Source organism: Lytechinus pictus, chromosome 14 (genome assembly GCF_037042905.1).
Source record: "Lytechinus pictus isolate F3 Inbred chromosome 14, Lp3.0, whole genome shotgun sequence".
Taxonomy (NCBI): Eukaryota; Metazoa; Echinodermata; class Echinoidea; order Temnopleuroida; family Toxopneustidae; genus Lytechinus; species Lytechinus pictus.
In genome coordinates, this window is record NC_087258.1 from 19,390,546 (window position 1) to 19,462,634 (window position 72,089).

The window sequence follows — 72,089 nt, forward strand, 5'->3', positions numbered from 1 at the left end:
TCCTGCCTGAGTTTCATGTCACATGACCAAGGTCAAAGGTCATTTAGGGTCAATGAACTTAGACCATGTTGGGGGAATCAACATCAAAATCTTAACCTAAGGTTAAGTTTTTGAAATGTCATCATAACTTAGAAAATATATGGACCTAGTTCATGAAACTTATACATAAGGTTAATCAAGTATCACTGAACATCCTGCATGAGTTTCACATCACATGACCAAGGTCAAAGGTCATTTAGGGTCAATGAACTTTGGCCGAATTGGGGGTATCTGTTGAATTACCATCATAACTTTGAAAGTTTATGGATCTGATTCATGAAACTTGGACATAATAGTAATCAAGTATTACTGAACATCCTGTGCAAGTTTCAGGTCACATGATCAAGGTCAAAGGTCATTTAGGGTCAATGAACTTTGGCCAAATTGGGGTATTTGTTGAATTACAGCCATAAATTTGAAAGTGTGTTGGTCTAGTTCATAAAACTTGGACATAATAGTAATCAAGTATCACTGAACATCCTGTGCGAGTTTCAGGTCACATGATCAAGGTCAAAGGTCATGTAAGGTCAAAGAACTTTGGCCACGTTGGGGGTATTTGTTGAATTGCCATCATATCTCTATAAGTGTATTGGTCTAGTTCATAAAACGTGGAAATAAGAGTAACCAAGTATCACTGAACATCTTGTGCGAGTTATAGTAGTTTTCAAAATCAGCACTGCTGCTATGTTGAATCGCGTGATGCAGGTGAGACGGCCAGAGGCATTCCACTTGTTAATTAATCTATACACAACAAAAAAAGTAAGTCCCCCCTTGAACAAACATCAATAATTTCCGAACCAATATGAGTTTTTGATATATTTTTACATGAGCGTGTAGGTAATTTTATAAGCTACCCTCTAAGTAAATGTTATGGATGTATTTTACGTCATGCTTCAGTGAGCACCGTCAGAAGGCAAAAATGTCACTTTTCAAAAGTCACAAGCCAAAAATCATGACTTTGATTCCATTTTATTGGAACTGATTCCACATTCTCATCATGAAAAATAGTCAGAAGGCTTGTAAAAGGTACTTTCTAAAAGACGATACATTTTTTGGCTAAATTTCACGGTTGAATAAACACAAGTCCAAATTTGCTATAATTGGATTTTTTTACACTTTTTCATCAATAAAAATGATAGAATGTGATGACAGTTATTTTGGGGAAGAGTATCTTCAACAATATTCATCGTTTCATGGTTCAATGAACATTTATTGAAAACAAAAAATGCGGTTTTCAAATATCATAGGCAAGTATTGTTTCATTTTGGTAACTGAAACTGATCTTTTATTAACTTTTTCGTTATGTTCATGACCAGTTAACACGCTTCAATGATTCAAAGGCGTTTAATTAAGCATTCACGCTTGAATGAACATGTGGAATGTGATTAGCTCTTTTTTACGTTATTGGAAAAAATGCAATTTGTAACTATGGATATCTGTCACAAACCTCCTTGCATGGTTCATTTAATTTGATTTTTATGAAAATCCCAATGTTTAATGCATCAGTGAGCACACAGTATTCGAAAATTATGCAAATGAGAAGAAAGTTCAAGGCCTTGGCCCCACTCTGTGCCGTATCGAATTGTTATTTTGGTGTGCGCACCTTTTGGATAGTGTTACTCTGAAGCCATGTGCGAAGTTTCATGAAATAACTGTTGGCAGAAGTAACAAAAACCGTCCATGAAACAAACCCCTTATTTCATATTTGTTAAAAGTTTGACTTCCTCTCTCATAGACTTGTGTACATTATGGGTGCATATGTTTAAGAATAAGTAACCCTTTATTCAATATGGTGGAACTTTTTTTCAAGGCTGTCTTTAGCAATGTCACTTGGCAGTAATGTTTATCAACCTATGGGCAGAATTCTGTGCTAAAATGAAATCGATTTGTTTATTTATGGATGAGTGAGCACGCATCAAAGTGGGAAAATGGGTATATTCAATGTCACAGACTCATTTTAAAGGGTAATAAGGTGAATATTGGGGGCAAATTCGGTTTCAAATGTGACTATAATTGCTGTTGTTTTTATCATCCATCATTTCTATCACCACACACTTTCCGAACTTTTAACATTTTCATGGTTGAGCGAGCACATTCGAAAACTTAGGAATGAATACTCTTTATACTGCATAAATGTATTCTTTTCCTAACAATTTCTCATGATCAGTTTAATTTATGGACAAATCAGTGGTGGATCCAGAATTTAAAAATGGGGGAGGGGCTTATAATCGGGGGAGCCACCAACATTTTCAAATTTTGATATGACCTAACAAGTTGTAGAGGATACTACCAAAAACCCCTATGATGATACGTCACAATACAGGGGCCGCGGAACGGTTTTCAAAGTGTGGGGGAGGGGCTGAGCCAAAAGTGGGGGGGGGGGGGGTTGGTCTGACCATGCAAAAAATTACAATCGTATGGTAATTTTTACACTTTTGTACATGCTTTTGGAAAAAAAGTGGGCCCCCACCCCGCTTCCGCGGCCCCTGCGATATTGTGCTCACTCAACCATGAACATACGATATCAAAATTGTGTGTGGAGTGGCTAAATGATGGATAGTAAAACAGCATTACACCATAAAATTCACCTAAAAACAACTTTTGCCCAACTTTGTACTTGCACAATCTGAAAAACGACTCTTGTGACTTTCAAAAATTGTCATTTTTAATTCAATCTTTAATTACTCATGCATTACTCAACCGATCAATCTCATTTTCCCCCGGGAGTTGCTTAATGAGTGTAGAAAACCACCTACGAAATATCATATCTCAAAATAACTCGGTTCAAAAGTTACAGCAATTTGATCTAGGGGGACTTACTTTTTTTGTTGTGTATAGTTTAAACTAAAATATGAACACAATCCTTGTAACTTAAAAATTCACATAATCTGAACAAGATGCCCTTACACTGTTTTATTTATAAATTTTTGTCAAAGATTCTATTGAATCACCAATACATTCAAATGTCCCTTCTACTGAAGATATGGACATATCTAAACCCTATTCATTCAGAAATGTTAACATAACCCTTGTTGAATTCATATAACTTAAATTTGATGGTTGTTATAGCTGCGTCATGATGATGAGTCCGCAGGGTTTCGATAAAGTTTATTTTTTGATCAATAAATGCTATATCTTCATAAGATATGAACGCATCCCAATCAATTTTATTGTTTGATGAGAATGCACTATTAGGAAAATGCTTCTTCATGTGTTTTGAACAAGATGTTTTAGGCTTTGTTATCCTAAAGAGTGTATATAGGATCGAGTTAGCTTCATCAGTTCATGTTAAAATGTTCTGCTACTACATCTATGTAAGATGTGAACATGCTCTTTGAATTATGTGTGAACGCATCCCAATCAATTTTATTGTTTGATGTGATTGCACTATTAGGGAAATGCATGTTCATGTGCTCTGAACAAGATGCCCTAAGGCTTTGTTGTTATATAGAGTGTAGACAGCAGTTAGCTTCATCAGTTCATAAATGCCCTGATATTACGTCTTTGTAAGATGTGAACACACTCCTGAAATTTCTATTGTATTTGAGTCATAAAATGTGTACATAATTATGCTACTAAATAATTTTTGCTTATTAGGCTGATGTAGAAATGGTAAAAATAAATCTTGAAAAATAAAACCCTTTGAATATTGCCTCAATGTGAAAATTATTCCAGTTAATTCACAAAGTCGTTGATTAATATTCAGCTGTCAAATAGAATTATCACTGTTGCCCTAAAATTGATTTTCATGTTTTTCCCCCCAAAGAATTGATTAATTTCATAGCTGAAAACATGGTCCAAAGCAGAAGCATTTTATTTTCAGATGTGAAATTCTCCCTTTCAGACATGCTTGAATATGAACGGGGTGATCACTCCTATTAGAAGTGGCAAGGATGACCCTACCCGTGACTATGAATCCATTTCTGATGAAATCGGCGCCCGAGGACTAAGGGGTTGTCCCTATCTCCTTATGCAGTGTGGAGTACCGTAGAGCCCATATATTCCCTATCCAGCCTTTTGTAGGTCATTTTTTATTCATGAATACATTCATAATTCATTCCCAACCCATGGTATTCGTCTGCTTCTGCTGATTTATTTGAAGAATTCTTTTACTTAAAAAAAAATTGGTTTGATTTACGGTTTCATCTGTTTGCGTTTATTCCTGCATTCAAATTATAGAGAAAAAATACATGTAAAAAATACATTTTTTCCATAATTAAAGGATCCATAACATTAACCGTATAGCTGAAAATCACAAAGAATAAAAAACAAGGATATATGATTTCTTTTAAGAAGTATATAATTAATGAAAGAGGAGACCAACAGCTTTTTAATATCAAGATCTCTCATAGTATTTTTTGTTTTAAAAGTGATTATTTTTTTTTATGTTATGAAATAAAAGTTTATTTTGATCTTTCTGCAATAAAAAGGCAAGAAAGAAAGAAAAAATTATCAGGAGAATAGGAGGAAAATTGAAATATCCACAAATAGCAAAGATGATGTTTATTGTAATGGGCTCTTCCTATCAGAGCATTGTTCGCTTGCAGTGTTTTGTATAATGTAGCGCATCATATTCAGAGGGACAAATAAAATGAAGGCATGTAGAGGTTCATGAAACCTTTTGAAAACAACCGTTGCTATTGTGAAGGACTTACTGTGTAGGTGGAATATTTTCATTTCCACTTTAATGATGACAAAAGATATCTAGCCACTCTAAATTTCAATCAAATTAATGTCTTTGTTTTTCACTTAGTGGTTTAGGTAAATTTGCAATGGATTTATTACTGGTTTTTTAATACTGTTGATGTCCTTTGTGTATGATTATGTTGCCATAGATGAATACAGCAAAGGTGATGGACACTTTTACCGTGCAAATGTTTGAGGAAGTCTTCTCTACCAAAATATTCATTAATGTAATTACTGTAAACATACTATGATGATGATGATGATATATCATGGTGATATATTCATGAGGACGATGATGATGATGATAACAATGGTGGTGGTGATGATGATGATAAAGGTGGTGATGATGCCGACAACTATGAGGATGATGATGATAATGGCGGTGGTGATGATGATGGTAATGATAATGATGACAATGATGATGATGATTTTGATGAAGATGATGACGATGGAAATAATAATGATGGTGATGATAATGGTGGTGGTAATGAAGACGATGATGATCAAGATAGTGATGAGGGGACAATGATGATGGCGATGATGTGATAATGAGGAGGAGGAGGAAGAATGATGAGGAAAATGATGATGGTGACAAATCAGGATTGTACACTTCATCTGATTAATACAGTGTTGAAGATGAGGACAATGATTGCATGCCCTTAAAAAACAAAACTTTGAATTTAACTAGATTGGCAACTAGTTATATACAATGCAATGCTGGACATCATCCTGGCTTCCATATATTGTGAACAAAAAGTCCCAAAACAAAGGACAGTAATCATTATTTTTTTACAGGGCTTTATTCATTCTAACAATTTTTTATACAGTAATTACAATTTACAGGGGCTCTCCAAATTTACAGTGGCTTTTAACATGACATTCCCTGTGGACAAACTTATGCAGACATGCTATGGACAAATGGACAGACAAGGGCCACTTGTGCTTATTAATATTGGACCTCGCGGACACTTCTCATTCATGCTGTTGTCAGACTAGGTAGTTCTCTCACTGCGGAAGGCAGCGGGTGGCCACTTGAAGTCCACCTCAGCTCTCCGAGAGGTACGAACATGTAAAGATGCCCACTCCACTCTCATTAGTAGTAGTATGTAAATCAATTGTTGACCAGAGGGCAAAGATAGTCTTGTGTCAAAAGTGACCAAATTATTTTTCAATAAGGTAGGCTAGAAAACAGGTAGATTGGCTATTGTTATAGGGATTTAGTTCTGTGATTTTGTATCTTATTGAAAGACTAGAATGATTAGTGATGACCTTTAAAACAAATGATGTGATTTTTACTTGCCTGAAGAATAAATCAGGGAGGCTTGTTATGAGACTAGGTGAGCAGCGGCCATGTGTGCACCTTAAGTGGTGTTTGAAATTGAAGACCATACGTGCAGAGTGTTGTATGATAATTGTGTTGTTAGGTCGACAGGATGGGTAAAACAAGGAGAGACAAAGTAGTGTGGAGATGAAGATGGTGAGAAGCAGTAAGGGAAACGGAGAAAGGCACAGAAAGAAGGGATGAGAGAGAGAGAAACACAAGAGGGTGAATCGGGGAGAAAGTGAGTGTTGGAGAGAGGGTTCAAGAGGCAGAGAGAGTGAAGAAGAGGGAGAGATAGATAACAAGAAATATGGAGTGAAAGACAAAGATATAGGGTAAATACTAGAGAGAGAAAGAGAGAGGGGGGGGGGACCCTGATCACAGGGGCAGCCGGATTCACCCCGATCTCACAGAGAGCACCCTCCCTCCCCTTATTCAGTGCATCCTCCTCCCTCAACCCAACCCCCCTACTCTCCTCCACCACTTGCTTCTTTCATGTCTTCTTCGGTCGCCCCCTTCCCCACTGACCAGCGCCCTGCTCAACACACGCCCATACCAACAAAGAAAAGATAAAACATTACATTATTCAATCAGAACGTGCCATACACTCCATCATAAAAAATTGGCATGACGGATGTGAGGTACGCAAGCCCTGCTCTATATTTGTTGCCATGATTTGCGATATCGTTTCCTCCTAATTAATTCAATTTATTAGCGTGAGTTAATACGGAGAGGGCCAACCATGTAATGCAATGCCACTCTCTATAACACGACCTGCATGACCTGATACTGCCGATGATGAACTCGGTTAACATCCTTTTGTAGTTTAACTTAAACTACAAAAGGATGTTGCTTACCATACTTGAGTTGTCATTGAATTTGTCAACTTGATTGTTGTTTTATTCTAATCTTTGGAGTTTGATTGTCAGCTGCAACTCTTAGAAAATGATTAGCCAAAATAAGAAAACTGCATTGGTGAACAATCTGAACATGTGTCTGACTGTGACCAATTAATGGTCAAATTCATCCAATTCACCGGTTAGAGTCTAATGTAATCTTGGTTTATATTGACCATTTTTATCAGTTGGACAGATTTTCACCAACAGATTGGTTATTTGACCAATGCCTTGTTATAGTGTATATTTCTCCAAACCCATGCTTTGGAAACCCTTGACATAAAACTTAGCGATAGATCATTGGGTTAAATTTTACAATTAAACGTAAACAATAATCAATGCAATCAATTGTAGGAATGATTTCTACAATTGATTGCATTGATTATTGTTTACGTTTAATTGTAAAATATTCAAAACTTAAAATGAAGATTACAAATAGGAGAACGTTTTCAGCATCTTTCAAGGTATCCAGGGCCCTAATGTATAGGTAAACGAGTTTTCGTAACAGCTATGCAGACGCTTTCTGGAACATAGAGAATCTGTCAAATGACAATGAAGTCTTTGTCAACAGTTTTGTTGATAATTCTGGACAAATGACAAATCTGCGATAAAAAAAAATCAGCTCTGAAATGTCAGATGAAACTGCTGTCTCGATTCTCCGACCCTCGACAAAGACTTCATTGCGATTTGACATGCATTTTCAATGCATTTGCTGCATTGTAGGATCCATTCAGCATGGTTGAGCCAAAACTCGCGTATGTCTTTCTGTCTCTGAGCTCTGAGCATGGAAAACTGTGCTAACTACAAATCTCTGTTTAGTCAGGATCGCCTTTCTGCCCCCTCAGGGTAATTTTGTTATAAGCTAGTGAAGGTTCCTGAAAGTCAGGATTCCCAGTGACCTCAGTGGGGTGAACGGACTCTGTGCCTGTAATTTCTTGTTATAACATCCCTTGGATACCTTGAAAGATGCTGAAAAGTTGTTATATAACTATAAGTATATGTTATCTTCATTTTAAGTGTGGAATATGTGATATATAATGCAATACCATGTTTTATCCAAATCGAACACATTCATGATTTCAGTTAAGGATTTATATAACCATAAACCTTAACTTGTCTTATGCAATCAACAGCGCTTTGTATCCTCAGGAAAAAGCGCTATATAAATCCAATTATTATTATTATTATTATTATTATTATTATTATTGTTTGTTAATGATGCACAGTTTTATCTGTTGCCGGCGAGAATGAAATATTGGAGAAAAAAAATCCTTGAAACCTTGAGAAATGAATGAGAGCAAAGGCTCAGTGGATGAATATAAATGAATATTTTTTACTTTAAAAAAGGACTAATACATTGGAGGAAAAAATCCTGAAAATCTTGAGGAAAGAATGAGAGCAAAGATTTAGCGGATGAATATAAATAATTACTTTTGATTTCAGAAAAAGGAATAACATGTAAAAATTGCATGTACAACAAATACACCCCCCCCCAAATTTCTTTGACCAAGTTCTGCTTTGCCCTTTATTAACCCATGGAAGACTGAACCTGCATATATGTATATGCGGGTTGGAGTCTATGGAAAGCATGTTTTATAGCAAAATCATTCAGTCTTCAACATGTTAAGGCTAGTGTTATTTCATCCTCAGAGGCTTTATTACACGTCACTGTCTTAAGTTATTTCTCCTGAACATTTCATCATATCTTCCCTGACCTCAAATTGTAAACTGTTCGAACTGAGGTGTTAAAACTTTCACCAGTCGGGCGTCCCTAGTGGACAACACCCTGAGGTGTTTAAATGACACCCAAGATAATGAACATAGGTGTTGAGCTAACACCAAAAATTAAACACTGCAGTGAAATGACTCAGTGTGGTCCTCTCCACCAATTCAACACCACAATTTCTGCTGTTTATAAAGATAGTGAGATCTTGAGATGGTGGGATGCTAACATGTCTGATGATATTGCTCTCACGAGTCAGCTGGTTATCCAATGCTGCGAGGAGCTCATAACATTTTTCCGCTGAAACGCTGTTCTATTTTGGTGGTTACATTTAATGAGACTGTTGCTGTTATATTTAAAGATGACATGGCATGCCGACGTACCCTTAAGGACATGCTATTTTGTACCTCCTACTCTTTTCCCTCTCTGGTTCTTCCTATTTATATATCTCTGCCTCTTTTTTAATCCCTCTGCTTCTTTTTCTCATTCTCTCTCTCTCCTCTCTGTCTCCGTCTCTGTTTCTTACTCTCTCTTTTTATATAAATTTGGGTTTTTCTTACATGTCTGTCTGTCTCTCTCTCTTTTAAATCCTCATGTTAATAATTTTTGTTTCTCTCTCAATCTGTTTATTTTCTTTGTTTCTGTTATTACCTCCTGGGGTGCCGGCTATTTGTTTTTCTCCATTGTTCGCACAGTTTCAGAAAGCCCTTTTCCATTCTCTCTCTCTCTTTGAATTGATATTCTCCCTTTTTCAATCTTTCTGTGATATTAACCATTTCTTCTTTCATCACTCACTCTGTCTTTCTGTCTCTTCCTCGCCATTCCCTTTATCTTTTACTTTGTTCCATTTTCCCTCCATTTCTACATGTATATCCTTTCTTCTCTCTCCTCTCTCTCCCCCTTCCTCCCCTCTCATTCATCCAAAGAAATCAACCTCGCCTCTCTTCTTCCTCCCACTTGCTCTACCCCCCCTCTCTCCTCACAGCATCTCCTTCCAAAATGAGATTTGACAGAAGTCGTACACATGATTGGTATCGGAAACATCCTCCCCTGTTTATGCTTGTCTGTTTTGGGTCTCTTTTACCCCGAGGGACATGACTACATTATTCATCTGTCTCTTTAAATTACATCTTGTTTTCTTGGCTACAATAGAAGTTATCGTCCGTGTCCATTATAAACATTACTTCTCTTGATATAGCACCGGCTTTGTGCTTGACTGTAAAAATGTGCGACACCCTTTTCCTCATAGCTGTTTATAGAGTTTGCTTTCAGCACAATGCCGTAGATATTCTCTGTGCTGAACGATCGCCAAAAAACCCAATTTCAACAACAACAACAACAACAACTTTCAATACAACAGAAGATAGACATGTAACAATATATAAAATTTGCCACTAGGGCAAAACATGCAGTTTGCAAATACAGCATATACCATTTTGTAAGAGCTTATCTGATTAAGTTAGATCTCTAAACATGAATTATTGGAATATAATATTCTATATTGTCAAATACCTAAATGATATAAGATTTGAGATATTTTTTTTCAAAATCAACCTGTTTAATAATATACAAAACATCTTTTGGGGAATGAGTAACGCATATGGAGAATCAAAACATTTACAGGTTAATACCAAGAATGGAGCTAGATTTGTTCTTTTTCTCCTCTTACCTTATTTTTTTTACCAATCATTTTCTTTCATGATATACATATCTTTTTTGGTTACACTTCGTAATTCCGAAGGTTCGTAATTCCGAAACACGTAAATTGCCTATACCTCGATGTTCGTTAATCCGAAAACGTAAAAGGGTTCGTTAATCCGAACATTTGTGGCGTTATTCCGAAGGTTCGTTATTCTGAAGGTTCGATAATCCGAAAACGAAATAAGGTTCGTTGTTCCAAAGAATCGTTAATCCGAAAACGAAATAAGGTTCGTTAGTCCGAAAACGAAATAAGGTTCATTAATCATTAGTTTTCGGACTAACAAACCTTCGGAATTACGAACCTCATTTCGTTTTCGAATTAACGAACCTTCGGAATTACGAACCTCATTTCGTTTTCGGACGAACGAAGCTTCGGAATTACGAACCGTCGGAAATACGAACCTTCGCAATAACGAACCTTCGGAATATCCGAACCTTCGGAATAACGAAGCTTCGGAATTACGAATGTATGCATCTTTTTTTATCCCCCTGTGATTTCCAAGTCAATCAGGTTGTGATTTAAAGGTCAAATTGCTCAATGAAATGCAAGGCAATTCACTCTCTATAAAGATAAATGTCATTAATTTAGAAAGAAAATTTATTGCCCTTTAAGCTCCTCATGGTGACGTTTGTAAGTAAACTTGTTTGATCTTTGAGAGATGACGATAAGTTGACAGCTCTGGGAGTATGGAAGGCTGTGCGAGAAGGTCAAGGAAAAGTAGTTATATAAAATTGAGGCCTAGTTTATATCATATTTCTTTTTTCATTACGTGCTCCCTCCCACCTATAAATGTCATCAAACGATCGATTTCCTATCCAGTGATATGTATGTTTTCTCATGTGTATCTTGTATTCTGTGGTGTGCCCTAAGAATTTAATTTAACATAAAAAATATTATAAAAATGATAAAAAAACAACTAATAACAAAGATGATATAACCAAAATACATCTACTATACTATTACTACAGGTTATACTACTACTACTACTACTACTACTACTACTACTACTACTACTACTACTACTACTACTACTACTACTACTACTACTACTACTGCTGCTACTACTACTTCTACTCTTACTACTGCTGCTGCTGCTGCTACTACTACTGTTACTACTACTACTACTCCTACTACTACTACTACTACTACTACTACTACTACTACTACTACTACTACTACTACTACTACTACTACTACTACTACTACTACTACTACTACTACTACTACTACTACTACTACTACTACTACTGCTGCTGCTACTGCTACTACTACCACCACCACCACCACCACCACCACCACCACCACCACCACCACTACTACTACTACTACTACTACTACTACTACTACTACTACTACTACCACTACCACCACCACCACCACCACCACCACCACTACTACTACTACTACTACTACTAATACTGCTGCTGCTACTACTACTACTACTTCTACTACTACTAGTACTACTACCACAACTACTGCTTCTACTTAAATTAATACTTCTGTGGCTGCTACTTCTGCTGTTGATGGTGCTGCCATTGTTACTGATGCTGCTACTACTTGTACTACTACTACTACTAATGAAAATACTACTGCTGCTACTATTGTTGTAACTACACTACTTCAACATGTAAATTATAGCCATTTTGCTATACAAAACTATTGCATGAATCAGATCATGCAATAGTTTTGCCTTTCGACCTGCTCTTGTTTGGAAGAACCTGGATGGGCATTCATATGTTAAACAAGTGCCAGTCAAGCTCTCTCCATATGCTTCGTTGGTGGCCAGTGATAATGCTGGAACGAATAACGGATTTCACAATCCGAGAGGCATGAATGAATCCACAATCTCAAGGAATGAAAGGGGGAAATCTTCAAGCCCCAATCACTTGGGTGACCTATATAGTATAGGATGCATCCAATCTCAAAAATTGTCCATAAGCCCAACAGGTTGCATCACAAAGGCAGAAAAACCAGGGAAGCATTGTTGGCACTACCTCGAGTGTCGTATTATCGATCCCATTGGCCTTGACCATTTGAGTGTCGTTGATTCCGCCTCAGCACCGCCAATCAGTGCCGTCTGCGTGGAGTCGGAGTCAATCTTGACCATCTCTCGCATATTACAACTGATCTCTTTGCAGGCTGCTGATATTGGCTGAGATGGGGCAGTCTACTGGAAGGAAAATCAAATCTTGTTTTTGTTTTTCTCACCGGAGACTTTCCCCATCATTTGGTCTGTGCACTGTGATGATGACCTCGGCCGTGAAGCGAAAGTGAGAAATATTTTCAAGGCTTAAGGGGGGGGGGGAAGTCTACTGCAAAATAAAATTTGATTGAAGTGAAATGGGGAAATGAAATGATATGAACAAATCAATAAAAAATTGAGATATATTATTCAGTTTAATAGGACTTTTCTTCTTTTATTCAAATCAAACACACTGGCAGTTCTGCATCAAAGTAAATAAGCTCAAGTTTTTAAGAATCACCTGAGAAGTATGTTAAAATTGTCTGCATATGTTATGTTATTTTTATTTGTGATATCAGTATGATTTTCTGTTTTTGTTACATTAATGACATATGAATTTATTATTTGAGAAAGAAGAAAAAAAAGCAATTAACAAATTTTAAATATTTCTTTTTCATTTTTACAAAATCTCATAATCTTATGTGTAAAATTGCTGGTAAGTTGTTGTCAGTTATTGTCATAGGGAAAAACTCTATGTTGGTTTTGTTCTTCTTTTGCCCTGAACTAAAAACAAGAAATTACAAAAGCTTTATTTGGAAAAAGTCCTGATCTTATATGTAATATTGTTCATAAAGATAAATTCATGCTGACACTTTCAAGATATCTGCTACTGAAATCTCATCATTTAATATTTCTGTGCGGGACTCCAATTGTTACCCATTTTACTGTAAAAAAATTACTTGAAACAGAAGTTGTTGGAGTGACAGGCTTAAACAATCGGCTTGAGATTTAAAACAATTACCGTGTTTACACTTAATCGGCAATTGGTTCTGAACCAATTGCCGATGCAGAATCGGCATTTGGATTGCGTTTACACGTTGTTACAGCTCACGGTTCAGAACCACGAGCCGATGCAAAAACTTGAAATGATACGCATACCTACAATATACGTCATAATAAAGACAACGCTGGATCAGTGCGCTAACAATTACGTCACAATGGTAAAGTAATTGAAATGCGCACAAATTGCCGGTGCAGAATCGGCTTTCTGTTTACACGTAGTAAAAAAGCCGATTCTGCATCGGCTCGCGGTTCAGAACCTACTACTTTGGTGGTGCAAATTGCCGGTTCTGAACCGCGAGCCGATTCAAGTTACTCGCGTTTACACGCTATGAAAAAGCCGATGCTGCATCGGCTCGCGGTTCAGAACCGCGAGCCGATTCAAATGCCGATTAAGTGTAAACACGGTATCTGTTTACATTTTATGTAAAACAACTAGGATGGTGCTTGTAGTTTTTTTCATTTCCCACTTTTTTGCACCTGAAAAATGATTTCAGGTGCATTTTTTTCAGGCCTTTATTTTACCGCTCAGAGTGTTCAAGGTAAAATCAATGTTTATGATGCCTTTTTATTTTTCTTTTGTCTTATGTTGACTATGGTTGTTTAACCTCCGTCATCTTCTTTTGATGATTGTCTGCACTTTTTACAATGAAATTTGCCCATGTTTTATTATTGTATAATTGAATTGTGAGAATACATATAATAATTGATAAATTATTCATTTTCCCCATTAATCAAGAAACACAATTATACCTACAGAAATTGGAAAAGACTAATATGCTTCAATCATGTAGTTTTTATTAAAAGATGTGGCAAAAATAGTCAGTTCTAACTGTTTGGCATTAAAAGGCCAAGGAAAGAAGAAGAATTTTTCATCACACGCATCAATACTGCACTAAATGAAGTGGAATTCAACTCTACATCTAGAGTAACAATTGTCATTATTCCCCCTCAGAAGTCAATTTAGCACGATGCGATAAGTGTCATGACAGCGTCTGCTCTCCATTATAAATGCATCACCTTTTATTCTTGCCATCATCTTAAAAGGATTTACGCAAGTTCATTATTGTCATTACTTGGGGATATCGAATCCCTTGCTGAAGTTTTGTCTAATGGGAAATCAACACATGTCATTCTCTAAGAGATAGCAGCTCCAACTATGCTGTGTTTTTTCTCTCTTTGAAAATAGTGTCAATCATTTGCAGCATCTTGAAAGTGAGCAGGAAAATATATTTTGTTTTTGTTTCATTTAAAGAAGTATTGATTGGATGCAAAGCATGATCATACCTTAAAATCTTCAAAACTGGTTTGTGTTTTAACCCTGAAGATGTGACATGTAGATTATTAAACAGACACCTTTCATTTCTTAATGAAAAAGTATTTTATCTGCTGCTCTCTAGCATTGGACCTCAAAGCAAGTGTTTCAGTCGAATTATGAAATCTCAAAGACTCAGATCTATACATAACGTGAATCTGTCAATATCTGGCGGGTGTTTCATAAAGCTGTTCGTAAGTTAAGAGCGACTTTAAGAACGACTGGTGATCCTTTCTTATGGTAAATGATATTCACCATTAATGTTCATTGGTGATTTTTAGCACGTAAGAAAGGTTCACCAGTCGTTCTTAAAGTCGCTCTTAACTTACGAACAGCTTTATGAAACGGCCCCCGGACGATATTAAAGACAATAAACTTCTGGTTAATAAATATGGAAATAATCTAAAATGGTTGCCAGTCCAGATGAAATGTAGAAAATTATCTTTCTTTTACTATTAACAGCCTCTTTTAAGGCAAATACATGAAAAATTGATGATCACAGAAGAAACATGATTCCATCTTTTTAAAACATTCAAAACTGGCTGCCTTTTGTAACTGAGCTCATTGCCCATTAAATCACAACACGCACAACATTCAGCTCCTCTTGCCCCCCCAAAAAAGGAAAATGCCTACAATCTTGGGGATATTGTGACATCTTATCCAATGCAATTTGATTTGAGGAGAAGGAAACAGCCAAAAATGTCACCTTTTATTGGAGGGGACCAGGGACGAAGGATATTGCCCCGCAGAACCAATACTCCAAAGCTGGAGGGTTTTTGTAAGACTCACGGGTGTCTCAACTGATATATCGCCGAATTAGGCTGACAAAATTCCTCAATTTGAAAAGCGCTTTTTCGGCTTCTGCACTTTTTGGAGTGTCACAGCAAAGCCAGTGGTATGCCTGCGACTACATGTATGTCATGCTTTAAACAGGAATAAATAAATCTTTGAGGTTGTTAATGAAAGTAAAGTTAAAATCAGATTAATTTTTTTAGAATTTATACTCATTTCTCCTTTCACCTATACATCTTTTTTTGAATATCCAATTCAGGAGAAAACCCACAATGTATATTGTTTACCACAATTAATAGATAAAAAATATATCAAATGAATAACTGTACATTTTTGATTGACATTTATCTATATAGTTTTATAGTATTGGTATATTAATGTGGGATTTTAAGTTTGATATTAATATCAAACTATTTTATCTTTCCTCTGGCAAGGCTTTGATATCTTACAGTGTAATCAATACCTAACACATAGCACTAAGGTATTAAGATTTGTCTAAAAGTAGTATTTAAAGGTCAAGTCCACCCCAGAAAAAATGTTGCTTTGAATAAATAGAGAAAAATCAAACTAGCATAAACGCTGAAAATTTCATCAAAATCGAATGTAAAATCAGAAAGTTATGACATTAAAGTTTCACTTATTTTTCACAAAACAGTTATCATGCACAACACAGTGACATGCAAATGAGACAGTCGATGACGTCCCCCACTCACTATTTCTTTTGTTTTTTTATTGTTTGAATTATACATTATTTCATTTTTTTACAGATTTGACATTAAGGTCCAACTTGACTGAACCATATATTGTTAAACAATGCTAATTCCATATGTTCAGGGAGGAATTAATCGGTGTTTCACTTCAAAGTGAGGAGAAATTTATAATATTTCATTTTTCATATAATGAATTACAAAAGAAATAGTGAGTGGATGACGTCACCAGTCTCCTCATTTGCATACCAACCAGGATGTGCATATAATTTTTTTTTTTTAATTAAGCGAAACTTTAAAATGTCATTACTTTCTTATTTCACATCTGATTTTGATGAAATTTTCAGTGTTATGCTTTTGGATTTTTCTCTTTTTATTCAAATCAACTTCTTGTTGGGGTAGACCTGTCCTTTAAATAACTAGCAATCATATGTGTACAATTTTATGAAATACATGCACTTACATATATGGGACTATACACTACTCTGAGATGTATTGCCTAAATATTTCAGCTATTTTTGTCTTATTTTAGATGTTATAGCACCTCATGAGCAATGCATGTACTGTGGATTTTTTAACCATAATATTATTCCAAAATAATATGATAAGTAGTATATAACTGGCATTGGTGTTTTTATCTTGATCCAGTGGGAGTTCCCCCAAGATTTATGCCAAGAATGATTAACATTTGTTTCAAATTTTACGAGTAAGCTGAATCATACAAACATGTACTTGTGATGACAGTATATAGAACAGCTTTATTGAAATTGATTGCACTTGTTGAGTTTAGCAATTACTTATACTCAACTGATTGTTTATGATGGCCTTTATTAAATATGTAGGGCGGTAATGTTTGCCTTGTGGCACCACCGTGTTAGAACATATTTGTCTTTTTATCAAACAAGTCATACATTTGTGAAACAATAACTTGGATCTTTCATTACTCCCACACTTCCCCCGTTGCTAGCCGGCCCCCGGGCATCGGCGTGAAGGGCTAATAATACGGCAAGGATGAAAATGATGACGTTATTTGAACAACCCCATTATTGGCCGTTAATTCGCTGCGAATTGCCGACCCAGCTGAGGTGGCGAGTATATATATTTAGGACAGCGCTGCCATAACAAACAGGGCTCGGATGCAGATTGGAGTGTTTGGACTTAACAAGGAGGAATGGGGGAATTGGAATAGGAGTGAGTCGCATGAGAGAAGCTTGGAGGAGGACAGATGAGAAAGAGAAAGAGAGAGGGAGAATGACAGAGAAAGAGATAGAAAATGGAGGGGGAAAGGGAGAAGAGGATGTTGATTATTTCTGCCGTACTTTGGCAAAAGGAAGCAAGTTACAAAAGTATTAATGGTTGTAAATAAGCAATGTGCGTTCGTCATTTACATAGGCGTCCCTCTCACGTCCCTGGTCAATGCAATTTAACAGCATATTTTCTTCAATATCTTTCCATAGAAAGATAATTTCTTCCCCAAATTTTGTCTGAATGTGCAACATACAAAGGGTGTTTCAGAAACAACAATAACTCAAATTTGACTGATGTGTCACTTGCTTCCTTTTGCCAAAGTTGAGCAGATTGGACTAGGCAACTAGTGGGGGGGGGGGGGGTAAAGAGAGAGACAGAGAGAGATGGAGCGGGGTAGTTGTGGAAAATGGGGGAAATACAAATAATTGGGAAATAAATTGATTGACATGGAGATTGAGAGGACATTAAAATTAAGGGAAAGGGGAAGGATAAGCAGGGGTGGGGTGAGAAAATGCTAATAGAAAAATATCCTCATGTCAAATATGTGAATATTTTGTGATGCACTTTCTTAAACTTAACTGAACTCAACTGAAGAGTATCTGAAACCAAGACAGTATCAGGATATTGACTGCAAAAAAAAGGAAAATTTAATATAACACATTGGAAATGTAATTGCTTGTTTTCCAATACGTTATTGGTTACTGAAGACAGTATCCCTTACATCTATAGGTCAGGTGTCTCCCTTGACTGTAACCGATAATTCTCGGAGAATGGTTGCAAAACGATGGCCCCCACGTGAAAGTGAATGTAATAGTGCTCATTCTTCGCAATCGAAGGGGGAAATGATGCAACTTTCACCTTTCGTCTTGTAAAACGATATGACAAATATTGAGAGAAAGAGATAGATGAGGGGGAAGAAGAACTTTGAAAAGGGTCTGGGCAAACAGCCTGAGGTCCTCAGCGGGATAGCTGTAATTCGATGAGAATGCAGCTGGCCTGATTTTATATGACCAACTCCCACAATGTGACAAAAGACTTCTCTTAAAGGAACATGTCATGACCTTAAAAGACAGCAAGAAGTATGTGCAAAATGAAATAAAAATCTCCATTATGACCAGATATGAATATATTTACTTCGCTGCTTCCAGCGTAAACATCAGCAGACACTATATTTCAAGAATTAAAAATGAATATGGATCAGCTGTGAATTGTGACCGGCCAAATAGTTGATATATTTTTCATCTTAAAGGTTAAATTTTGTATTTCAAAAGATTTGAAATTCAAATCTTATAGCTGTATATTTAAATCAGGGTTTAAATCAAAATCTGAAAATTATTTGGCAGGTCACTATTCATAGCATATTTGGATTTATTTTAAGTCTTAGGAATTTAGAGTAGCCAGGAAATTTAACAGGAGTGTTGAAAGTGAGGGAGCAAACTCAGCAAAGCATACGAGTCAGCTTCCCCCTTTTTAAAGAAAATAAAAGGTGGAAGAATATTAAAGGGTGGAAAGGGCTGAGAAGTGACAGTTTTCCCCCCGCCTTTTTTTAAGATACCCTCATTCCTTGGGCCTTTCAAGGCATGGTTTGCCTCTTTCCGACCTTTCAATTTTGAGTGCATTTACAGTGACCAGATTATCGATTTATTAATTTTGCTTATTAAAAATGACCAGGCAAGATGTTACTAGATCCATTAAAAAAAGCTAAAAATATCAGTTACACAACTTTCTAAAAAAGATTTAGAGATTACTTTGTTTGTTGTTGGCAATGCTGACTAGGTGGTAGAAGACAGACAACAACAACAACAAAGATAAGGAACAGAAGATGATATATGGAGGGATTTTACAAGAGATCAGAATTGAAATATGTGAACTGTTTTCAATTGTCAGTTAATCTGTGCTTGCTGTTGAATTTCATGACCTCAGAAGTGCTGAACTAAAGTGAAGATGTATTTTGTTTATGTGTGTTGATATGACAGGGACGAATATATTGAGCATTATATGACACCTAGATAGATCCTTGGCATTTGATTGGTTGTTTGATATCGATCATTCGGACCATTTTACAATGACGTCATTGACCGTGCAATTTAGGATCCATTCATCCTGCAATTTTGGATCCATACGATTTTGTCCATTGCACGCGGGCATTGTACGCGGCATATGCGATAATCAACAGACCAAGCTTGCACTGCATGATCATATTTTGCATCGAAACTGATAAATTTCCTATGAAAAATAATCTAGTTTTAAGTGTCATATGAAACAAATAATGAATGTTCCTTATTTCGTGCAATGGACAGAATACTTCATTTGGTGAAAGATGAAAAGATCCATTCAATGAGGCGTAGCCAAGTTGAATGGATCTTTTCATCGTTCACCTCATGAAGTATTCTGTCCATTGCACTCATAAACATTCACTATTTGTATAATATCTCACCTGATATGGAGGATAACGTGTTAAATGAGAAAGCTTGTTGAAACACATAGTTTTATCAAAAGACAGTAACAACTTCCTCTTGTTTCCCTTTTTTCTCCCTCCTTTCACAGATGTCTTTCGGTCAGCAGCCGAGGCCGGACCTAACGACATTCTTAAGCTTTACAACCAGAAAGGAAATTTGGTCAACATCTCACCCAAACTGGAAGAGAATACACCAGATTCTAGATATAAATTAGATGTGGTAGCGGCTCACTGCGACGGTAGGAGTACGTGTGCCTGTCTTTCTCTTGGTTTGGTTTCTTTTCATATACAGTTTGGTGGTTTCTTATTATTTTATTGTTTTTATTGTTATTTTTGTTTGTGACTGGTAGTTTTATAACTACTTCTACTACTGCTGCTGCTGCTGCTACTACTACTTCTACTACTACTACTACTACTACCACCACTACTTCTACTACCACCACCACTACTACTACTACTACTACTACTACTACTACTACTACTACTACTACTACTACTACTACTACTACTACTACTACTTCTATTACTACTAATGCTGCTGCTGCTGCTGCTACTACTACTACTTCTACTATTATCACCACTACTACCACTACACAATTTCAACCTTTGCTACTGCATTCTTTTACAATTGTTTTCGTGCTCAATTACTGTCTTGTCAACTTGTATTATTATTATTTCACATCTAAAGTAGATCACTGTAGAACTCGCAAACCCATCATTTCACTGATTTTTTTTTCAATCGAAGAGCCTTCATATTATTCAATGATAGAAAGAGTAATTACAATGTCAAAGTGTGAGAAAGCCATTCAAGCTCGAGCTTCTAAATTGTCTTATTTACCGAGAAGGAGCGTTTAAAGGACAAGTTCACTCCAACGAAAAGTTGATTTGAATAAAAAGAAAAATCCAACAAGCATAACACTGAAAATTTCATCAAAATCGGATGTAAACTAAGATAGTTATGACATTTTAAAGTTTTGCTTTATTTCACAAAACAGTTATATGCACATACTGGTGGGTATGCGAATGAGGAGACTGATGACGTCATCCACTCACTATTTCTTTTGTATTTTATTATATGAAATTGGGAATATTCTATTTTTCTCCTCATTGTCGAGTGAAACAACGATTAATTCCTCCCTGAACATGTGGAATGAGCATTGATTAATACTATATGATTCAGTCAAGTTGGTCCTTATTGTCAAATCTATAAAAAATGAAATATTGTATAATTCAAACAATAAAATACAAAAGAAATAGTGAGTGAGGGACATCATCGATAGTCTCATTTGAGTTGTGCATATCACTGTTTTGTGAAAAATAAGCAAAACTTCAAAATGTCATAACTTTCTCATTTTACATCCAATTTTGATGCAATTTTCAGCATTTTGCAAGTTTTATTTTTCTCTATTTATTCAAATCAACATTTTTATGGGGTGGACTTGACCTTTAAGAAAGGGCATTGGTGTAGTGGCCAAGGATAGAACCTGGGGGGGGGGGAGTTTCACAAAGATTTAAGTATGACTTCGAGTCGCACTTAAATGTCTAGTTGCGTGCGTTATAAAAGGCATTACCACATTGGTCAGATCATGAAAGAAGACACGCACTACTGCATATAAATCAGTAAGATTGCGCGTTATATGACATGTACACATCAGGATTTAAATGCAACTGTAAGTCATACCTGGTACTTAAATCTTTGTGAAACATCCCCCAGGACTTTCAAATGTTTAGTCAGGCGCCTTGGACCACTCGGCCACACTTCAAAAGAAGCTGGCACTGCCTTAGTTGTAATACAAATAAAAAGTGTATAATGATATTTACCTCTGTATATTTTTTTCAATAGGAAGTGTAGCAGAGAAGCTGGGCTTTGATATACAAAAAATGGAATCAAGGTAAGTTATGAATTATTCAATTTTATTCAAAATTATTGTAAAATGTGGAACTTCAACAGAATTTCCCAACTTATTGGTTTGATTGCCCCAAATGCTCTATGCTGCTATATTGAACACACTTTCCATTGAGTTTGGTGGTCTGTTGGGGGGACCAAACACATTCTAAAGAACAATGGCATTCCGTGGAACTACTTAATTAAAATTGAAGCTCTCCTACTAAAGATTTTGGATGAATTTAAACAATTATTTCAATAAGGTTTTGAATTTGTGCACCAATGTGAATGTTGGTTATTGCTATTCATAAAACAATCCCCAACCAGCCCATCTTAAAATGTAAAATGAATTAAAGAAGATAATTAGATTAGTAGTAAACACATACATTTACATGTTTTTACAAATATTGTTAGTGTGTGTGAAAAATCACTCGGACAAGAAGACAAATATGTGTGCATTTAATGGCTGATCCAGCTGGGGTGCCACAGGGATGCGTTCTCCCTCTCCTTATTCTTACAATCACCCATTAAACATATATATTTACATTGCTAAATCTATGAAAAGTGTCTTCAGAGTCCCCTCTATTTTCAGATTTGCTCTTTGCGCCCGCTCTATTTGAAGTATCCTGGATCCGCCACCGAAAACCAACATGAACGATCGTTTATATAGAGGTGATACTGCGTTGAATGTTGAGTTTGATGGGTGCATACAGCGGGCTAGCCAGTTGCAAGCAAAGCTTATATGTTTACCTCCAAAAGAAGAAAGGAAGGAAGGAGGCTATGCAATCCAAGAGCAGCCTACTTGAGTGTAAAGGTGGATCCAGTAGTTTTTAAAGGATGGGGGAGGGAATTGCCTTTCAAAGGGCAGGACAGTTCAATTTTTTTTATTAGGGATGTATTCCCTGAAATTCTGAAACCACAAAGTACCTATGGAGATAAATTGTCTTTCTCACTCTCAGAGAGCTATGACAGTAGGCGGTGCTGCACCATCCCGAGTTTGCTCAATCTCGAGATTTTAGCCCGATCAGCCCTCTTCGCGATTAATCTCGAGATTCAAGAAACCCCGTCTGCACCATCCCACGAGGAGCTATATCTGCTCGAGCGAGGCAACAAGCCCGATATTCCGGGCATGCGCACTTTCGGATCTTGAGTTTCAACGGCCCGCGCTTTTGAATAACTTCCCGCGATATGCAAGCAATGAACTCCTTTCACTAGTACTTTCGCCGAATTCAACCGGTGTTATGCAACAATCCTTTCAGCTCAGCGAGTGAAGAAGTGATATATTCTTCGTGAAATATGATGGCGGAGTAGGAGGCAACGACAGAGAGAGGGAGGAGGAAAGAAATGCTATTTGCTCACATTTTGCGAAGGAATAAGACAACACTGCTGTCAGTGTTGTTATTGAATATGACCATCGTCGATGCGATGAGCGCCTCCCCCTTCGGTCTGGTCTCTCCCGGGGTCTCTCCCAAAATCCATTCACAGGTGGGGACACCATCGTTGCTTATACCTTGGTCACATTTGCTCTACGGCGGCCGTACGGCGAGTCGAAAACAGTCGTTTTAACATTTTTTGTACCAACTTCATATAGGTGGTTTGAATCAAAATTAATAAAACGACTGTTTTCGACTCGCCGTACGGCCGCCGTAGAGCAAATGTGACCAAGGTATTATGAACGCTATTCGCATGTATAAAGTTGACTTTCGCACGTGTTTATGTTTTGACCAAGGCGGAAGTGGAACGCGAATTGCATTATGGACTGACGTCATGAATAAATTACCCCGAGTCCAATCTCGAGTGCGTCTGCACCGACGAATTAGCGGGATAATTCGTAAAATAGCGGGCTATTTTGCAAATAAACCCGAGTTGACTTGGGATTGCAATCTCGAGATTAATCCTACGAACTAGCGCGATAATTGCGTCTGCACCGCCAACTATCTCAAGATTTTTCAGATCGGGATAATTTGCCGGATCAGAAATAGCGCGCTAATTTGAAACTTCGGGATGGTGCAGACGGCCCTACTTAGACTTCAAGGGGGAGTGAACTGTGTGTGGTCTCTCATTGACTGTGTGTTATAAATACAAAGTCTTAAAATATACATTTTCAGATATCTACTCATACTACAGAGAATAACTTGAACTATAATTGTATTTATATAGAGAAACTAAAATGTTCTGGGAGGAAAAGTAATTGTTTTGCTACTTGGTGACATAATTATTGCGGTATAAATATATTGAGTAGTTAATTAGCATGTTATCATTCAAGTGGGTCTTCATTACCAGACTACACTAGCATCATGGGTCAGGAAAATGGCCAGGTATGAGTAGTTGAGGACTCGAGATGGCGCTATTGATTTGTATCTGCTTTAAGTTTTGGTTTGCTTAGAGTAATGTCATGTTGAAAGTGATTTAAAAGTCACACCCTTGATACTATGATTAATCCAAATTGATTGAAACTCTTTTTAAGAAATGAATGATACATAAATACTACAAAGTATTGCAGTCTAGTGGTTTTAATCCTCACCCGAATATCAGAGTTTCGTGGTTCCAATCCCAGTTATGTAATTCCCTTTGGCAGGGATTTCATACACAATTTCCTGCATCCTCGATATATGGCTGTACATCATGAGATGGCCAGGGTAAAAATGATAAAATTGCAGTGCCTTGACCACGCTTGAGAGTTGTTTTGTGTATTCTTTGAGTCACATTATTTAGTAAAACAAAATGACACTATAAGAAGCACTCTTCTATCTTGGGTGCTCGCGTGAGGTTCAGAACTGTACACAGCATTTTCAATCACCTACCATTTTGTTTGCCCCAACTTGAGGTCTAAGGGGGCTAAGCCCCTAACTTCATGCATGCCTTTGAGGTCTGCCTGCCACTAAGCATGCTAAGGAATGAGAGTTTGCCAACAGGACAAAACATTTTATTCTCAGCCTATTTGGAGAGCATTCCAGTGTTCCGTTAGCTAACATTTACTGACACAGTTTCCGCTATCCCTTTTTCAGATTCTATTAGTTAGGATTTGTCCCTTTTGGCGGTTTTATCCTTGTATATAATTACCTTTACTCACGAACTGGCACACAAAAATTGGTTTTGAAAAAACATTATTTTCATTTTCATGAATTTTCCATAAACTCCATTTTCACAGAAAAATAAAGATTGTTTAGTCTTCATGGTTTGATAAATGTTTTTTTTTATTTGATTTTATCATGTTTGTCAAAAATCGTTTATTTTTCAAAATTATATCAGGGTTTTGATAGTTTTCTATCAGTGTTATTTTGGAATAATGAGTTATCTGAACCATTTCATATTTTTAGGTGGTATTATTTCATTAGATTGATTGATTATTTTATATCCATGCAACAATTGAACATACAAATGAATAAACAATAATTTTTCACAGGAGTGAACAAAAGCGCGCTCCAAATAATCATTAAGTTGGTTGAAGCTTAAAATTGATTTAATAATATTTCATGGTAAAATAATTACAGTCACTGCATAGCAGAATAATAAGCCTGTTCACGGTTGTAAACTGCGCACGAGCAGAAAAAGGTCATTGGAGACAACCATGAAGGTACCTTTCAAATTCACTGACATCTAGGCATTTGTGATTTGATGATTATTCATGTATTCCTTTCAAAATATTTATCACATCCAAGCTGAAGAGTAATAAATAGAGCCTTCATAATCACTGGTAGTTGACAGTAGCCTAAACAATAGTCAAATGTGCCAAAGGCAGACAATAAAACAGATTTCCAAACTTTATCCCTGATGTACTATTCTAGTCACCTGGTCTATACAATGCCTTTTGTTCTTAGAATTTGAATACTCTACCGGTAAAGCTTACGCAACATCTACATTTGAAAATGATAGTGCTTATCCTAATGAAAAATCACAAAGGTCATTTGAGAAAAGTTGATCATGAGCTAACCGTGAACTGGCATATTACAGTCACTGCATGGCAGGAGACAGTAAAAATCAGTCATTTGATTTTATTTACTGAACTTGTGTTCCAAATCGTGTAAAGCAATCTCTTGAATAACATGATACAATTAAAACAAATGTAATATAAACTGTTAGGGCCTATACATTTATCAACAATATTATAATTTTAATGCAAACTCTTAACAGATATAATGTAATTTTAACAGCCTTTTACCATGCTCTCATGGGCATTCTAAAGAAAATGAAATTTGAAGATTAATCAAATTGCAACAAGCAGAGATTTCACCATGTTTGAAAAAGCAAAACAAATCTATGCCGAGACAGCGTTCATTGACATTTTCATGGGTATCTTATGGCCCTTACAGTTGGTTTTGCAATCACTGCTTGCGGGCATCGTTACATCAGCATACCAAAAAAACAAACGTTTACGACGGAATTCAATTCACGTTCAGGTCACGCGTGATGAAGCGTAACCGAAGACATTTGCACTTTGCAAGCACACGTAATTCAACACAATTGTGTGTCTTTCGAAGCTTGTAAAAACATATCGGCATGACGGTCACATACGCGAGGATGTGCACGTGGGACCAGGGCTGACGCCTGCATGTTTTATTTAGTCGGTAAAAGCCCAACTATCACGAACGGCTGTTTAGACATGACGGCGAGGGATTAGTTGAATGTCAATCAAGATCTTTCAAGATTTGTCAGGGGTAAATAATGAAAGGTTAGGTTGATATCTTGGATGTGAATTGAAATCCAGAAAACCTGGATTGTCACTTGAATCCCATAAAAAAGCCCCTCACCATCCCAAAGGAGATGCTTTTATTGATAAACGCGATTTGCAAAGTGCTAAATCTATCAGTACTTGAATGTTCATTCTTTTTTTAAATTAAATCGTCAGTGTATTAGTTTTGATTCGTTTGCAAAGAAGGTTAGAATTGTCTAACCTTTTGATACCAATTGCTATGGGGCAATATTTGAAATGATATTTTTATCATATAAATTTTTTTTATTTTTGATGGATGATGAAATGTATAATGATTTATATACAAAATTCATACCTCTTGTATATTTCATATTTTCAGTTTACCATTCATCAGTTGAAATACAGTAGAATGAAATTCATTTACATAATTTGCAATTGTCTAAAGATATTCAGTTGTAGATTTTTAAGATTTGTTTTCTATTACATCATCTTCTGTTCAAAGAGATATTCATATATAAACAACATGAGTGACAAGGAAGGGCCAACTTATAGATAATGAAATAGAGAAATGTAAGTGCTTGCATGTATTTTGTGGTGAAATACTAAGAGAGAAAAATAAGGAAAGAGATAGAGAGAGCTAGGGGGGGGGGGGCTCTATGAGAGGTCGATAAGTGAATATTAAGTGAGATATTTAATTAAATGATGATGCAATATGCAGAGTATTTTCGCCTATTATGCTAGCAAGGTTAAAAGACCCTTATAGATATTTCATTTACCGTATTGGAAATATTAATGCATGTGGTAAATTCACCCTATTATTTGCTGGCAAGGTTAGCAGATTCTTTCCGTCGGCCTGAGTGCATCATTTATTTCTACGTGAATCGTTCTGCCGCCATTACTCTTTATTAACCATTCTATCCGGATGAAATAAATAGGATTAAAGGCCTCTTTTCTTCTGCCTGGGTGTGGTTTATTAAAGATGTGGTGATTGCTGTTATGAAAAGAAAATCTTTTAGGTTGGAATTGTTAGAGAAGAAAATCTCTCCGACGATCGGCCCTGACATTTAGAAAGCCGAATCTTAGGGGTTGATAAGGCTGTGAGATTAAACTCTGGCGTTTGCTGCGAAAACACAATTTCAGCCAAGGTCGTCAAATGTTCAGCAGTCATTGGAAATAGCAAAACTTTGATTTGATGATGTAACCAGAGAAAATGTTTGGTATGAAATATTTTCTCTATTGGAGTTTAGTCAAAATTCATATCGACAAGTTTATAGAAATTTTTTAAAACAAATATTTGACTTATCTCTTGGGGTACACCAAAGTTATTGTATAGTACTACTCTCCTTTGGTAGAAAAAGATGTCAGGAATAGGGTTGGATTTTATTCCTGGCGTACTTTGTAGATTTTCTGTTGGAGCAATTGCCACAGGAGCAAATGCCTAGAAAGCTACATGTAGTTTGAAAATGAAATATACATTATTTTTTGTTTTTTTGTGTTTATTTTTCACCATGCAAAACAAATATTCACATCTACAAAATATAGTTTTAAATTTGCATATAACAATACTTAGTATGAACTAAGCATAAAGCAATATATGTTTAAAGGACAAGTCCACCCCAACAAAAAGTTGATTTGAATAAAAAGATAAAAATCCAACGAGTACAACACTGAAAATTTCATCAAAATCGGATGTAAAATAAGAAAGTTATGACATTTTGAAGTTTCGCTTACTTTCACAAAACAGTTAAATGCACATCCTGGTCGGTATGCAAATGAGGAGACTGATGGCGTCATCCACTCAATATTTTTTTTTTTAAATTATATGAAATATTATATGAAATTATCCCACTGTCAAGTGAAACAACAGGTAATCCTCCCTTAAAATGTGGAATTAGCAATGTTTAATACTATATGGTTCATTCAAGTTGGTCCTTATTGTCGAATCTGTAAAAAATGAAATATTGTACAATTCAAACAATAAAAAAAAGAAATATACCCTTTTTACACACGCTAAAATTTCCTTAACCCCGTACTATAGGTGGGGCTAAATTGCCATTTAGCCCCACCTATAGTACGGGGTTAAGCTTAGCCCACTTTCTTTTTACACAGCATTTTTGCAAAGTGGGCTAACCCCACCTTTAGTACGGGATTATTTGGCCCTGCAAAAAAGCAGGGTTATCCCAGCAATTGCGGTGCTAAGAGCGATAGTACGGGGTTAAGATCGCTAGTGTAAAACGAAAGTGGGCTAAGCTTAACCCCGTACTATAGGTGGGGCCAAATGGCAATTTGGCCCCACCTATAGTACGGGGTTAAGGAAATTGTAGCGTGTGTAAAATGGTACGAGTGAAGTACTTGTACTACGAATGATCGACAAAAACCACTAGTCCGGGGTTAGCGAGTTTCGTGTGTGAAAAGCAAGCATTCCTTATCCGGGGTTAGCAATAAAAATTTGGCATGTGTAAAAAGGAAAAAAAATAGTACGGGGTTAAGGATAGTACGGGGTTAGCGATAGTCCGGGGTTAAGAAAATCCTGTGTAAAAAGGGTAATAGTGAGTGAGGGACATCATTGACTGTCTCATTTGCATGTCACTGAATTGTGCATATCACTGTTTTGTGAAAAATAAGCGAAACTTTACTTAAAATGTCATAACTTTCATTTAACATCCGATTTTGATGAAGTTTTCAGCGTTCTGCTAGTTTAATTTTTCTCTGTTTATTCATGACAACATTTTTCTGGGGTGGACTTGACCTTTAAAGCACAGAGTCCTTGAAATAACATAATAGGTAGGTAAATCATTACTTTTTTTCTATCATTAGATGATTTAAAAAAAAAAATCTCTTGCTCTTTTAGGTTGGAATTGTTAGAGAAGAAGGTGCTGATCGATGGGGGAGAGATCCCGACTGTCGTCTACGAACTCCGCAATAAAGTAGAAGAATTCAGGGATAAACTTGAGGTAAGATATTGTTCAAATTGGCAATGTGGGTAGCAGAATTGTTTTATTGGTCGATAGTCATTATTATCCCATGGAAAATATGTTTTTTTCTATAACTGTAAATATGACCATGGACTGTTAACTATGAAGTGTGGGTTTTGAACATCATCACATTTGGAGCATTAGTTTGCAAGACAATAATCTACATTTGCCGCTTCTTACCCGTGAGTGGTATTGGTTTAGTGACTAGGAAGTTGTAAAAGAAATCTTTTTCACATTTGTGAATGTAAAATGGTTGATAACTGAACCTGTACTTGAAAATTGATCATTCTAGACCTAAAAATGGAAAATATTGATTATTCTCTGTTTCCTATCTCGATTGCCTTCATTGGATTGCGGGCAACTGAGAAAGATCTCCAGGGCCCGTTGCATAAAAGTTACTATTATGGTAACGTTGCCAGGTAACAATGCTCATCAGCCAGTCAGAATCGAGGATTCTGTGCAAGTTAACATTGGATTGCAAAGTTACCATAAAGGTAACTTTTATGCAACAGGGCCCAGAAAAGGTTCATATTAAAGTTAGCAAACAATTAAACATCAAATTGCGAAAGAATAATCTGAATCATTAATGCTATTGCTTGTTTATAGTTTCAATACTTGCATCAACATTATTCTAGAGTTCATGGTTACCCAATGACGCTCAGATATAGAGGAGTGATGCCCTGGGGCCTGGTTTTATCAAAGTTGTTATGATATAAACAAGTTTGCAATATCAGTTAAAAGTTACTGAAATCCTTCAATCTGATTGGCTGATAGTGAATTTGTTATTATAACAAGTCTTTATGAAACGGAACCCTGTCCCAACACACTTTACTCTGCAATCTTAGGTCACTCCCGATCTTCTTTTCTCGAGGGTGTCCAAAACGAAACCACCAAGATTTATGACCTGTCATGAGCTGCCAATTTCAATTTCTAAATCAAAAGGAAAATACAGAATAAAGGATACCTTAGGGACATCCTGTTATCTGTATCTGTTCTCTATCTTCAGTCTCCCCCATTTCTATCTCTTGCCTTCCATTACAAAGACTATCAACATCGTATCACTATGAGGATTGCAGTAAGTGCCCTTTATTCATTGCATAGATATGTCTGTTTGCATTTATGAGGTGCAAGGCGTATGAATATTGCATCACTCATTGAATTTGAAATTCTTTTTTCGATTGCATTATTGATGGGCTTTGCGGCGTTTCTGTCAGACGGCGTTTGGCAGGGCGATACGCTGGAGTGATCCGATGTCGAAAGACGAAGCAATTCCCCAGGCCCTATTTATCTTTATCTACGTTGGACAGGGTCGTGCGAAAATCTCTGAATGATTTATGACGAAGCGACTCGTGTTACCCACCAAATGAGCGTAAATTGGCAGCGGAAGGAATGGAGAATTAGAAACGATAAAAATTGATGTTGTTAACTTTCCTGCATGAATCAACTTATCAAATAAATTTGGGGAACATAATAGCTTGAGGCTAAAAATAATTTTCCTTCATTCGATATGAGTAAAGATAGGAAAGAGATGGTCCCTTATTCAGGCTTCTTTTCCAATTTAGGGCACAAGATTGAGGGCAAGTGCTTCAAGACTTTTCATAGTTGTCGTTGATCAGCCAAGATGTACCCACAGAACATAAACTGGTTTTTAATTTAGTACCTTTCTAATAGTGCAAAAAATTGCAAAGCAAATTTGACTTTGAAAATTTTCTGAGAGATTTATAATATGAGTTTTGTTCTTACAGATTAAAAGAAGTAAAACAAAATATCAACAAAAAAACTTTCTTCTAAAAACCATTAAAGGCTTGTTCTTTTATTCATGTATATTTTAATTGGGAAAAGGGAAATAAAATGAGACAAATGATTGAATATTTATTATTTATACTTTTTATTAATGAATTGATCCCTTCCCAAAAAATCTTGTAGTAAAGTTTATTCTGCATGATTTTTTTTTGTTTTGAGAAATTTTGTTTCATAAATTATACAGGTTCAAGAAAATCACCCATGATGATGAAGATGGTACTGAAAAAAAAATTGTTTTTCTTTATGTTGTTGTTTACACTTTGGGGTCAATAAAGGGTTGCACTTTTTAGTTTAATTATGAAAAAAAATTCTTATAATTTTGGTGTGCTTCAGAAAATTTCTGACTCTGGATTTCCATTTCTTCTAAAGTTTATTTTTGTTTTGCAGTATTTTTTTTACATTGTCTTGTCAGTGCTGTTGATTGCAGTATTTTTACAACAGTAATATTTAGATATTGTTTGGAGAAAAGATTATAACCCATAATAATGAAAAAAAAAAAGGATTTTTCCATGGCCCTGTCTTACAAAGAGTTACAATTGATCCAATCGATAGTAACTCTATGGAAATCAATAAGTGTCATAATTTTTTATACAGGAAATTTGTAAAATGTCCTTTGTATACAAAGTAGAACACACCATATTGTCAAGAAATCAATGAATTTGTGGATATACATTCATATCTATAATTTTTTTTGAACAAACATGCATTTTATATGTTGACTTTGCTGGCTTTCCAATGTTGCGATCAATCGCAACTCTTTGTAAGATGGGCCCCAGGTATATTTTGGTTATTTTACAATGCTGTGTATGGGGAGTATTTTCATGAAACAAATAGTTTGTGATGTTCACTGGCTATCATGAATAATTGTGAAATCCTTGCATGTGATTGGCTCAGGACAAGACAGTCAATGGAAAAACCACTTAGAAGGTGCATCATGAAACACCCCTCCCCCTGATTGTGGGCGTGTCGTGGTCTCGTGGTTCTGACTCTTGCCTTTTACACAGAGGGTCGTGGGTTTGAATCCTAGCCATGGCGTGTTTTCCTTCAGCAAGAAATTTATCCACACTGTGCTACACTCGACCCAGGTGAGGTGAATGGGTACCCGGCAGGATTAATTCCTTGAATGCACGAGCGCTGAAAGGCAGCTCGAGTTAAAGCCAGGGTACTACTACTACTAATAATAACAATGCGCCTCGGAATAGATTGTTTATAGATAGATGGCGCTATACAAATGCCTATATTTATTATCATTATTTCATAAAAATCTGCACTTCAAAGCCTGTATGCCACAGCCTTCTCAAGACCTAAAATATCCTTATATAGACCCTTGATCCCTACCCAGGGTGCAATTTAAATAATATATTGTCATGTCGGTGCAAGAAAGCCCTTAATACCACACTTTCGTGCATCGCATGCATGCAAAAATTCCCTTAAGGCCACCGTGCACCTTACAACCCGACTGGTTTACGACTGGTCTGCGACTGAGTAAGGGGGAATGAATCGCAAGGTGGTCAGAAGAGAACTGTGACATCACATTTCCCTTCAGACCAGTCGGGTCGTAAGGTGTGCGGTGGCCTTTACCAGCACGCACTGTGCATCGCGTACAGGCGTTTCTGCATCGATGCGGTGCGCAAAAAAAAATGTTTTGCTAAGGGCGTACTTGCACCAACAATGAACATCGACTGTATACTCTCTACAATGATGACATATTTTAAGGTAAACAGATAATGCATATTAGGTGCTGTTCTCACTACATTCCTAAAACTAGTTTAGTGGAAACTAGTTTAACGCGTAGTGAGAACGGTCGAAGCGGTCTTGGAAGCAATCTTCCAAACCAGTTTGGAAAACCACCTCGCGATGTAGTTTTCAAGATCGCTTTGCTTCGTTAAACTGGTTTTAGCGTAAGTGAGGACACAACTGTTCTTCGGGAAGCGATCTTCGCACATTTTGAGTGCGCTACTCCACACAACAGGTGTAGAATGCCTATGCTGCGGTTTCGAATTTCGCGCAAAACGTGTCACCCCACTGAGAGCGTTTCCACAGCAACAAGAGCGCTTTACGTGAAGTGATTTTGAAAACCACTTTTGTGGGATCAAGTGGGAACGCTAGCAAAGCGATCTTCCAAAGTGGTTTCCTGAATCGCTTTCCAGTAAACTAGTTTTAGAAAGCGTAATGAGAACGGCCTCTTACTTGTTTATTGAATTTTTTGGCATGATCCAGTATTATTCAGGGCTTTAATTTGGTTGATTTTCACAGAGCGTGGAGCATTTGAGCTGGCTCGGTCTCACCAAGGAGTTCGTCGCCAGCTCTACCAACCATTTGCCTTTCTACAAACAAAAACTCAGGAAGACGCAAGAAGAGCAGAGGAGAGTCTGGGAAAAATTCAGCAAAATCTCGTGAGTGGCATTTCTTGTACCACAGCACCGCATTTCTTTCACCATTAAAGGGATGGTCCAGGCTGGAGATATTTCTATCTCAATAAATAGAATAAAATTCACAGAGCAAAATGCTGAAAATATGATCAAAATCGGATAACAAACAACAAAGTTATTGAATTTTAAAGATTTGCATTATTCCGGTGAAACAGTTTTAGGCATGTCGTCATGAATATTCATGTGGTTTGCTGATGATGTCATATCCCCACTTGTTCTTTTGTATTTCATTATATGAAATTAGGTTTATTCAAAATTTTTCTACCAAGAACTAAAACAATTGGATTGACATCTGATTAAGTGCATTAGTTATTTATTGCCGCAACTTATTTCATCATTACAGAGACACATCATTTACACATGTATGAAACATGATTTCATGGAATAACATAAGAAAAAAGCAAGTGGGGATGTGAAATCAGCCCACCTAATGATTATTCATGACAATGTGCTATAACTGTTTTCATAAAATATTCATAAACTTTCAAATTCAATAACTTCGTTATAATTGTTATCCGATTTTGATGAAATTTTCAGCATTTTTTGCTCTGAATTTTACTCTTTTTAATAAGATATAAATATTTTCAGCCCCGACCATCCCTTTAAGACAACGCATCCATTAACACCATATGCATGACATAAATCTTTAGCACCTCATTTATTACACCCTTATACATTCTACCTTAACACCATTAAAAATGCATTCATTATCACCATAATATCAAATCACCTGTATAACACCCTTATAACACTGAATATATAATACTTATTAATCCTATAGCAGTGTAACTATAACCTTATAATTACCAATCATATTTATTACCAATATAACACTGTACACCTGCCGTAGAAGTTAATCAGTAGCACCAGGTATATGTGTATTTCAGAAGTTTAAAGATTGAGAAAGTAGTGTATTAATATATCACCCAAAAATATTGAAACTAAGTCATAGGGGCTTGCTTGCCTCTAATACAATCATTGCTTTTTCTTGGCAACCCCCTCCATTATTTTCCATGTACTTATTTGCCAAAATCACTTTTGTAAACCTCAGCTCCTGACTAGTTACTATTTATCCTTCTATTTTTTTTATGTATTATTGTTATTATTATTATTGATATTTAACTCTTTGTGATAATTTAACTCTGTACTGTTACTTTGATTGTATTTTGTCACGTCGGTGTAAGAATCCCTTAGCAAAACATTTTCACGCACCGAATCGATGCAAAAACGCCCTTATGCAATGCACTTACACTTGCTGCTAGGAGCGTTTTGAAAGTGTGGTGTTAAGGGCATTCTTGCACTGACATGACAATTTATGAACAGAAAATTAATAGATCTCAAATCTTCAGTTGCACCTCAAAACAACAAGTATAGTGTAAAGGGACATAACTATACAATATGCATTTAACCTTTTTAAAATGATTTTATACAAACCAAGTGAGAACACACTTTAGTGGGAAGTAGTTTTGTGTAAATTCTCCCTTTTATGTCATTGCCAGTCATTCCATAAATAAAATTTTAACAAATTTTTAGTAATTCCACTTCATTCCTTAAATGTACTAAGATTCAAAAACCTGTTATGTACTGAACTTTTTTATTGCATCTTAGCAGTGAAATGTTGTTAACCAACAAGTGCACTGAGAAAGAGAGAGAGAGAGCGAGCATGCATAATGGGATTTTTGAAAGCTGAACCATTTTATTAAATTTGTTTTAGAATTCTCAATGCACTATTGTTGAAAAAAGCGAGAACATCTACAATGCTTCCCAAAAGAAAATCAACAAAAAGAGAGAAAAATGAATGATGGACTCAGAAGATAAGAGCAGGAAGCAGGATTCAACGTCGAATTGTCAAATATCCTTGCTTGACAAGGTATTGTGGGTAATTGAGTCAGTCATGGATACGTAGTTGCAATCAAACGGTAGAATAGCTCACTGGAGTGAAAGACTATTGCTTTATCGTTCAAGGTTGTAGTAATATTCCAAAAGCTACCGATGCCTTTCCTCTAACTGGGGAAAAGCGAGCAAGTTGTCACAGGCAAGAGAAACAATTTCACGCTTGCCAAATTAAGAAAGCTTTACAAATATGACGCTGCTTCTGTGTTGAAGCACGCTTTGGTATTCAAGTGAAGCAGAAAAAAAAATTAGGTTACAAATTCGACACTGTTTTTGTTTTAAAGCCTTTTCTGATATTCAAGCAGATCAGAACAAAGAGAGAATTGTTTTTCCAGCTACACTAGTTTTTATTTGAAGTGTGTGCAGTAACATATAATCAGTAAACTTGCCTGACTGGGAGAGTTTTCTTGTTGTCCAAATTTTATCTTGGAATTTCCTTTCTTTGGTTTGCAAACACAATGCATGGATCAAAGAACTCATCTGACTTTGAAGATCTTTTTTTCCTTCAAATTTTGGTGGGCCCTTTCCTTTCTTGTTTTAAGATGAAAACACAATACATATAGATTTAAAAACTCATTTGACAGGGAAAGTTTCTTTAAAAATTCAAGACACTTTTCCCCCAGTTGTTGGCAACCTCAATTCATAGATCAGAAAAATCATATTATTGGGATTTTTTTCTGTTTTCTTTGAATTTTGGGGAGCCTTTTCTCCTTTTTGTTCACATACGTAATACAAAGATATGAAAACTTGGTCGATTGCAAGGTTTCTTTTCTAATTTCTATAGGCACTTTTCCTTTCTTCCCTCTTTCAAATTTCAGCATGGCACTTTTCTCCCTTTGATTTCAACAATTGTAATTCACAAGTTACACAACACCAAGATCCGAAGGCTTATCTGAGTGGAAGAGATGTGTTTTCTTTTCCAAATCTTTAGCAGGCACTCAATGAGCACTTTTCTTCTTTTAAATTTCAGTGGACCATTTTCTTCTTTAAAATTTTCAATGAGCACTTTTCTGCCTTTTTATCTAATTTCAGTGGGCACTTTAAGTTTCTTCCTTCTTTCAAATTTCAGTATGGCACTTTTCTCCCTTTAAATTCAACAATTTTAATTCACAAGTTACACGATACAAAGATCTGAAGGCTTATCTGATTGGAAGAGTTGTGTTTTCATTTAAAAAATTTTTCCCAGGCACTTCAGTGATCACTTTTCTTCTTTCAAATTTCAGCCAGGTAATTTTCTTTATTGTATTCACAAACAAAATACATAGATCTGAAGGCTTATCTGATTGGAAGAGTTGTGTTTTCTTTTTCCAAATCTTTAGCAGGCACTTGCAGCTGACTGACGATATCCGGGAGTACCTGAGACAGCCGACGTTTGACAACTGGCAATGGGAGGACGCAGAGATGATGCTGCTACTTCAACAGATGTACATAGACTTGGACTTCATCGCAAAGTTTAATATAGAGGTATGACTTCAGACTAGAATGTTTCATAATAAAACTATGTGCAAAGCTCCACATGACAGATGTACATAGACTTGGACTTCATCGCAATGTTTAATATAGAGATATGACTGTCAGACTATATGTAGAGGTATGACTTTAAAAAAAAAATGTTTTATAATAAAACTATGTGTAAAGCTCCACATGACAGATGTACATAGACTCAGACTTTATCTCAAAGTTTAATATAGAGGTATGACTGGCAAAGCCTGACTTTAGTTTTGATAAAGGGTCAATTGTGTGAATTATACTTAAAGTAATCATTCAACATTCCAATTTTAAAAACTCTTATCCGTTTTATCTTTTTTTTCAACCCCCGATTCTCTGTAGACATTTAAATATTCAAAGCAAAAATATCTAGCCCCCTCACTAGATCTTTTTTCAACCCCGATTCTCTGTAGACATTTAAATATTCAAAGCAAAAATATCTAGCCCCCTCACTAGGTCTTTTTTCAACCCCTGATTCTCTGTAAACATTTAAATATTCAAAGCAAAAATATCTAGCCCCCTCACTAGTTCTTTTTTCAACCCCAATTCTCTGTAGACATTTAAATATTCAAAGCAAAAATATCTAGCCCCCTCACTAGGTCTTTTTTCAACCCCAATTCTCTGTAGACATTTAAATATTCAAAGCAAAAATATCTAGCCCCCTCACTAGATCTTTTTTCAACCCCAATTCTCTGTAGACATTTAAATATTCAAAGCAAAAATATCTAGCCCCCTCACTAGGTCTTTTTTCAACCCCAATTCTCTGTAAACATTTAAATATTCAAAGCAAAAATATCTAGCCCCCTCACTAGGTCTTTTTTCAACCCCCGATTCTCTGTAGACATTTAAATATTCAAAGCAAAAATATCTAGCCCCCTCACTAGGTCTTTTTTCAACCCCAATTCTCTGTAGACATTTAAATATTCAAAGCAAAAATATCTAGCCCCCTCACTAGGTCTTTTTTCAACCCCAATTCTCTGTAAACATTTAAATATTCAAAGCAAAAATATCTAGCCCCCTCACTAGGTCTTTTTTCAACCCCCAATTCTCTGTAGACATTTAAATATTCAAAGCAAAAATATCTAGCCCCCTCACTAGGTCTTTTTTCAACCCCAATTCTCTGTAAACATTTAAATATTCAAAGCAAAAATATCTAGCCCCCTCACTAGTTCTTTTTTCAACCCCCGATTCTCTGTAGACATTTAAATATTCAAAGCAAAAATATCTAGCCCCCTCACTAGGTCTTTTTTCAACCCCAATTCTCTGTAGACATTTAAATATTCAAAGCAAAAATATCTAGCCCCCTCACTAGGTCTTTTTTCAACCCCCGATTCTCTGTAGACATTTAAATATTCAAAGCAAAAATATCTAGCCCCCTCACTAGGTCTTTTTTCAACCCCAATTCTCTGTAGACATTTAAATATTCAAAGCAAAAATATCTAGCCCCCTCACTAGGTCTTTTTTCAACCCCAATTCTCTGTAGACATTTAAATATTCAAAGCAAAAATATCTAGCCCCCTCACTAGGTCTTTTTTCAACCCCAATTCTCTGTAGACATTTAAATATTCAAAGCAAAAATATCTAGCCCCCTCACTAGGTCTTTTTTCAACCCCAATTCTCTGTAAACATTTAAATATTCAAAGCAAAAATATCTAGCCCCCTCACTAGGTCTTTTTTCAACCCCCGATTCTCTGTAAACATTTAAATATTCAAAGCAAAAATATCTAGCCCCCTCACTAGATCTTTTTTCAACCCCAATTCTCTGTAAACATTTAAATATTCAAAGCAAAAATATCTAGCCCCCTCACTAGTTCTTTTTTCAACCCCTGATTCTCTGTAAACATTTAAATATTCAAAGCAAAAATATCTAGCCCCCTCACTAGTTCTTTTTTCAACCCCAATTCTCTGTAAACATTTAAATATTCAAAGCAAAAATATCTAGCCCCCTCACTAGTTCTTTTTTCAACCCCTGATTCTCTGTAAACATTTAAATATTCAAAGCAAAAATATCTAGCCCCCTCACTAGATCTTTTCTTCAACCCCAATTCTCTGTAAACATTTAAATATTCAAAGCAAAAATATCTAGCCCCCTCACTACGTCTTTTTTCAACCCCTGATTCTCTGTAAACATTTAAATATTCAAAGCAAAAATATCTAGCCCCCTCACTAGGTCTTTTTTCAACCCCAATTCTCTGTAAACATTTAAATATTCAAAGCAAAAATATCTAGCCCCCTCACTAGGTCTTTTTTCAACCCCTGATTCTCTGTAAACATTTAAATATTCAAAGCAAAAATATCTAGCCCCCTCACTAGTTCTTTTTTCAACCCCTGATTCTCTGTAAACATTTAAATATTCAAAGCAAAAATATCTAGCCCCCTCACTAGATCTTTTCTTCAACCCCAATTCTCTGTAAACATTTAAATATTCAAAGCAAAAATATCTAGCCCCCTCACTACGTCTTTTTTCAACCCCTGATTCTCTGTAAACATTTAAATATTCAAAGCAAAAATATCTAGCCCCCTCACTAGGTCTTTTTTCAACCCCAATTCTCTGTAAACATTTAAATATTCAAAGCAAAAATATCTAGCCCCCTCACTACGTCTTTTTTCAACCCCTGATTCTCTGTAAACATTTAAATATTCAAAGCAAAAATATCTAGCCCCCTCACTAGGTCTTTTTTCAACCCCTGATTCTCTGTAAACATTTAAATATTCAAAGCAAAAATATCTAGCCCCCTCACTACGTCTTTTTTCAACCCCTGATTCTCTGTAAACATTTAAATATTCAAAGCAAAAATATCTAGCCCCCTCACTAGGTCTTTTTTCAACCCCAATTCTCTGTAAACATTTAAATATTCAAAGCAAAAATATCTGGCCCCCTCACTAGGTCTTTTTTCAACCCCAATTCTCTGTAAACATTTAAATATTCAAAGCAAAAATATCTAGCCCCCTCACTAGGTCTTTTTTCAACCCCTGATTCTCTGTAAACATTTAAATATTCAAAGCAAAAATATCTAGCCCCCTCACTAGTTCTTTTTTCAACCCCAATTCTCTGTAAACATTTAAATATTCAAAGCAAAAATATCTAGCCCCCTCACTACGTCTTTTTTCAACCCCTGATTCTCTGTAAACATTTAAATATTCAAAGCAAAAATATCTAGCCCCCTCACTAGGTCTTTTTTCAACCCCAATTCTCTGTAAACATTTAAATATTCAAAGCAAAAATATCTAGCCCCCTCACTACGTCTTTTTTCAACCCCTGATTCTCTGTAAACATTTAAATATTCAAAGCAAAAATATCTAGCCCCCTCACTAGTTCTTTTTTCAACCCCGATTCTCTGTAAACATTTAAATATTCAAAGCAAAAATATCTAGCCCCCTCACTACGTCTTTTTTCAACCCCTGATTCTCTGTAAACATTTAAATATTCAAAGCAAAAATATCTAGCCCCCTCACTAGGTCTTTTTTCAACCCCAATTCTCTGTAAACATTTAAATATTCAAAGCAAAAATATCTAGCCCCCTCACTAGGTCTTTTTTCAACCCCTGATTCTCTGTAAACATTTAAATATTCAAAGCAAAAATATCTAGCCCCCTCACTAGTTCTTTTTTCAACCCCAATTCTCTGTAAACATTTAAATATTCAAAGCAAAAATATCTAGCCCCCTCACTAGTTCTTTTTTCAACCCCTGATTCTCTGTAAACATTTAAATATTCAAAGCAAAAATATCTAGCCCCCTCACTAGTTCTTTTTTCAACCCCAATTCTCTGTAAACATTTAAATATTCAAAGCAAAAATATCTAGCCCCCTCACTACGTCTTTTTTCAACCCCTGATTCTCTGTAAACATTTAAATATTCAAAGCAAAAATATCTAGCCCCCTCACTAGGTCTTTTTTCAACCCCTGATTCTCTGTAAACATTTAAATATTCAAAGCAAAAATATCTAGCCCCCTCACTAGTTCTTTTTTCAACCCCAATTCTCTGTAAACATTTAAATATTCAAAGCAAAAATATCTAGCCCCCTCACTAGTTCTTTTTTCAACCCCTGATTCTCTGTAAACATTTAAATATTCAAAGCAAAAATATCTAGCCCCCTCACTAGTTCTTTTTTCAACCCCTGATTCTCTGTAAACATTTAAATATTCAAAGCAAAAATATCTGGCCCCCTGTTGAGGCAATATTTCATTTTATTTTAAAATGAATCTTTGACTTAGAAATTTAGGGATTTAATATTAATAGGCTACAGAGAGAGATTATATCCTGAAAATTTCAGCCCAGTCCATGCCTTTGGAATAGGTTTTATATCACATGGAAAAAACATGCTGATAACTTAGTTACATTGGGCACCCAATGAAAATAAATATACTGCCTTTCATCATAGAATGTTTCATATTTAAAACAAATTCCTGTTTTGTTTGTGCAAAATTCCACGTAACCTTCCTATATTGCTGACCTTGGACAAACAAATCATTAACTTGACTATTTCAAGCTCTTGTTTGGATAATATGTTTTGATTTTAATGTTTTCCTATTATGCATTTTTTTTTAAATTCTTCAGATGCCCATTCTTCAGAATTTTCTCTTTGAGGTCTTCAGGCATTACAACAATGTACCATTCCACAACTTCAAGCATTGCTTCTGTGTTTCACAAATGGTAAACTTTCAAAAATATTTTACATTTTCCTTTTGTGACCGCTATTACTGATTTAATTATAACAAATTGTATGTTTTGACAGGGCCGTTGTGGAAAGCAGTTTTGAAACTGACAATGCCACCTTGTATAAATAAAACTACAAATAAACAAATAAACAAATAAATAAATGAATGAATGAATGAATAAATGAATAAATAAATGAATGAACAAATGAATAAATAAATAAATTGAAAGGAAAAACAAATTCAAACATTTTCTCGACAGATTTTAATTTGAAAGGTTTGAATGTCAAGATAATATAAGATAGAATTTATTAACTCTAGTGACCCCTTCTCTTGGTATGAGAGTATAACAAAATGAAATACCGGTATTTACAATGATTTTATATACAGAGAATATATGAATACATGTTTAGTACATGTCATCATACCTCTTCACAAACCTAGCCTTTCAAGAAATATACGGACTAAGACTCGATTAAAAAATAATGTTATTATGGTATTTTTGCCATCCAGTGGTAACTTCCACGAAATCATTGATTCTAATTGGCTGTTGAACATGCTACCATGGTAGTTACCATTAGATAGTAAAGTTGCTTTAATAGTAACTGTATGGAGCAGGGATGAGCATATAAATTTTTATGATTTACTTTATGATTTGAATGCTTTTTGAAGCATTCGATCACTTACTTCATGATCATAACTCATGATTGAAAGTGAGAAGTTAAAACAAAAAGCATACAGTCAATCAACACTTGAACAAACACAAGCTCCTATTTTCAACAATATATTTGTTGGCGTTTGCTGTACAATTCAAATTAAATGCTTCAAGTGTGTTCCCGCCAGTCATCTGCTATTTTATATGCTGTATCTTATTTGTTCTTGACATATCTACAACAAACAGAACAAAAACCATCCCAAACCAGTACGGTCTGGTTTGCACATGTACATGTTTGTAATCTAGTTTAGTGTTTCCTGGAAGGAGTTGTTGACAAAGTCTGTGTCATCCGAGGGTGTCCGTAGTATCAGTCAGACGTCTCTGTTTTTAAGTTTATCGAAAACAAGGAAATTGTCAGAAGACAAATGTTGATGAAAGGCTTCCCAGATCAAGATTGTTCAAACCAGATCATACTTCTGTCTCGATAATTCTAGTGGTCTAGTGGTTCTGACTCTCACCTTCCAAACAGAGGGTCGTGGGTTCGAATCCTAGCCATGGCATGTTTTCCTTCTGCAAGAAATATATCCACACTGTGCTGCACTCGACCCAGGTGAGGTGAATGGGTACCCAGCAGGATTAATTCCTTGAATGCACGAGCGCTGAAAGGCAGCTCGAGCTAAAGCCGGGGTAATAATAATAATAACAATGCGCCTCGGAGTAGATGTTTCTAGATAGATGGCTATACAAATGCCTATTATTATTATTAATTGAAACCTTGTTGTTTATATCATATTTAGTGTAGACATACGTATGGTCATTTTAAAGGTTTATCTAGTTTAAATAATATTTACCAATTCAAGCTGTTTTTTCCACTTGAAAGATGAATGAAAGGAGTTGCAGTTCACACCAATTTCATGAGAAAGTCTGTGAAACCAAACGTGATAGTCACTATGTCATTATAAATTAAGATCTGGTAGTTACATTAACTCGCTGACTACTGAAATCTGTTAGTTCCGTGCTCTTTGTACAATGATCACCAGGTTCCAGTAGCCAATGGGTTAATCGAACTTCAGGAAATCATGAAATCCAAGCTGAAAAAGTGATCACACAGATGAGCACATGTAGGACGGTTTATTTTTATTGTGTGGAACAAGGCCCAACATACAGTGCTCGAAATTGATGCTTGTTTTTCTAATGTCTCAGGAATCACACATTTACTTTCAGAATTTGTTTGCATATAATTTTTAATCATACATATAGACACCTGGATGGTCACTTTATTGGAATCTATACAAACTCATTTTGAAATCGTCACCACAACTAGCATTTCTTTAAAGTGTTTGTTTGATTGTTTGTATTTAGATGTATGGAATCATATGGAGAGTAGACCTTCCTAAGCTAATAGGCCATCAGGAATGTCTGGTGATGATCACATCAGCGATATGTCATGATCTGGATCATCCAGGTTATAACAACGCCTATCAGGTAAGCGGTAGTATTGGACACCCCCCCCCCTCCCCGTACCCCTCTCCCTCTCTCTCTTTCAGTCTATCACTATTTAATGATTTAGATTAGCCCTCTTTTGGAAACGCCCCCTTACCCTCCCCCCAAATCTCATTGTAGTATCTGTCTCTCTCAGATCATCCAGGCTATCACAATGCTTATCAGGTATAAAGCAGTCTTTTGGATGTACCCCCTTCCATCCTCCATTTCCTTTTTCTGTCTGAGAATCTTTAATGATCTTGTTAGCCTTAAGTGGGCACACCACCTTACCCTTTCCTGAAGCTCTCTCTTGAATCATCAAGATTATAACAACACCTATGAGGTAAGCCGTCCGGTGGACACACCCCCATACCCCTCTTCTTTCCTCTCTCTGTTTCATTCTGTAACACTTTTTAATGATTTAGGTGAGACCCCCCCCCCCCCCTTTGGACACACCCCCTTACCCCTCTCCAAGTCTCTCTGTGTCATTCTCTCTTTGACTGTCCTGGCAATTTATCACATGACTCACTTTTAACCAATCAGCAACATTCAATTAAAAAAAAAAAACAATGATGATTATAATGATGGTGGTGGTGGTGATGATGATGCTGATGATGATAGTGGTGGTGGTGGTGGTGATGATGATGATGATGACGGCGATGATGATGATGATGATAACAAATGATAATGGTCAATAATAATCATCATATTTCATATAGCCCTTATTACATGACATACATGTGAGTAATTGATATAATACATAGCAGGACCCCATTTCATAAAAGTTGCTATGATACCAGCCCTTACTGGAATGTCAATTATAATTGAAGGGCCAATCAGGTAGCAGAATTTTCACTGTTGTCATGGTAGTTGACATTCCAGCAAGAGTTGCTTCCATAGCAACTTTTTATGATATGGGGCCCAGGTTAAATTATATTATATAAAACCTTCTAGTGAAGACAGCAAATTGTCTTACCGTTGCTTATGGGAATATTGTTTTCTGTAGTAAGGTGGTTGAAATTATTAAATAAGCATGGAAAGCTAGTTCAAGTTCAAGTTTATTTCAATTCTGCAAACCACTATACATGCCATCAATAAAGTAACAATAATAAAAGTGCAGAACTGGGGCCCGTCTTTACAAAGAGTTGCGATTGATCCGATCAATCACAACTATGGAGGGCCAGCAATGTCAACATCTAAAATGCATGAATGTTCAAAATGTTTTCTAGATATGACGTAAAAAAATACATAAATTCATTGTTTTCTTGACAATTTGGTGTGTTCGCCTTTGTTTACAAAGGACATTTTGAAAATTTAATGCAGAAAATTTTTTGACACTGATGGATTTCCATAGAACTAAGATCGATTGGATCAATCGTAACTCTTTGTAAGACGGGGCCCTGATGTGATCTATTAAACAACACAGAAATACATGGAGAATGCCTGCATGATTTATAATACTAGAAGTGTGTTCCCATGTCATATCATTTAACCCATTTTCTGTGATTGTTTGTGTTCCAGTTCGAAGCCTATTAAGAATGGCTGAGTTTAGTAGTCATTGCAATTATTAGCATCAGCCGGGTAGAATCCTATGTAAATAACACAGAATGAATGGCGGACCTGTAATTTTGTTAAAAGTAATTCCGCTGGGGAAAACAAGTAGAGAATATTTTCGCTTACCCTTAATGGATTATGCTTGCATTATATTGATTAATTTTGAATCATTCTCGTCAAAATCGAATCCATGGTTGTGTGGATTAGTTACCCTTTGGCAATACAGTAGTTTGCGGACCATGTTGTGTTAGTTGCCAATCTGATGTGGGGATCAAAGTAGCGCTCGGGAAGCCCATGAAAAAGTGATTATATTGATCCTTCAGGCATATATAAGCTCATTAGCTTAATAGCTTGATCAGTTGTCCCTTTTAGTTTTATTTATTCAACAACCCAAGTACGCCTATGAGTATATTAGCAGGTCCATGCTATTATACACAAATTATGTGGGCATTGTGACAAGACTGTATACATGTAAGTACTGAATATGCAGAAACAGAGCTGGTATATCTTGATGGGGGTGGGGTAGGTGTATGATGAGCTCATGCTCATTTTGACATAATTTTTTTTCTCAATGTGGTATTTTTTTTTTCACTTGAAATTTTGGGATGGACACATGTAAAAAATTGGACAAGCAAAAAAAAAAAAAGTTAAAAGGTTATCAACCAATATTTTAGGGGGACCACCTGAATTTAGGGGGGGGGGAACGCAGGAAACAAAATTGGCAAGCAAAAAAAAAAAGTTATCTACAAAAATATTAGGGGAGGGGACAGGACCCCCGCCCCCCTCCCCGATTCCGCCGCCTATGCTAATGATGATGATGATGATGATGATATTATTACTCCGACTACTACCTACTTCTACTTCTACTCTTCAGCTTTTACGATTTGCAATTCTGTAGAAATGAGGACTGACATGGAAAGTAATATTTTTCTTTTTCCCCCTATCTCTATTTTCCTCTATCTCTATATCTGTCTTTCTCCTTCAGGTGAACGCAAGGACGGAGCTGGCCCTGAGGTACAACGACATCTCACCGTTGGAAAACCATCATTGCTCAGTAGCTTTCAAACTTCTAGAGAAGGTGAGACCGGGACCCCCTTTCACAATGTTTATTATCAATAACAAGTCACAAAATAATGTTATAAGCTACTGATATCATTGCATTTCATTGGCTGAGGGCAAAGTTGCTCAGAAGCTTTCAGAGTCCTAGAGAAGGTGAGACCGGGTTCCTCTTTTACAGTGTTTATTATCAATAACAAGTTAAAACCACCGTTTATAAGCTACTGAAATCATTGCATTTCATTGGCTGAGGGCAAAGTTGCTCTGTAGCTTTCAAAATCCTAGAGAAAATGAGACCGGGTTTATTATCAATAACAAGTTAAAACCACTCATTTTCGGTAACATGTTCACAAACATAAAAAAACTACCATCTAAATTGGATTTTCTATATGGTGCCCTCGGCCCCTCACTTTTGACATTTTTCTGTGGCCAATGAGCTTGTTGGTTGGGCTCCCAATATACCTTATGGGTATGACATCATAATTTCATAGCGCCCTCCCTCAGAGGATATAGGAATACATGTAAACAGAGTCGTCAGAGATGCACCAGCTGCATATTACCAATGCATGCAAGGCAATGGCTTCAGCCTCTAAGATGGCAGTGTGACGACATTCATGCGTATTAAGGTAGATTAGTAACAAATACTTGATCGATGCATAAATCAGGTACTTAAGACTTAACCTATGTAAAATATTTGTCCTTTTAGCCCCACTGCAACATCTTCAAGAACCTTAGTCCAGAGCTCTTCAAGCAAGTAAGGGAAGGGATCATCCGATGTATCCTAGCAACGGACATGGCCAAGCACAACGAGATTCTCAACGGCTTCAAAGACATCATATCAACCTTTGATTTCAGCAATAAAGTGCACAAGGATCTAGTAAGTGACGTTGCTATTGAGTAAATGATTATGCTGCTAACCTTGGGCCGATTTTTATTAAGGATTTACCGGTTTGTTGGCTCAGTTGGTAGAGCGTCCGTCTCACAACTGGGAGGTCAGCAGTTCGAACCCCGACTGAGTCAGACCAAAAGACGTTAAAAGATGGGAGTTGCTGCTACCCTGTTTGGCATTCAACGACTCGAGGGTTAGAGCTACATTGAACTGGCGCTGCATAGTGGCTGCTGATCCCACAGTCAACTGGGCAAAACAAATTTTCAGAGTATTTCTTATTTAGATTTCAATTTCAAAGCAACAAGAAAATATGGATTTCATTTCATGATATTGTTATAATAACAAATTTGCAATTATAGTTTAACACTATCTTCCCTGGGCTGTTTTGAGAGCTTAAATTCATGGGGGGAGCCTCTTTAGATCCCCCCAAGATCTCGCCCGTGGATCATGCGATTGCCACAAAACTTTGCACAACATATAAAGATGACATAGGCCTACCTGTATTATTATTGTCGGCAACTCTGTATTTACAATCTTTTGTTGTATTTTTATTTTTTCTTTTGAACTATATTATGAGGTACTGTAGTTCATATCATATTTGGGCAATTCCATGCTAGAAAAATCAGCCATTTTCGCAATATTTTTCAACCTGCTGTCCAAACAAATGAAAACTTCAATTTGTTTTGTGGTAGTATTAAAGTACTACTGGGTAGACATGCAAAAAACTGACATCCAAGAAGAATATGTCGTCCATAGGTGAATTGGAGGTTAAAATGTTGCGTGTCGTACGGAACATTTCTGAGTCCCGTACGACACACAGCATTTTCACCTATAATTTGCCCGTAATCATTTTTTTTGTTGGTTATTAGTTTTTCACATGACTACCCACTATAGCTTTATCATTGACAATAAAGAATGTGTTTTTGCTCAAGCATTCGGCTAGGAAACTAGAAATTGTTGTCAAAATGTCCTGTACGACACGTACGGAATCGCCCATTTGATCGTTTATAATGGTCAAACTGTTTCAATGGAGCCTTGTCGCAATGAGGCAGATGGCTCTCTAGTCTCCTAATTGAATTTGATTGTTTGCCCTGTGTAAACGGTTGCCAGGCAACGGTAGGCTGACCACTGCTAGGCTGTGATATTCAACCTCTAGTAACCGCTATATTGATTGATCACATGTTTAGGATGAATGGTCAGCCCGAAATTGAAAACTTATATAAAGAGACTGTTTTTTTTATTTGTTTTTTGTATTACTTAGTCCAGATGTGAACGGAATGCAAAGGCCATTTTTTCAATGAATTCTATCTTTGCTTACATATTCAACAAAATTGATTACATTCACAGTTTTCTTTTGTCACGGCCAGTTTAGATGCTATTCTTTTCATTGCAGAAAATTTGTTCACATAATTTTCTTTAAATTAACAACTGATACTTTCCAACTAGTGCGCCAAAAAAGTGAATGGGTACTTAATAAAAAAAAGGTCTAAAATACAGCTTTTTTAGGATTTGCTTTTTAACGAAATTGAAACGATGAACAAGAGGTGGTAATAACAAGTTATATAATGTTATATAAAGCTTACAGATGTCAGCTCACTCCGACAATAAGTTTATTTTAGTTTAAGAAAGAAAAATCAAATAAACATGACACTGAAAGCTTTCTGAAAATCAGATGTAAGATAAAAAAATTATGACAAACGAAGTTTTGCTTAATTTTACAAATCAGGTAAAATTATGCCAAACTTAACCCTGTTTTAACCCTGTTTGAAGTACTGTACTTTGAACTTTTTTTCCATCAAATTATGATGCTAGTTTTAGGATTGTACTTTTTTTTCTTTGTAATTCAAATAAACTTTTATTTAGATGGACTTATGGGATGTATTAGGGCAATTCCATAAGATGATCAACCTTTTTGTACGTCGGGCTCCCATTTTTCTCAAGTTTTACTTCACTTCACTTCATAAACTTTGAGAACATTACAGACTGTTAAAAGAACAAGAAATCAGAGACAGAAAATTTCATGAAGGTCCCACATACCGTATAGGGGGTCTGACGTACATGTTTTATGAAATTGCCCTTTAAGAAAATATCTGTCGTCAATTGCAAATTTCAGATGCAAACTTGCGGTTGATCAATTTTAACTTGAGCGAATCAATTTGTACTAGTTGATACAAGAAGCGGACCATCAATCAATTGCAAATCAGCAATGAAATGCATTTTTCAATTGATTTTACAACCTAAAAATGACTTGCGATCAATAGCAATTTTCTTGCAACACCCCATTAGCCTTTTATGTTGTCAGTATGAGTTACAGATACTATAACATGCATTTCATAACCTGTGAACTTTGACCTTTGACCTTAAATTCCAGCTGACCAAAATTTGCATCAAGGTAGCGGACATCTCCAACGAGGCGAGGCCCATGGATGTAGCTGAACCTTGGATAGACTGTTTGCTCCAAGAATTCTTTAACCAGGTATGTAAACCATTCAAAAAGCTAAGGGTTTGTTTTACTTTCATTCAGGATCTAAGAATATATGTAACCTGCCCAACCCAAAAAACGATAAGAGGTCGCTCAAAATGAAACGAGATTTTTATTGAACTTGAAACAGCACATCGTAAGATTAAAAATGATAGCTTGTCAAATTCTATCAACAATAAACCACTCAGTCAAGCACTTGACTGAATGTAGAAGACACTTACTGAGAGCTTCAAAGAATAATGAGAAAACAAGACTTGAAGTTTGGGATTCACTCAAGCAAGAAATGTACACGCTGCACAATCTTGGTGAAACTTCCAAGCAGTTCGGAAAAAATGGTGTCAAGGAATTCTTGTATCCCATCTTTTATTGAACAACGGCTTCAAATTTTGACAGTATGTAGAAGAAGAATTACTCTTTCAGATAAGATAATTTTCTCATCTTTACTTGGTGAAAACCAAATTGCTATTTGGGCTTTCTACAGAGGACCTTCCCTGTTGACTTGTAGGTTTTGGCTTGGCTGGCCACATATTTTATTCTATTCCAGTTAATGTTTTCTCCAACCAAAACTGCAAACCTGTGGTTAGACAGAAATCACCTGAGATTTTAAAGCTTATCGGTCAAAGTTGTAAGCTACGGAGGGAAACTAATCACTTTTTTCAAATTTCTTGCACAGCAATATAATGATGCTTATTAAATGAAATTTATTTTTATTTTATGAAATAAAATGTCATAAGCATTTTTTGTGTGGGATGCACTGTATAATTCTTTAACAGTGGGATCCCTGCTTAAAGACAAGGCTCAGACAGACTTTTGACAAGGTACCTTATGAGTTGGATATTAATGTGTACATGTAGAGCTAATACAAAGCGTTATGCTTTTGTTTTGACTTCAGAGTGACATGGAAAAATTGGAAGGGTTACCGGTCGCCCCGTTCATGGACCGGGAGAAGGTCACCAAGCACACCTCACAGACGGGATTCATCAGATTTGTACTATTACCCCTCTTTGAGGCTCTGGGAGTACTATTCCCTAAACTTGATGTAAGTGGAATCTTAAGCACTTTAATAGGGCCCCTCTGCCACCTAGTAATATCAGGGGTGGTTTCATGAAACTTATTATAGAACAACTTTGCAATAACAGTTGAAAGCTACTGAAATCCTTCAATCTGATTGGCTGATGGTTACTTTGTTATTGACATTGTTCATTTGATATTGCAACACGTCTTAATGAAACGGGACCCATGCCAAGTCTTGAAGTAGCAACACTGTTCTTTTTTTTTCTTTCCTAACCAGAATGCAATAATTTGGCCCTATGCTTATGCCAACTAAAATAATGAGAAATATCCCTTATGCTTGATTAAAACAATTTGGGTAGGCATTGTACAAAAGTCTACTACAGACCACACCCCCTCCTTCTGAGTAGACACTGTGGCCCGTATTCTGAAGTCAGTTTTAACTCAGACCACGGTCTAACTCTTTGCTAAAATTATGGGGAGCTAAACATTCAAAAATTCTGTTTATATTGTATATTTCTTATGTTTACTATCTTGTTTCCTTTTGCTTTCATAATGAAGAAAAATACTTCAGTTATCATTCCCAGACAATTATGAACAATTTGGGTGTCATATGAGTTGTTAAATTGAATGTGTACTGTTGGGGATTTGTGCTCTAATTGGCTCTCCATAGTTAAACCACAACTTCGAACCAGGGTATAATTTAAATCGGAGTTCAGAATACGGGCCTGTCTCTTTTCCCCAGCAAAATAAAATAAAACTTAAATATAAACAAGCTTGCAAATAACACTGTTGTGCACATAGGGTGGGTTAAGACAGAGAGGGTGTGTGGGTGTGAGAGAGAGAGAGACAAAGACAGATGGACAGAGAAAAAGAGAGAAAAAGAAAGATATCGATAGAGAGCAAGGGGTATGGTGGTCTCGAGAATACCCAAAATTCCTACCAGCATTTTGATCAAATTTAGTTTAAAATGAAACCAGTTTTGCCCTCACTAAAATTCTTGCATCTTCCTCCCCACATTCCCAGGAACACATCATCGAGCCCGTCAGGACGGCACTCAAGTACTACTCAGAAATGGCCCAGGCCCTGGAGGAGGAGAAGAAGAGAACAAACGAGAGGAAAGACTCGCTCACCAACGGCAGCAACACCATCACGAAAAAGAACCTCGAAGCCAACTCGACCACGTCGTCGTCGTCGAGCTCGTTAAGTCACAACGGAAAGAGACCAAGCAGCGGGAAAGGGGTGCCCAACAACCCACATGTGGGTGCAGTCAAGGACAAAAAAATGGTGGCAAAGTCCCCCTCGCCGTCGAGTTCGGCCACCAAGTCGACGGCGAAGACCAAATGACGGTGGTGTTTCCTCTGCGGGAGCAAAGACCAATAGACTCACTGCTGCAACACTGCACTCATAATGACGGAACAAACAGGGACTTCACTCGCTCTCTCTCTCTCTCCTGATATGTTACTCCTTCGCCTCTCATGCAACCATGCAATGCAAAAGGGTCTTATGTCTGTCTTTTTTATTATGGTACTTTGCAAAAAGAAAGCTCAAGAATTATCTTGCCATTCTCGTGCATTATGGGTATCAGAGTTGCTTTTTGTTGCATTGATTGTTCATCGACTATTTTCAAAGCTTTTTTTTTTTTCAAGGATAACATTAGGTGAATCACACAGATTTTACCAGAATATTTAATAATCTCCAAGTGGTTGGAAAAGGAGACGTCAGCCAGCACTGCCTTCAAGTTAAACCCAGACTCTGCAGTGTGTGGAAACTTTGCTTGAATAGTGGGTTTAAGAAGGAAGCTCTTATTTGTAAAATCTAATGAACGATTCCATTCCCATCCCTTAAGATTGTGTGCTAGGCATTCCTAGTTCAGTGTTGACCTTGTGGTGTTGGTGTAAGACTGATTTTTACATCAGCTCAGCATAAACTTTATGGCCAGAATTCACAAAGTGGATTCATTATTTCAAAACAGTCGACTCATTGATAAAATAGCAGGCTCAACCACGGCAACAGGCGTCAACTTGGCGCACTGTGGCAGAAGCGGGCATCTGCATTGGGCATTTTCCACTGTACATGGTAAATCAAGCGTAATGTATACAGGAAATCTGCATAAACCATGGGTTCAACCGATTTTTCCCGGCCTTTGAAGTCGGTTCTAGGATGAATCTTGCATTGTGTTAAGCTATCAATAATGTGAATTATTAATTTTGTAAACTCAAAACATATAAGCCCGTATTCTGAACTCAGGTTTAAATTAAACCCTGGTTTGAAGTTCTGGTTTAACTATGGAGAGCCAATTTGGACACAAATCCCTAACAGTACACATCCATTTTATTAACTCATATGACACCCAAACTGTTCATAATTGTCTTGGAATGATAACTGAAGTATTTTACCTCATGAAAGCAAAAAGAAACAAAATAGTAAACCAAAAAAAATATGCAACAAACAGAATTTTTGAATTTTTGGCTCCCCATAATTTTAGCACAGAGTTAGACTATGGTCTAAGTTAAACCCGACTTCAGAATACGGGCCATAAATGTGATGGTACTGGGGAGGCAATCTGAATTATGCTTCCCACTACAAGCATCAAGAAAGATGATGAGGTAAAAGACTGTGTGGTAACGAATATTTTGTAAGAAGGATGGTGTGGCACCCAAGGACTTCATGCATTGACATCATCGTGCTGCCATCTCAGAGACTGGAGCTGTGGCCTATCATGCATTGGTGATCTGCAGCAGGTGCATCTCTGACAACACCATTTGCTTGTATACCTATATCCACTGAGAGGGCCGCTATGAGATTATTACAAAATTTGTATGAGGTCTATTTTTTTTCAAACTTTTCGCCCAGAACGGGCAACTTTAAAAACAAGACAGGTGCCAGCGGCTTGCCTTGACGCACACCATTGGCCGTGCTTTAGAATGCAACTAATTTCAAAGATAGCATCTCTGAGCCACACAATTCATAGGATATAAAAATCTTGCATCAGTAAAATCATCAAAAATGTCAGAACAAGAGTAAAACAAAATCATTCAATTATATTTAGTAATAGAGATTTTTGCAAAGGCGTTTGCTTTATTTTGCAAACTTTTCATTTGTCTTCTAAATGTCGACTTAGAATTTTTCCTCTGTTAAAATGGCAGGTGAAGCATGAGGTAAAGAAATGTCTGCCAATTTGGGCTAAAAATGATAATGATGACGATGTGAATTACATTTTCAAATGATTTAAGGAACTTGTTGCATAAGTGCATAGGAGAATCTAATGAATATAATTTTTTGGATAATAATTATGCTAGGTGAGAGGGTTGTGTTATTCCAGCAATTGTCTAATACATACAAATGAAATAAATTGTGTTTGTATAGCATATGAAGTAACTGTTACACTTCGTTTTATATATATATTGTTAATTTTCTGTAGCTAAAAAGCTTTTCTGTTGATTGTGTCTATGTGTTGTAATATGATTTGGTTGTGATTAAAAGTCATTCTTCAGTTGCAAATAAATGACCCATATGGATTTATAAGTTTAAAAACATATTGAATTGTAGATCTTTAAGCAAGAGAAAAAGGTTTGATACTACTATCATGAGCCTGAAAATGGATTCTAACTTTTGTAATCATGCCACGAAGTACTACTGTGGCACACTTGCGCAGTGTACCACTGTAACTGTGCCCCATTCTGCAAATTTCCTCTGTGTTATGCCTGAACAGATTGTCATCATGCTACACGTGTACAGAGTACCAATTTGGAAGACTTGTAGGAAAGTACTATGACAAAACTTTACAAGTACCACTGTGACACCCAGGCGCATAATTCATTTGTTGTATATCTTCAAAATACCATTGAGGCACATCTATTCTGAAGAATATGGTAAATTGCCAATTCGTCCACTTCCAACTCGTCCACTCGCCACATGGTCTACTTTCATTTAGTCTAATGCCATTTTGTCTATGACCATTTCATCTAACAACCATTTGGTCCACTCATCACTTTTGTTTTCATTCATTTTGAACAATTTAACACTTAGTCCAATTAGACCAAATGGTATATGAACTAAATGGCTATTGGACCAACTTGTTACTAGACGGAATGGCATTAAACTAAATGAAAGTAGACCATGTGGTGAGAGGACGAACTGATGGTAGACCAAATGATAGTAGACGAGTTGGCAATTGGACGAATTGACAATAGACGAATTGGAAATAAACCAAGAATAATTGTACCAAGTATTCACAGATTTCCACTGAGGCATACCTATTCAGAGTACCACTATGGCAGATATCTGTAGAGTATGATTGTGGTACATGTGTGTAGTGTATCCCTGTGGTACACCTGTTTAGAGTACTACTGTATTCTGGGTAATAATAGCAGCGCTTTGTATTCTCAGGCAAAAAGCGCTCTATAAATCCAGCTATTATTATTATTATTATTATTATTAATACTATGGCAGACATTAAGGGAATATCACTGTTGTACCTAAGTACCCCAGTGGTACACTTATTCAGAGTACCATTGTGGCAGACATCTATTGAGTATGACTGTGGTACATAGGTATCCCTGTGGTACTCCTATGTAGAGTACTACTATGGCATTTGTGTAGGTTACTGCTGGTGAACACATGTGCAGAGTACCACTGTTGCATACATATACAGGGTACAGCAATGGCATATGTGTGCATGGTATCTTTGGAGAGATAATTGTCATTCATTCTTACTTTTCATTGAAAACCCCCCAATTTTTTCCTATGGAAAAAAAAATGAAGGGTTTGCGATACCCGACATGTTTCTTGACAAACATTATTCACTGAGATTTTCAACCTTTCAGCTGCCAAAATATCCATATTTTGAACGATTTAATTCATCCAGCACTATTCAGGTTGTATTTGTGCGATTGGTATGATTTTGCCGAAAGTATTATTTTACGTCAGTATGAGTCTTTGCTTGCATTTTAGTTGTAGTTTTGGTTTGTGTTTTGTGTTTCAGGCAGAAAAGGAAAGTACTGGAGCGAAAGGAAAGGAAAGTGGAGCGTTGTGGCCCAGTGGATTAGTCTTCGGACTTTGAAACAGAGGGTCATGGGTTCAAATCCCAGCCATAGCGTAGTTTTGCTTTCAAGAGCTACAGCCGGGGTAATAATTTCCAAGTCATTTGGAAGTGCATAGAGACGTTATTCATAATGTGTTATGCGCTATACAAGAACTGACTATTATTATTACTATTACATGTATGTTGCATGGTAGGGCTATGAGTTGCATATTTGGATGTTTTTATGCATTAACGGAATATTTTTCACATCAGCGTGGTTCCATCCAAGTTTCCTGTTTCTTGGTTCGCAGAAAGTCCGTTGGTCAAAGAGGTGTAGGGTTCAAATCCCTACTTGATCTGTACATGTAGGACTGTTGACAGCAAATTCCAAGTGAAGTGGTTCTCCTTCACTGGGTGTAGTGAGTTGGGAAATTGTGATCCAATGGCACATTTAATGAAAATCGGTGAAGAGGTTTAAGGGTTCAGATCTCTAGCTGTTGCCAAGGATTATTACAGAGGATTTCTTATAGAGTTGAGGCTCTAGTGAGTTGGTAAATTGTGGTCAAATGGTACGTTCACTCGAAATCAAGTAAATACAAAAGTTACAGGTTTTAAGTTCCGTACCATAGACTGTTACATATGAAGGTTACAGAGGACGCCTAATGGAGTTATCTCTCCTTACCCGGGTTAAGTGTGTTGGTAAATGTGATCTGATGGTACAATTGCAGAAGTTTGTCAGTCAAGAAGATTAGAGCTCAGATCCCAACTGTTTGCGTATGACCATTACAGAACGTGTCTTCAATTTGAAGTTGACTCTCTTTACCTGGGTTATGTGAGTTGGTAAATGTGATCTGATGGTACAATTGCAGAAATTTGTCAGTCAAGAAGATTAGAGCTCAGATCCCAACTGTTTGCGTATGACCATTACAGAACGTGTCTTCAATTTGAAGTTGACTCTCTTTACCTGGGTTATGTGAGTTGGTAAATGTGATCTGATGGTACAATTGCAGAAATTTGTCAGTCAAGAAGATTAGAGCTCAGATCCCAACTGTTTGCGTATGACCATTACAGAATGTGTCTTCAATTTGAAGTTGACTCTCTTTACCTGGGTTATGTGAGTTGGTAAATGGTGATCTAATGGTACAATTGCAGGAATTCTGTCAGTCAGGAGGGTTAAGGTTCTACAGATCCGTAACAGAGTGCTTCTTATAGAGTTGTTTTCGTTTACCTAAATTTAGTGATATGGGTAATGGTGTTCCAAGAGGTTTAGAGTTAACTCGATGCATAGGACTTTTATCAGATTATTTCCTATGGAGTTGACTCTCCTTATACAGGTGGTCTGAGAGCTTTAGAGGGTCCATTTGATGCATAACACTGTTGACAGGAAGTGATCAAAATTGGACAAGAGAGGGCAGTATAACGTAAGTGGGGATTGGAGGAGATGGCGGGAATATACGAGATATAATGAATATACGAGATATGGTGATAGTGATTATGTGAAAATCAAGCTAAGCGACATATAGGTGAGAGGAAGGAAAGGTAAATGTTCTGAAAATTTATGGAGTTGAGAGTCAGTTAAAAAACTGAAAGAATTATATTTTGTCAAATCATATATATGAGACTAATAGAATAAAGCTAAATAAAATGATGAAAAAAAAATTATATGTATATTTTGAAGCTCTAAATGAATGCAAAGAAAGCTTTCTCTAAGCATAATATTAACAAATTTATCTTTAGAACAGCAGTACCATGTAGATGATTATAAAGTACTTGCATATTTTTTTATTTCATAATGATTCTTATCAGGCGTAATAAGAAAAAAATGAAGATGTGTTGTATCTCTTTTGATGTGTGCTTTTTATATAATCTTGATATTGTTTACAAGCGTTGCTATGTTATCTTGTAGATGAACGGGTGCTGGGCGCCCTCTTGAGGTGTAAATAGGTATAAGCGTTATTACTTTTTAGCGTCTTCTCAGAGAATCGATCGAAAAAAACATCATGCATGTCAAATTTTTTAGCCAGCTCCTGTTACGATGGAGATGGCATGACACAAAATTCCTGCTTTTTCGGCAGTGAAAAATCAGTACCCGTGATCTGCATACACGTCCTTGACAGAGAATCTTGTGTAACTCTGTTCACATGGCTATCCTATTGTTGATATTTTCAAAATGTTGTAATTCACACCCTTTTCATTTTCCAGTTGTCATGCCAATCCCATAAACAATAAAGTACTATTCCATCGCAGTGTGTTCACTTTGGATTTTAATCCCAAAATTGTCCTAGGATTTTTAAGTATGAACAATGCATGCTTCTAAGGAAGGGTTGTGTTAAAAAAATGTTGTGATAAAAGCATAAATATTCATGTATTTGTACATTTGGTGTGTACCGATAAGCCTTGAATTGTGAAGCAGAAATCTGCAATTCAAGTATAGCTCATTCAGATGGATTCTTGAGAGCATGTTCAGACTGGAATGAACGTTCAAAGAAATGTACATTGATAAATTCAAAACTTTTGAGAAAACATTTAAAACAGTGCATAATGCTAAATAAAATGCATCTGTCATGTGGGACCAAGGAAGCGATCAAGTGCACAAAGAAAATTTTGTAGAAATACCCCAGCTTTGTGCTATTTTGCTGTTTGTGTCTAAAAATTAGTACCCTCCCATTTATCTGAACAAACGTTGATTACAGTATTGTCATAGTCTATTATCAATTTAGTTCAACTTGCCAGAATTTGAGAATAGGTTTGATCAATCCATAGAACACAATATCATTAGCACAGGTTTCTTTGGGATTTGTGTGTAGAGAAAAATAGGGTCAGTTGTCTTAAAATGAAAAAAACAACACCTTTTTGTCAAATTGACACTAAGTTAATAAAGGATTTTAGTTGAAAAAATCTGTTTATTTTTACTTCATTTTTGGGTGTGAATTCTCTGCCATGTTTAGAAGATCAAAGCGACTGCCAGCTGTCATTCAGAAAGGATATGAAGCAGTTTTCATATCAGTTTTGTAAATTGTAACTTTTCTGAAAAAAATGGCTAGAGGATTTGTCAAGATTTTTGCTCAAAATATGTGTTTGGGGTTCAAAATTTGGGTATAAAATGCTGTCCTCTCCTAGAAAGTGGATTGCGCCCTTTAATTGTTTTTATTTTTGAAGTGGGAAACAGGTCAGATTTCTTAGAATTAATTGAAATAGCACTGAGTGAAGACATATCTAGGCGTTTTGATTTGCACTTTTCAAATCATATGCCAAAAAAAAAAAGGATACGAGAAGACAAAAATCTAAGAATATCAGAGCTTTTAGGTATTCATTTTTAAATATGTTTTGTCATTACTTTTTTCGTCACAAATAGGAAAGGGTTAAATTCAAAGAGTTTTAATAAGAAAATGTTTTTTTCCCTTGTATATAATTTTTTTTAGCCAATTTCGAATGGGCCTGAATTTTGGCTTACTTACTTAAGTATATTGCTAATTATTGTACCGAATTCAACCTAAGTAGATCACTTTATCAAGTGAAATATTTAGAAATCATCTTATCCTTCAGCACAAGCAGATGTTGTACATTCAGGCTTGGGAATTTTGGAAAATACTTGAGCTTTGAAAGGAAAGCTAGCTATTTTTGTGACCTTCTATGCACATAGCCCATCGGAATAGCTGTGCTATTTCATGTCGGATGTTATTAAAATAATAAATACAGATGAAATATATGTAGTTCATTACTGCTATAGCAGGACTAGGACCTTTTAGATAATCTAACAAACAAATTTTTTTCTGAGATATTGTCCGAGTATTAAACAAGTTCTGACCAAGCGGGTGACAGATATTATAACTCATGTCATATTTTACCTCTGCGTGTTTTATAATGTACTTTACGTTAAGCTGCAAATTATTTAAAACTTCTTTAATAATTAAGTACAATCACGGCGACTGTGTGATGTACAGAATAGTATAAGGTAGCTGCAAATGGTCATTCTAAGGCATATGGAACTGGAGCCTCGGTTCGTTTTAGCATTATTATTTTATTTTTGTTAGTTTGCAAGTTTTTCTTTATAATTAGCTACAAAGTATCTTCAAAAATTTTTTTTTTTCAGGAAGAATTTATTTGATCATCATTTTGTTTAAATGTGCATATTGATTTGATTTTTTATTTGTTGTGAAGTATGAATGCTATCATGTGGAGTCTTTTTTTTGGTAGTGTATCTTTTGAAAGTTTTTATGTGTCGTCTGCATTTTTCATATCATTTTGCTCTTTTTCTTGAAAGAAGAAAACAAAAACAGTATTTCTCCTCCCCCCATACATGTAGCAACCACGGTGCACCAGTCATCAACGAGGGCTTTTTGGATTTAAGTTTCGTTTGTGTAATGTTTATGATTCAAAACACAGAGAGACTGGGAATAATTCCTCAACAAAATGACAGCAAAGAAACAAAAATAGACTACCACAGGATATATAGAACAAATAACCGAATCTTGTAATCTATCTAGTATTGTTGCAGACTTCTCCCGCAGATGACATTCTTCACTTTGTATAAAAATTTGACATGTTGTACAATTTTTATATTCCGTAACAAATGTATATATGACTGACTGTACTATAGAAAGCCAACCACGAGGGCGGTTCAAAAATAGTCAACTTGTAGTGATATCAATTTATTTATTGAAATGATGCAACTCTGATGATGATGAGTGACCTAATTAGTCTATGAAGAAATAAATAAGATATAATGCAGTCATGAAAAATGATTTCTGTGTCTTGTGTTTATTTTGTAAACAGATGCGATTCCTCAAAGCTGGAGTAATGCTAATCCCATTCATCTTCACTATCTTACATCTACCCCTCCCTCCCTCTACTCCTCTCATTAACCCCCCCCCCTTATTTTCATGTGAACATCCCCCTCTTTTCCTCTCTTCTCCACGCCATATTTCGCTCATCTATATTCGCTCTCTTCTGCCAATTTCTTCTCTCGTTCCATTTTCCAATAATGATGATTTAGTTATCAGAACACTTTATAGAAGACGTACAATACCCATAATGAGGAAAATGGCTACCAAGTTTTTTTTTTAAATGTTTATTATGTATTTCTTCATGGTTTTCATTATGAAATTTTAAAAGTAATATTGAAATGACCGTGTGGGGCCAATAAATGTATTATAACAACATACAAATTAGTAATATATACTGCAATATAATATGACAGATAATGTATGAGAATTCATATGAACCTGAAAAGGATATTAAGGTTTTAAAAACAATATTTGAGCATATGGAAAGGCGAAGGCACTCCTCTTCAAATGGGGGCAAATGAAAGGAAGAGAGAAACAGATGTGGGTATGAAAAAACACGGAAATAATATTACATGGCAATATCATAGCAATATAATAGTATAACTTCCACCACCCCTGTAACTATTCTTCTTTATTCTTCAGTGCCCTCACCGCCAAATAATAAATGACAATGGATATAACGACAGTCATGCTGCACATTTTACTTCAGAATACCCGCCAAGGGAAAAGTAGATAATTTATGCCAACTATGGAAACCTAATTCCTGCTAAAAGTGATATTAATAAAATCCCATGAAAACTCAGTAGTTTCATAAATAATGCATGTTATAAAAAAAAGGTTTCAGTTTTGAAACTTGGCATAAAATCTGGTCCAGCCAGATTTATAAACATTAACTTTGATAAAACAGATCGCGCAAATTCACGTCATTCCTAAATCAGTCCCTACATAGAGAACCCTTTTGAGTCTTGATCATGATTGGCAACGATTGTTTCCACAAACTGTTCTACATTCTGTAGTTTTGTGCTTGCTCCCAGAAATCAGTACAAAATCAAACTGGAGTAGACCAAAATCTGCCCCTCCCCCATGTGGCCCCACCCTGTTTGCATATACTTTAATATGAACATCGAGGGTGCATGTGTTGCATATTATGAGCAGTATTATCTCATCCTTTGTCTCATGTGGAAGAACTATGACTTTCCTTGGTACTGAGATAGTTTATTATCACTTCTGAAAGAAAAACATCAAACCTTACGAATATCAAGAGGTTATTCTGTATGTAAACCCTCAGAAAGCAAACCCGTTTTAAGTCTGGATTTGTGCTTACTTGTACCAAAAATCTTGACATTTGTAAAAACAAAAAAAAAGCACTTTGATTTGAAACCTGAGACATAAAAGATCTTTGCATATCATTTTGAGCCTCAAGGCCTAATCAGCCAATCATTGACCACTGTGCAGTTTTTTGTGAGGCATGTAGGTCCGATGGATCCAACAAAGTCAAACCCAAATTGTCCTTATACAAAACATATGAATTGAGTATTAACTTGTGAAAATGGAAGATCTCAATCCAACAAATCTGGAAGACCAATAGATACAATATATAGCACAGTCTTGGCTTTCAACTCCATAGAAAAGGAAATGCCAGTTGCGCCGAGGTTTAGTCCTTTTTGTAGAGGGCGCTCTCTAAATTTCTAAGACTGAAAATCAATCTATTAGACTAAGATGGGGGACCAATCCAAAATTAAATTCAGAATAGAATATAGTTTTAAAATCAGTAAGATTGAAATTTTCAATCTAATTTTGGATTGTTCTCCCACAGTAATCTAAAGAACCTAGAGAAAATTCCCTATGACCAGAATAGCCACTTTCGGAAGACAATAGAAATTACTGCAAAACGTTCAGCACAGTTCATTTCTATAACATAAATTAGAATAAACCTTCCCAACATTTAAGTTGATCGGCAGACCACTAATAAATATATAGCTTTACTGTTTCTTAATTTACTGTTGAGCTGTACATGGTTGAGTTGCACGGTGAGTAGTGAGTTTCAGCTTTGACTTAGACCATCCAGCTGGCTTCCTCAAGAGCACGACGTGCAAGGAACTCAAACTCCTGTGGAAAGACAAAGAGGATATAGGGAGATATTAGGTTTTACTCTCACTACTTCAGAGCCAGAGGTGATCGATAAAACATTGTGAATCAGATTGTACATAATTAAAGTAAAAACTTGAAAAGGAAAATAGTAGGCAATAATGCTCTTTCAATATAAATCACATTTTTGTTTGACTACAGTTTGATATAGGAATAACTTTATTTATATTTCTGAGGATAGTTCCAATCAATACTAATTCACACTTTTTGATTATCAAAATGAAATATTGAAAGTATTAGTGTTTGTTAAATTCCTCCAATATGTCCCTCTATCTTATCTTAGCTCACAATTTCCTGATGTAACAGTAGTAACAGTAAATAAATACGTCAAATAACTTTACTCTTATTTCTGAGGAGTCAAATTTGACTCGGAATTGAGTGATTTTCAACTGATTCCACATCATTCCAAGTCAAATTCATTTGGAATCTGAGTCACTTTAACATGGAATAGAACTGAGTACTAGCTGACTCCACTCTGAATCATATTTGACTCCGTAGAGATAAAAGTGTTTATTTTCAATAACTTGCCTCAATGTCGCGTAGGACATCCTCGCTGATCTCAGTTCTGATGTGATTTTGAGAAGGCACGTTTGGACTTGACATCTCATTGTCATTTACATTTCCATTGATGTTAGTCTTCATGGTCACTGTTGATGATTTGTTCGAATTAATATCAACTTCGTCAGCGATGCCGGAGTCAAAAGACTTTGATTTATCCCTCGATCCTTGCTCTAAGGTGCCGTCAAAGGCTGGGAACGACTTGGTGAACTCATCCACCAGGTTAAAGTTGTGCCTGACCACGTCTGGACTGTCTATACTGGACGAGGAATCCGTGCTGCTCTCTGCAGAATGCAGCTTTGGAGGGTGGTGGACTGCGTGCCGTCTTGTCAAAGGTGCTGAAGCTGTTTTCGAAGACATAACTGGAACAACCACTTCATTGTCCAACAATTTCTTCGGGTCGCAGAGACTCCCCATGCTATCGCTTGAGCTGATCCCGACGGAACTTGCCACTGAGAGTTTCCTCTCTTCGCTTTCGTCCTCTGCTTCCTCCGAGATGAGATCAAATCTTGGTTTGCTGCCACCAATGGGAGGAGTGATTGATGAGATGCCTTTGACGATCTGCTGAAGGGCTTGTTGGGCGGCCTTCCGGTGCTTCTGGAGTTTCCGTTCCTGTTCGAGAATCTTGAACTCGACGTCCTTCTTGTTTTCAATGGACTTGAGTCGCTCTTCTTGTTTAAGGTTTATGTCTTGTGATTCCTTGTTGACTTCTTCAAGGCGTGTCTTCATCTGCTCCAACTGCTTTTCCAGAAACTCACCCTCTTCGTCCAGCGAATCTCCTGTACGAAGTAAAGTATAAGTAATTAAAGTTTGCACCACATTGGGATTTGTATATTTCATTTGAAATATACAAATTAAAGTCATTTCATCATCATCCTTATTAGGAGAAATTTCCAAAATTACCTAAATAAATTCTACTAAATATGCATTATTTTGTTAAATAATCTCATTTAATGTATTGGCATTGATTTTGTTACATGAATGTGTTTTTGAAAGAGTCGAATAAATTATGAATAAATATATTACTAGAGGACGATATTTTGTACAGGTACACTTTCTCATACCGAAACAGTATTTTGGAGGTACTATCAAACCAGATTGCTCATTGTTTTAATGTCTGACCAAGATTTATCAAGTGATTTAAAAGGAGCCAAGACTGGATATTCATTCTGAAAGACCAAGATTAATACCAATGCTCATTTTAGTTGTCCTAGTTTAAATTATGCACTGCCTCTTTTCAAGGGATATCCTGCACATCGCCAAACTATTGCCAAATGTTAGTATAGTACTTCTTCAAAAAATGATTTGATAATATCAAATCATCAGGGGCCCCGTTCATAAGGACTTAAATTGTGGTAACTACTATAGAAATATGACTCAGCAGCTATAGGTTTCCATTGTAGGTCCCATGATGTCAAAATTACAATAATAGCCTTTGTAAAACGGGTAACTGGTAGAAATTAGAAATACTGGAATCATCGCTCTTCACATCTCGTTTGTAACAGCAACAAATATGCTTACCTCTGGAATTCTTCTTTCTCTTCCTCTGTTTGCGTTGCTGAAGCAGCTTCTTCTCGACGGCGTTGATCTTGACGTCAGCGGACATCCTGCGTTGGTTGAGGATGGTGTTCAAACGGAGCATCTCCATCTCCTGCGCTTCCTTCACCCGCTCGTACTTATCCTCGATGATCTGCTTCTTCTTGTCCATGATCGGTGAATCTTCGTCGGAGAGGTCGGATGATGACTGCAGAAGAAATGAAATAATGAATTATTTGTCAGTGTACATGGTATCATCAGGTGTTGTACAGACGGTGTGGCTCAGTGGATAAGCCTCTGGACTTTAGACCACAAAGTCCAAGGTTCAAATCCCACCCCAGCACTTGTGTCTTTTAGAAAGCATTTATCTACATTTGCCACTCTCCACGCAGGTTTAGTAAGTGGGTACCATGTAAGAAGGAACTCCTTGAATCGTGCTCAAGCTGGGATAATAGTATACAACACTTAGTAACATTGTAATATATACAATATAAATGTTGCAGATGATGAGAGTTAAATTTTTGGAAATTGGTTTCAAGGGGATCCAAGCGAAGGTGGTGTAGATGGCAAGTGCATCTTTCAGTCACTTCATGAAATAACTATTCAGGGAAGAATGAAGACAAGAAATTTATAGTATAAATAATGTAAAAAAGGAGAGAGAAATGATCAAGTTTAAGTATTACTTCCATAAGTCGTTCTTGTTGCCTTTGTGGAGGGTATTATAAAAGCTTTCTCTTTCCTTTTATAGCGATAAAACCCGACTTTCATAAACAAGGCATATTCATTTTCATTATAACTATGTCATGAAGGCTTAGAAAATACAATTTTGTTTAGCGCTATTGATATAACTTTTATTTGGTATATATATTTTTATTACAAAAATGTCATGAAGGCTTAGAAAATATAATTTTGTTAGCGCTATTGATACAATAACTTTTATTTGGTTTCCTTTTATCAAAGAAATATTTCTTTATTCTCTTTTACAATAAGAAAAAGAAAAAAATATAGAAATGACCTCCATACTTCAACACTTATACTGTGAAAGATAAATATCTATTGTATTAGGGGTCAAAGCAGTTGATTTGATTCAATTAATCTCTGACTTAATCCAACAATTAGTCAATGCTAAAGATATGAATCCTACCATTACTTTGATGGGACAGTCTTGCCTCCCCTGTTGCCCCCCCCCCCCAAGAAAAAAAAAAGATTATAAGCTGTTGAAATTAAGCAGAGTCATATTTGAAAAAAGGTCTACTTCGCTGTTGGATAGAAAATATTGTTTATGGTATGTTTATGTAATTATATCTCACAATTCACACGTTATATATAGTGGGGTTTTTTATAACACAAATTATAATTTGACTGAATTTAATCTTACTATTCATACCAAAAAGCTTTAAAGAATTTCAGGTGCGAATCCGGGGGGGGGGGGGGCGCTTCCCTCATCAACTTATTGTTTGCTTGTCGATTTGTATGTGACTGGTAAAAATCCTTTTTTGTCTTTTTTTGGGGGGGGTGGGTGGGGTAGGGGGAGTACCCCCCCCCCCTCTTGTAAATTCTAAACCTTCCCTTGTAAGCATGAGTATGAATTGGATTCAGAATATAGGTTTGATGTATACTTACAGCCGAATCTTTGGTTTCCCCGCCGAGGGGGATCGGTTTTTCACTGCCATCAAGTCGTGTGATTAATGGCGCCAACTTCTCTCCTGAAACATGAAATATGGAGTTGATATTAATGAGTATATGAAAATATTATTTATTATAAATGTATATAACTATATATTTATCTACCTACCTATAGTTCTATCCATCCATCCATCTACCTACCTATCTATCTGTATATATATCTACTGTCTGTCTACCTATCTGTCTGCCTGCTTATCTATCTATCTATCTATCTATCTATCTATCTATCTATCTATCTATCCATCCACCCGTCCATTCATCTATCTATCTATCTATCTATCCATCCATCCATATTTTCATCTATCTATCTATCTATCCATCCACCCGTCCATTCATCCATCCATCTATCTATCTATCTATCTATTTATCTATCTATCTATCTATCTATCTATCTATCTATCTATCTATCTATCTATCTATCTATCTATCTATCTATCTATCTATCTATCTATCTATCTATCTATCTATCTTTCTTTCTTTCTTTTTTTCTATCTGTCCATCCATTCATTCATCCATAACCCCTTTTCAAAACTTACTGCTTCCTCTTTGCTCCGCTGTACCGTCCATCTCAGTCCCGTTCAATTTCTGGCACCTTTCTCCAATAGCCTGCATCCACTCTGTCCTTTCCTCACGGCTCTCACACAATAACGTCGTTCCTGTAACCTTCTGAAAAATACAAAATATGATATTTAATAAGCATACATTTTGAGAACAGAACTGATATAATGTAAGTTCAGAGCATTCACAGGGAAATAATGCAAAAGATGATTAGATTTTGATATCTGCTTTAGCCTCATTGAAATATTGTTATTAATATCAATCCATGCAGCGTTAACGCACGTATTGCGTCTACAAAAAATTATATTGATTTAAAAACAAATCTATGTTCAGAGACATAAGTTGTATTAAAAATGGATCAAAGCTGGACTAGACTTTCACAAACACGATCGTTTTTCATTAACGCCACTATGCACTCTCGCCAACAACATCGCCGTCAACTTCAGCCTCAACAAAAACAGCAACATCAATAGCAAAAATCCTCGTCTGTGACAATTTGCAAAAAGGGAAAGAAAATAAATATGCGCTTCCTGATCTCAGCAAACGATAATCATGAAAATTCGGAAAACAATGATTTTCAAGAGCACTTGTGTGAAGCGCTCGGCGATTCTGGCAATAACATTTAATTTACACTCTTAAAAATGTTGGGCAACATACGGTCCACACAACAATTGGTTAAAACTTTATCCAATTCTGGGTAGTTTTACACCAATAATGTGTGCTTTGGGTGAAAACTACACAGTATTGGTGTAAAACTACCCAGAATTGGATAAAGTTTTAACCAATTGTTGTGTGGACCGTATGTTGCCCAACATTTTTAAGAGTGTATGACAGGTAGGATTACGAGTATTACCATACGGACAAGAAACTATAAATGAGCTATACAATTTCATTTCGTGTAGAGTTGCAAGCAAATCGCGTGTATACTGCGGCATTACAGACGTGAAAATCGATTCGCCAATATTCATAAAATTATAGCTAAAGCAGTAATAGGAACAACGAAAGACGAAGATATGGGTATAATGGATGACGTTCCTTTTTACGATGAATCACAAAACAATTTTCTTCTAATGTTTATCCGATACAGGCCTACGTATGACACTGCTATAGTCCGGTTACCTATGCTATTGAAATCCACAAGTTTCTTACCGTTCGCGAAAAAAATGAGGAAACATCAAACTTAAGAGAAAAAGAATGCTGTCAGATGACGATTTAATATGAAAATCACAGAAAAATACAGAGAGACGAACTCCTTTCGCATGAAAAGTAGTAATAAGCCTGTAATCCGAATAACTTCCTAATTCCGAGTCATTTTTTAGAAGCCAAGTTCCAACAATGAAAAATCCAGACGATGTCAGCCGAAAAGAATAAAGTTTTGATTGGCACAATCGAAACGGCGCGAAAACAACAATCGTAGAACAGCCAAATCTTTATCCAGAGTAAATAAAGTAAAAAGCAATCGATTTCGAGGTGTGTGCGCATAACGTGTTAAAATGAGGCAACTACTCCCGAATAACATGTCATTAGAAAAAGCGATACAACTTCGCTTCACGAAAAAAAAATCATGTATCTGATTTCTTTTTTCATTGTCAGATTTTGCCTATTGTCCTTTCATTGTGATTATGTTGTTACGTGAAGGAATGAGGTTGTTTTTCTATAGTATTGTCTGCACTGAGCAAATATGCACGGGGTTCAAAAGAAATATCGAGATAATAAAATTTCGACCTTGATTGTTTCGCATTTGGGGAATTTTGTTTGAAAATCAACAACCATTTGGGGTTGGTTTTGCCATATTTAGTTCGACGCCTACGACTCAGTGCGAAGAAAGGCAAAGCAACCATCATTGTTCTGTATTTGTATTTGCAGGGCCTTGTATAATCATTGGCGATATATGGCCTTGTAAAGTTGAAGAGAAATTTGTAAGGATTCGAAATAGTTAATACAACGTATCACGTTGGCACAAAGATGTAAAGAAGAAATGGAGAAGGAGAAAGAGAGAGAGAGATAGACCAACAGACGGTCAAGGGTGGGGGGGGGGGGTCCAGGCAGAGAGAGAGAGAGAGAGAGAGAGAGAGAGGGGGGGGGGGGGTCATCGGGAAGGGGATGAGGGAAAACTAAAAGGGGTAGGGCAAAAGCTCTTGAAAAAAGCCCTAGTATGAAAATATCCATCTTTGTAAAGACGTTGTGTTATCTAAAAAACGAGGAAGTTTGGTACAACGAAATAACTGCACATAGCATTGAAATTAAAAATAATGAACTCCAGTCGAAAGATTAATAATATATGAATTGTTAGAATAGTCAATAAATCGACGAAATTTTAAAACACCTTTCTAATGTTTGAAATAAGATTTGATTGGAATTATTTGTTGTAAAGTTTCTTATAGTGACAAAGAAACAATGAAGGTTATCCTTAATTTTTGACGTCACTCATGCCATCAAATAACAATCAAAATAATGTCAATTAGAATTAAAATATTCGTCATTCAAACTTTATTTATTACATGCAGGGCGTTTGTTTGTTGCTCTTTACAATACAATTCAGTTTTGGCTTAGGCATACAATGCATACATATTTTTGAAGGTTACGTCCAGGGTAAAGGTAAATAATTTGATTACTGTTTAAGTCCAGCCACAGTAAAAAAAGCTATTTTAATTTGATGTGTCATTTAAGTGTCATTTTCGTGAGTCTGATAATTTACTTAAAATACCGTTCAACTGTATTTATTCAATTGTTTTAATCGGGCTGCCCTTGCACAAAATGTGGTTATGGTGGTATATAGTTGCAGTGTTTATTCAATTAATATTAGTAGTTGATTGGCGTATACGTGGGGAGATTGTGTGATCTAACGGATCAGTCAGCGGATCATGGATGGTATAAAGGTACAAGGTTCAAACCCTTAGGATGGTACCGCTTTTGCAAATAACACTTAGGAAATAAAAAGAAAGCCAAATTGTTTATTGGTAATGTGTATTTGAAAGACTTGTTTCTTACAAATTTATGCAACTTATAGCTTTTCTGTCTATGGTGGTCTCCCTCCCTCGTACTCTCTAGCTCCTCTCTCTCTCTCTTTCTTTCTCTCTGTGTGTGTATCTGTCTTTCTCTCTCCGGTTATGTGTGTTTGTCTGCATCCGTACCATCCTTCTCCGTCTCCCCTCTCTTTCGTCACCACACGATTCCCCTTTCTTACACAGCGAAAGCGCTGTATAATTTTTTTTATACAACGCCGTTATGGTTTTTAAACAATTTCAACAAGTGTAAAATCATAGGCCACACAGTTTACATTTCAATAATATTCAATAAATAGGGCATGGTTGTTTAAACTGTTAAACAACGACCGTACAGTTCATGATAGTGAACAGCGTTGTAAGAAAATTAAACAACAATTTCATTTTACTATACGCCAAATTGAAGAAAGCTTCACGTTAATGCAATAAACATCGTCGGCACAATCATGACTTAGAATTAGATTCAACTCACCGCGTTATAAAGCTCGAAAGCAAACTTCGTTCCGGTCTTCCACGACGAGCCGGACGACGCGACCACGATCTGGACGTCGTAGTCGTCCAGCATCAGCATATCCAGCGTATGCGAGTCGGTGGGCTTGCGGTAGATGTACATGCGATCCTCGGTTAGTATCGACCAGCATCTAAGCGGGAAGTAAAATGGGGGAAAATGAGAGTAGACGAAAAAAGGAAGTTGCTTGACTAAAATCCGAAGAGGCTTGGCAATTCGGACAAGGATAAATGTGTGGTGGTGAAGGTGTGACCGGTTATCCGGCTTGCTGATATAAAGACGTCATCAAACAATCGTCACGACTTAAATTATAGGTTTATTTACAAAACAGAACGATGGATAATAGTTCGGTGTGCAGCTTACTAATATCAAGAAAGAAAATGAAAATATATGTTTTTGTATATTCGGTTTTCATAATGATCAGGGTTTAACTAAGTTTAAAAGATAATGAGTTAGATAGGCATTCATATTTCTCCATGGTACGAATATTACGATATCGAGATAAAATAACGTTATTCATCATCATCATCATAATTATAATAATCAAACGAATGAGAACTAGAATTCAAGCAACATTAATGGATTGAAGCGTACTAGAACATCACTGTAATAAAACAAAATATGTGTATAAATACGGTTAGCTGTTCTAAAGGCAAATTTAAAAATCATTTTTAGCGAGTTCACAAAAGGAACAATGAATTCATCGATTGGCACAGATAGAAACACCTGTTTCGAATAATTTCCTCAAAATAACAATCGATAGTCTAGCAGTTGTTAACACATTTTCAGATCTGAGCAATGCAAACACTCGAAAGATATATATCTATGCATGGAATATTTTTTGTACAAGAATTTTTTTGTCAAAAATTTTGAAATCAAACTAGAAAATGAATCGACTGATATTCATAAGACTCTCACACTAATCAGTGGTGAATACAGGGCCCGTCTTACAAAGAGTTACGATTGATCCGATCAATCGTAACTATGGACGGCCAGCAACATCAACATATATTATGCATGTTTCAAAAATATTTTCTAGCTATGATGTATATTCATGCATTATTTGTCTTCTTGAAAATTCACTGCGTTTCTCTTTGCATACAGAGGACATTGTGCAAGTTTGTTGTAGAAAAAAAATTATGACACTGATGGATTTCCATAGAATTACGATTGATTGGATCGATCGTAACTCTTTGTAAGACGGGGCCCAGATCTTTGAAAGAGGGCCAAAAAATGTAATAACATTTCTTTCACAACGAATAAAGCTCATATCTTCTTGTTTTGCACGGATTTGCTTATATTATTGCATTTATTAGCGGATAAGAAGCTTAAGCAGTGTGATTTCATGCATAATTTTAAGATCTGTAAACGTTTGAGAATCCTATTGTCAGATTGTGCTGTATAAAATGCGTAATAAAAATATCGCTATCTACGTTGAAGCGTTTAAAATGCA

The 72,089-nt window shown here is 36.2% G+C and overlaps 2 protein-coding genes across 3 annotated transcripts in view; one reads left to right on the plus strand and one right to left on the minus strand.

The window, feature by feature from the left end:
* Positions 1-17,339: 17,339 nt before the first annotated feature.
* LOC129275739 (high affinity cGMP-specific 3',5'-cyclic phosphodiesterase 9A-like) lies at positions 17,340-55,050 on the plus strand. The gene is made up of 13 exons (XM_064109145.1): positions 17,340-17,394; positions 19,999-20,148; positions 21,753-21,801; positions 29,300-29,402; positions 33,483-33,622; positions 36,871-37,015; positions 41,598-41,693; positions 43,713-43,835; positions 46,372-46,464; positions 47,149-47,319; positions 49,703-49,807; positions 50,706-50,852; positions 51,851-55,050. Exons 1-13 carry the CDS (start codon positions 17,340-17,342, stop codon positions 52,169-52,171), a joined length of 1,698 nt encoding a protein of 565 aa, XP_063965215.1. The 3' UTR covers positions 52,172-55,050.
* A 5,870-nt stretch (positions 55,051-60,920) lies between these two features.
* The window catches only part of LOC129276512 (uncharacterized), an 18,138-nt gene continuing 6,969 nt past the window's right edge, over positions 60,921-72,089 (minus strand). For both annotated transcript variants that reach the window (XM_054912891.2, XM_064109616.1), the window contains exons 3-8: positions 70,601-70,769; positions 67,102-67,231; positions 66,503-66,585; positions 64,865-65,087; positions 63,314-64,122; positions 60,921-62,746 (exon numbers count right to left, since the gene is read on the minus strand). In XM_054912891.2, the coding sequence (XP_054768866.2) occupies positions 62,693-62,746; positions 63,314-64,122; positions 64,865-65,087; positions 66,503-66,585; positions 67,102-67,231; positions 70,601-70,769 (1,468 nt within the window). In that variant the 3' untranslated portion in view covers positions 60,921-62,692. The remainder of the gene's footprint in view (positions 62,747-63,313; positions 64,123-64,864; positions 65,088-66,502; positions 66,586-67,101; positions 67,232-70,600; positions 70,770-72,089) is intronic.

What these genes read in the sequence shown, in the direction of transcription:
- LOC129275739 (XM_064109145.1), top strand. Translation starts at nt 17,340, where the DNA reads ATGCAGATTGGAGTGTTTGGACTTAACAAGGAGGAATGGGGGAATTGG. An exon ending in TCGCAAAGTTTAATATAGAG is followed by an intron (nt 37,016 to 41,597) that starts GTATGACTTCAG and finishes TAAATTCTTCAG; the next exon opens with ATGCCCATTCTTCAGAATTT. An exon ending in GCTTCTGTGTTTCACAAATG is followed by an intron (nt 41,694 to 43,712) that starts GTAAACTTTCAA and finishes GTTTGTATTTAG; the next exon opens with ATGTATGGAATCATATGGAG.